This window comes from Garra rufa, chromosome 17 (genome assembly GCF_049309525.1).
Source record: "Garra rufa chromosome 17, GarRuf1.0, whole genome shotgun sequence".
Lineage (NCBI taxonomy): Eukaryota > Metazoa > Chordata > Actinopteri > Cypriniformes > Cyprinidae > Garra > Garra rufa.
Window position 1 is genome coordinate 25511029 of NC_133377.1, and position 60948 is coordinate 25571976.

The following is a 60948-nucleotide window of genomic DNA, read 5'->3' on the forward strand; positions in this document are numbered from 1 at the left end:
GTGATCTTCCAGACAATGACCCCTTAGCAAGGTTAGGCCCCATTATGAAGGTTTTTGTAGGTTGTGGGTACTTGTGTGCATTTGTTTGTATTTTAGACATCACTATGGAAACAGTGTCAGCCTGTTGGCGAGTGACTCATTGTGGGCAAGAGGGGAAGCGAAAAAAACATCAACCGAAAGGGAAAAACTCAAGTAACATGTGACTGTATCAAAGAAGGGAGTGTTTTGCTGATGAGCTTGTGAAAGCAACTCGCTGAGTTAACTATGCATGTTAGAATCAGACTTTGAGCAGGTCGTAAATTAACCAAGACATGCATTGGCTGATTCATAGCATGTGCATTATATAACATAATCACCCATATGTGCAAGAGATTCTTAAACATTCACAAACAGAAATGTTATCGGATTGTATCTATAGAGAGAGAGAGATATTTGCGTCTACTCGTGGATAGCCTTGATTATTATCGTTTTTTTAATCTAATCTGAAAGCTACGCTGTCAGCATGTTTCCGTATGAGAGTTGACACCCAGACCAGTAAATCATGTTGGAGTGGATTCAAATAAGAATACCAGACAATGCACTGCTTCACTGCTAATGTCTCTTTTTATCAAGACTGAACGTTATTTAGGCCTTTAATCTCTATTAGATTCTTCTACTACAGTGATTGACTGATAATACTAATAATTCAAGTTTATTTGTATTGGTTTCGCAACCATGGATGGCAAGATGTGAAGAAAACCCAAAAGACGTGTTATGATATTAAACCCAGAGCAGAGAAACTTCATACCTGCAGGTTTACACTACATGTGCCAATAGTTACATAAATCAGCTTTACGTTTTGAGTGTCTGCACAGACATCGCTCATGTACATACATTCTTATTTAATTGAAGGACAAGAACATAACTAAAAATTACCTAGGCAGAAAATACTTTACATTCCTGGGATAACCTTAACAATAGACAGTGAGACTGATATGTAACAGGTAGTCTGTGTTTTCAGCCAACAAAAAGAGATTATTTTAACCTTTTTTTTTTTAAACGAACCCTTGACTATTTTATGAATATTTGGCTAATTGTGACATTCTATTACATTATATGATATTCATTCTGTCTTTAATTACCCTCATGGCGTTCCAAACCCGTAAGACATTCGTTTGTCTTCGGAAAACAAATAAAGATATTTTTGATGAAATCCAAAAGCTTTCTCACCCTGCATAGGCAGCAAAGGTACGACCAATAGTCATGGCCCAGAAATGTAATAAGGACATCATTAAAATAGTCCAAGTGACATCAGGGGTTCAACCCTAAATTTATGAAACTGCGAGAATACTTTTTGTGTGCAAAGAAAACAAAAATAATGACTTTATACAATGATCTCTTCTTGGGTCAGTTTTCTGCTAACATGGAGAGTACCATGTGCTGTGCCTGTTTACGAGCAGAGGATTGTGCACACGACTCATGGTACTCTCAATAATGGTGTCTACAGTGACGCGAAGGAGAAGAATTGTTGAATAAAGTCATTCTTTTTGTTTTCTTCATGCACAAAAAGTATTAGTACCTTTCTGGGCCTTGTCCGTTGTAGTACCCTTGCTATCTATGCAGGGACAGAAAGCTCTCAGATTGAATAAAAAATATCTTAATTTGTGTTCTGAAGATAAACGAAGGTCTTACAGGTTTGAGTGACATGAGGGTCAGTAATTAATAACAGAATTTTCATTTTTGGGTGAATTATCTCTTTAAATGACTTTTTTCAGTTATTGGCCATAATATGAAAATACGTACAGGTTTATTGGTATCGGCCATAATATTGGTCTTAATTCATATCCAACACTAAGGTGACACTGCATATTCCCTTAAAGGTCCGATGTTTGTCGATCTAAAGAAGACCCCCAACATGTTTTAGATATTTGTATCTCAGGCCTACATGGAAATCAGCCTAGATTTACCTAAACTCCCATTTCTGCCACTGATCATTTACTAACAACACCCTCTTAGTAATATCTCTTAAAAAAAGAACTTCATGTTTCAACAAGTGCAAAATGTGTCTTATAACTCAGGCTCAACCTTATGTAGGAAATTATGAAATATAACAGAAACACACATGTCTGTTCATGGTGTAGTTTACCTGGGCCTCACCCACAAAAAGAATCAGTGCAAGTACATGGATTTATATGGATTCATAATTTAATATTTAGAGTTGTGCAATGTTTCAAGACATTGGTGGCACTTTAAGGAGAGAACATCCTGAACCGATCCCTAACCAAAGTCCTACTTGATAACAAAGAAACAATTCTGTGCAGCAAATACCCTGAACCATCACATTTCAAAGATCAATAGTAGACTTGTACTTATAGTGTTAGAAAGTTTATGAAAAAAACTCATCATTTTCACACAGCTGTCAAAGTTTCACCCCATCTTCATATTCATAACGACTGTTCGAACAAGTTATATAATTCTCAATTGTTATAAAGTTTACTTTAAAAGTCCTTAAACAACCTGTTATAGTATATAGAGTGTACACTATTCCGAATCTCTATCAGATAAAAGTGTAAACAACGTCTAAGAAAGAAAATAGCTTTCGCTTAACAGTTTCTACACCAAGTTTCTGCCCTGTCAACGTTCACTCTTTGTGACTCGTCTTTTTGAAAGTTGAGACTTGCGCTCGTTCTTACCTTTACGTTTGGAGTTACTTGCAGTCGCCGGTAAAGAAACTTTTTTTCCGTCCCGAAAAAGTCGGCTATTTTCACCCCCTGTTCAGCGAACGCATCCGCGGTACATTCCTTGTGTCGGTGAAACCCCACCCAGTCCTTTTCAGCTTCAAGGCGAAAACCAGCCCTGGCGAAACCTGTTCGCGTTCGGCGGAGTCCTGCCCGCCCGAACGTCTCAGCGCCGTTAAGATAACACACCACTCGGGTTCGTAATGAACGACTCAACCCTTTCAAATTTCAGTTGTGAAACTCCTCCCAACCATCGCCAGCGTCACCGCTCACCTACAGGAGACAATTACCGCAGAACTGACAACGATAAAGCCGAGTACAGTACGAATAAAGCCGAATATGGCTTTTATGGCAGTCTTTGTTGCAGTTGATGTATTTGCATAACCGACAAAACTTGTACAAATGTGCTCCGTGCAGCTCCACAAGTGCACTCCATATCCCAGCTCACCCCTCTCTTCCTCTTTCCATATCGAGTAGACAGACAGATGGTGGATTGTAACTCACAGGACAAAGGCGCACCCAGGTTATGATCACACTGAGTTTTTTGTATGCCCGGTATAGAAGATAAATTAAACTCCTTGTTTCTATTGCATAACGTGTCTCTAAAGATTACATAAAAACAAGTTGCTGTGCACATTGTTTAAACAACAACTTTCCGAGCCATCTTAAAATCATAAAAGTTAATATGTGTTTGTTTGTTTTTTTACAGGATTTTACAAACATCCAATATCCAATCATTTCCTTTTTTCTTGTTCCATAAATATTATATTATATTAAATATTAGGCCTATTTAAATATCTTCTCTATCTATACATATTTAGATTTAATAGGTGGACATTATATTTTATTTAAAATAAATTTTCCCCATGATATATACAGAATTTTTAATCTACTTAAAGAGAAGTAATGTCTGTTTTCTTTTATCATTTTCATTTATATATACTGAAGGTCTTAAATAGTCAACATTGGTTCAATGGTTTTGTATAGTAAACAACATTAAAATGATTAAACCATTGAAAATGTGTAGAAATATCTGCACCTATTCTCTTTTTAAAAAAACACATTTTTTAATATAGACCTGATTTTTTTTGAGCAGCTGTGGTTAAAATAACACTCTTGCATATTTAGTACATTATTAATGTTATTTTAAATTTAAAATATCAAAAATTAAAATTAAAAAAGCAGGATTCACATTCACTTGTATACTTCCTAATGATTTGTAGATTTTTTTTATTATATAAAGCACACATGGATCAAATGTTTCAGCACTGTGCCTTCCTCAGTGAAATAATATCAACATTTTAAAAAATTATTCAAAATAATATCAAAAAGTTAATACACTACCACTCAAATGTTTAAAAGTCGATTCTTATAGGCAAGGCAAGTTTATTTATATAGCACATTTCATACACAATGGCAATTCAAAGTGCTGTACATAAAAGGAATTAAAATCATAATAGCATTAAAAAATCATACAAATTAAAAATAATAATCACAACAATAAAAACAGAAAATTTAAGAACATTTAAGATGATTTAAGAATTGATTTAAAATTAATTAACACAGTTAAAACGATTATACATAACATAATGCAATCTGTTCGGACGTAGCACAGTGCTCATTCAATAAATGCACAACTGAACAGATGAGTTTTGAGTCTGCATTTAAATGTGGCTAATGTATTGCACATCTGATCTCTTCTGGAAGCTGATTCCAACTGTGGGCGGCATAATGGCTAAAAGCGGATTCCCCTTGTTTTGTGTGAACCCTTGATATTACTAACTGACTTGATCCTAGTGATCTGAGTTGTCTGTTAGGTTTATATTCAGTGAGCATATCTGCAATGTATGTAGGTCCTAGGCCATTGAGTGCTTTATAAACAAGTAAAAGTACTTTAAAATCTATCCTAAACATAACTGGAAGCCAGTGTAGGGACCTGAGGACTGGTGTAATATGCTCTGATTTTCTGGTTCTAGTCAGAATCCTGGCAGCAGCGTTCTGTATGAGCTGCAGCTGTCTAATGGTCTTCTTGGGAAGGCCAGTGAGGAGACCATTACAATAGTCCACCCTGCTTGTGATAAAGGCATGAACAAGTTTCTCCAAATCTTGACGGGAAACAAAACATCTAATTCTTGCAAAGTTTTTGAGATGATAGTATGCTGATTTAGTTACTGCTTTGACATGGCTACTGAAACTGAGGTCTGACTCCAGAATCACACCAAGATTCTTGACTTGATTTTTTGTTTTTTGACCCCTAGCATCAAGGTACACATTTACCTTATGAACTTCATCTTTGTTTCCAAATGCAATGACTTCTGTTTTCTCCTTGTTTAACTGAAGAAAGTTTTGGCACATCCAACTGTTAATTTCATCAATGCATTGGCAGAGAGAGTCAATGGGGCTGTAGTCATTTGGCGATAAGGCTAGGTAAATCTGGGTATCATCTGCATAGCTGTGATATGCAATTTGGTTCTTTCTCATTATTTGACTTAGTGGGTGCATATACAGGCTGAACAACAACAGCGGCGCAAGAATTGAGCCTTGTGGGACTTCGCATGTCATGGACGTCCACTTAGACTTATGCTCTCCTATACTCACATAATAGCCTCTCCCTTCTAAGTATGACCTGAACCATTTGAGAACCATCCCAGAAAGCCCGACCCAGTTTTCCAGTCTATCTAGAAGAATGTTGTGAAATGTTGTGGAAGTGGTCCAGGTATCCATTTGAGTTTATGTAGTGGTTCAGCTGATTAAAAACAACCTATTCAATAATCTTGCCTATGAAAGGAAGATTTGATATTGGTCTATAGTTGCTCAATATGGTGTTATCAAGATTTCTCTTTTTCAGAAGGGGCTTAACAACTGAAGTTTTCAGGGAGTTTGGAAAAGTCCCAGAAAGAAGTGAGGTGTTCACCACTTCTAAGAGATCTGCTTCTAAACAGTTAAGCACACTTTTGAAAAAAGATGTGGGAAGTGTGTCAAGGTAGCAGGTTGACGATTTGAGGTGCTGTACTGTTTCTTCCAAAATGTTGCTATCGATTGCTTCAAAAGCAGACATAGTGACTTCTTTTTGAAATTGCAGTCGGATCTGTCTGACCTCTGCATAACTTGAGGGTGAGCTAATTGTCTTTCTGATATTATTGATCTTCTCAGAAAAGAAGGACGCAAACTCATCGCACTTGCTGTCGGAGAGCAGTTCACTAGGGATTTGACTAGGGGGGTTTGTTAGTCTCTCAACGGTAGCAAAATGAGTGCGACTGTTGTTTAAGTTGCTGTTTATAAGGTTTGAGAAGAACATTTGTCTAGCTTTACCTAGTTCAGCATTGAAAGCATGAAGGCTGTCTTTATAGATGCTATAGTGAATTTCAAGTTTCCTTTTCCGCCACATCCGCTCAGCTTTTCTGCATTGTCTTTTCATGCTCTGTACTGCTGTTGATTTTCTCCACGGTGATTTCTGTCTGCCAAACATCTTTCTGATTTTCAAAGGTGCGGTGGCATCAATTTGAGTCAAAGGACTCCAGGAGAAGATCAACAGAGTCTGCAGAAATGCTTGGCATTGAAGATATAGACTTCATAAATAGCCAATCCAAAATATTAATTCAAATAAAAATATTTTTGCTATTTAAAGTAACTGCTTTCTATTTAAATATATATTTTAAATTGTCATTTATTACTGTGATTTCAAAGCTGAATTTTTAGCATCATTATTCCAGTCACACGATCCTTTAGGAATCATTCTAATATTCAGATTTGCTGCTTAAAAAGCATTAATAATTATTATAATGTTGAAAACAGCTAATTATAATTTTTTCAGGTTTCTTTGATAATAAAAGTTCATAAGAACAGCATTTGTCTTAAATATAAATCTTTTGTAACATTATAAATGTTGTTATCACTTTTGATTAATTTAAAGCATCCTTGCTAAATAAAAGTATTCATTTTTATAGTTTCTTTAGAGTAATGATGCTGAAAATTTAGCTTTGATCACAGGAATACATTTTTAAATAAAAGTATTCATTTTTATAGTTTCTTTAGAGTAATGATGCTGAAAATTTAGCTTTGATCACAGGAATACATTTTTAAATATATATTAAAATAAAAAAACTGTTATTTTAATATACACTTATACACTTATATATTAATATACAGTTATATACTGTTATATATATATTACAGAAATCACCATTTCAGATTGTAAAGGCCACCTATTTTAAATGACCCACAGATCAACATTTAATCACATTAGGTTTTAAGATAAATACTTCAGCTTAATATATTTTTAATATATTTTTTAAGTGAGATCAAAGTACATTTTGTCAAGCAAGCTCTGTATTATCAACACATCTGAAGAGCAATACACTACATACTTTATGAGACCGTAATGATTATTGGTTACTTTATTGCATTTTGAAAGTAAGAGCTCAATACACATGCATGTCAGTATGCATAGTGCAGGGGTGGAGTAAGTCAGAGGATTTTGCCCCACCCTAGATAGGAAAAGACATTAAACTCATCCTCATTTTGCCAGACTTTCACCTTTACCAGTGTGGAGGAATTTTCTTCGATTTCTGTGAAGATTGTTTGCTGTTTATTTGTGAGAGAACAGTTTAAAGTACCTTTCTTCAGATTTATGATTGTGAGATTGTAAAAGCTGTAAGCATGTCTGTATTTGACTGCACTTAGCAACTCGGGTAACTCAGGTAAGGGAGGGTGTGAGAAAGGGTGCGGCCCTTCGAAGAATGTGCCAGCACAACTGAGAGACTTGCACCACGCCTAGGACACACTCATTCCTCATACGCACATACACAACACCAGCATACTTACCTTTTTGTGTGTACATAACCTTCACTACATTTACTTGAGGTCACACAAATCACATTACAAAAAAACATTACTTGCACCACAAATATGGCATACGTAACTACTCAAGCTGACGGTTGAACACTCTCACACTCGTTCACACTCAACATTCAGTCACATCAAAACACTTTATTCACTTTCAGTTTTCCAGTTTCAGTTGACTGTAATAGGTGTGATGTGTTTCCAGCAGTGTAAATTTAGATCTGTAAACAATAGGGGGAAATAAAAATGTTTATTTTTATGATTTAACCCGCATGTTGTCTTCAGTCATTTTAACCCAGAGAGGATTTTCCTTTGTTCTGAAAGTGCTAGTTAATATTATCAAATTGGACTGAAACTTACGCACTTATCAATACATTATTAAAATGTTAATGCAGCCTCCTTACCATTTTTCCTTGATACATTCATAATTATTAGCTTCTGCCAGTGTGCTGTGGCAAGCTTTATGTGTGTGCTTGAACACTTATTAAGCTATATAGGCAATTAAAGGCTCATTATAATGATTTAAGTGGTTTATTAATAAATGTACGATTAGTCGACTAATGCTTGAAATGAACAACTACTAGTCGACCAGAAAAATCTTTGAGCAGCCCTACCATACTTGGTCCTTTCCTTTCCTTTCCTTTCCTTTCCTTTCCTTTCCTTTCCTTTCCTTTCCTTTCCTTTCCTTTCCTTTCCTTTCCTTTCCTTTCCTTTTCTGTTGTCAGACAAGGTGATGATGTGAAATTATGCCCCTTTTTAAAGATGTAATATAAATCTCAGGTGTCCCCAGAATATGTTTGTGAAGTTTCAGCTCAAAATACCAGACAGATTATTATATCATTTTAAAAATGCTAATTTTGAGTGGAGGCAGAAACACGCTGTTTTTGTGCATGACTCTTTAAATGCAAATGAGCTGCTGCTCCCCGTCCCCTTTACCAGAATAGACCTGCGCCATTACAGCTTGTAACTGCTAAAAAAAATTGATTTTGATTATCATGTCTATCGCGCTGAAAACATGCATTTTAAAGCTATATCAGTTTAACTTCTGATATAGGGTTTTCTGAGCGCACATCAAAGCACACGGACAGAAAACAGCTGTCATGGCATGTATTATAGGAAGCGTTTGATTGCTGTAATAGCCAATAAAGAATATTCTATTGATTATTGAGAAGGGTATGAATAATCTTGGACATGTCACTTTTTGATCAAATGTAAATAAAAGATGAGTAATAATTTTTTCCACAATGATGCCTCTTGTACATCGTCTTATCTTCTGGGCGACGTCTGTGTCATTTCTAAAAAAAAAAAAAAAAACTTGGGGTATGAATAATTTTGGGCTTGACTGTATGTATTAAGTGACGGTGTGATATATAGTACATATACTGCTGTTTGGGTCTACGCTTTTAATGTGCGGCTCACTCAGGGTGGGGACTTTGCTAATACGGCCGTGTCAGTCAACAATCGTGGGTGAGGCTGGTAAAGTGTGATGTCACACTTTACAGATTTTGTGGTCAGTAAGCTCTGAGACACGGTTTATGATTTATAGGGATTAAAAAGAGGAGCGGGTGGATATTTATCATCAAAGGATGTTGAGTACACACATTGCCAAAACATATTTATGTTAAAAAAAATGTAAAAGTGATTTTTGCATAATCTGCCCTATCTGCACAAAAATTTGGCTATATTCGCATGTAAAATTAGAGAAGCAAAAGAATATCTATTTTAACTGAAAGCGCTGCTCATCTCGGCCACTCACTGAACAAAGCAGAGAGAGAGGTGTGTGCATATGGGATTATTTTTGTGTCAATAAGACTGAACGTAACTTTATAAAACTGAACGTAACTTTCCAAGAAACGATCAGAAATATGCCACTGCAAAAGAAGAAAAACACAATGAAAATGAAAAAATGAACTCAGTCGCACGAATTTAACATGCTCTTCAAATATGCTTCATTCTTTGTTAATGATTTTCAAAGAATCGTTTTCGCGAATCATGGATTCTGAATGCATTGCCACAGCTTTCGCTTACGCTTAAACAATAATTCTCATTGTGTTTTTCTTCTTTTGCAGTGGCATATTTTTGATCGTTTCTTGGAAAGTTACGTTCAGTTTTATAAAGTTACGTTCAGTCTTACTGACACAAAAATAATCCCATATGTGCACGCTGGGGAAACAAGACTTTGCGCTCATGCGGCAGTACCGACGAATTTCAGAAACCAAATAAGGTTTGTAAAAGAAGTCGCTAGGTGTTTTTCTTTTTTTTTGGCGAAAAAATCGCTAAGGAAGTCTGAAAAGTTGTTAAATCTAAGTGGCTAAATTGGTACAAAGCCAAAAGTTGCCGATTTTAGAACTCTACAACAGGAAAATCGAACGCTCATTGGCTATCGCCTGCTTCATCACAGATTGCGACATGCCATGTTTCTGGTGAGGTGTGTTTGAATGAGAAATGCGAGCGTTCACGGAGTGAATCTGGATAATATTTAAAGTGATTAACAATTTATATTCTGCTCTGCACCTGAAAAAACTATTGTATTTCACGAAGTGGACGCAGAGCGACGCATCGTCATTTAGATTACTTTTGGTACTGATTTTGACATTTTTGCAATACATAAATTTTTGTGATTGCACAATCTGTCATGTATTTTTTAACGTTATACTGTACAGAAATAGTTATGGTTAGGTTAGAGGTAGGAGTGAGATTAGCGACTATAGAAAACATCTTTTTAATGCTGTTAGTAAAATGGTCATTTCCCTGCATATTTCTGTCAATTACGTTTTACATCTTTCTATATCCGATAAAAAATGGGTAGGTTTAGAGGTCTAAAAATGTCAAATAAATTTTTTTACTTTTTTAGATTAAAAATAAGTAGCAATTGTTGAGTTTTAAACGCTGAAATGCGTCCAAAAAGTGTGATTTCACGGCATGTCATTAATCTTGGCAGCACTGAACGTAAACAATGTCACTGAACCATATTTCGCTGATTATTGCTGCTGAAAATGATCAATTATTGTCATGTTTTGGACTGTACTAATTGGTCCAAAACTGGGGAAAACATTTGGAGTACTATAGACTGCCAAAAGTTATAACAAATCAAGGAGAAGAGTGCAAAAACTGACTTGAGGAACAAAAGGCCTTTGTGGTTGGCCAAACTGAACCAGGATTTCCAGGGCAAGAATCTTGACAAAATTGTTTGTTCTTAACATTTCGAGTCAGGTAGGTGAAATATTAGGCTAACAAATTAACACTACTTGTACTTATCTTTACCTCCCATTAACTTTAGTTTGTCAAAATATTGTGCCCTTTCCTGCTTACTAAGTCCTTCTCTATATGATTTAACAGCTTCCACATGTTTTTTTCTATGGTTTAGACAGCGTAAGTTAGCAGAACAACGTACAAACCAATTCAGTGTTTGCAAACATTGATGGCTTTTTGGAGAAAATTATGGTTTTCAAGTAGCAGTCTATGGAGCCATGGAATAAAAGAAATAAAAAAAGGTAAATTTGAGTTTATATTTTAGAATTCTGACTTGATTCTCGAAATTCTGCTAAGAAAAAAAAAACACTTGTCGTTCTCTCTTTTCCCCTCGGCTCTTTTCTCTTCTCTGCTTTTTTCCCCCTGAGAATTGACAAACTCAATACTGTTGAGTTAAATCCAATTATACAGTCCGAACTAGGAGATGTAAACTTGCATTTGCGAGAAAAAAAAAAGTCAGAATTGTGAGATATAATTGTTAAATATTATGTAAAATACTACTAATAATAATAGGTTTAAAGTCATTATGTAATGCTGTAACTGTTACTACTATTAGCATTTTACAATGCATCCCCTATGAGCAGCATTTGTGATTATTATGTAGACATATTGTTTAAATCAAATTTATGCTTTAAAAGTAGAGTAATCATAGCAGGTTTCATCCATAGTTTGTCAGTTTAAACGTCAGCATTTAACTGGCGTCTTTGACGACAGTATTCTATAAAAATTACTTGCAGTCTGATTATAATTTTTTTCTATTATTCCATAGATTTGACCTGTTTCACTCCACTTGTTGTTACCAGTGTTTTTCTGACACCACTATGCACACACAGCTGCAAGTAACATCCGAGTATCTCCAATATGGCCGTGCATCCGGGTAACTGACCAAACTGTGATGTAAGTGCAAACCCTCTATTGTACATTTCAGCATCAATAAGAATGTACAAAAATGTCTGTTTTGTGCTTGTAAATGTCACATACTAATACCTACGTATAAACAATGGGACCAGGCAGATTATACATAAATAATGCTTTGTTCACTCAAAACTGAAAGAAAATCCAAGATTTGGTGATAACATAGCATATTATCATTTTGCCATTTTTGACCAAAAAAGGATATTCAGCACAGCACAGGACTTACAAAACCTGAACACCCAAAATAAGACATTCCACGTGATTGTGGCTTAAAAGCTGAAGGGCCTTTTAATATTAGGACAAACAAAGGTCCACTTCCAAGCTAAAGGATTATATCATGAGTAACCAATCTAAAATATGTTGGAAGACTGTTTGAGAACATTTTTCTACAAACTCTATCTTGTTTTATAAACTAAACGAGTTTCAGCATGCCAGCATGATCTGCATCCATCAATCCGCTGAAGAGTGATCTTTAAAACAGCGCTCTGTTTTCGAAACAAGGTGTCCTTTTGCTGCCTGGCAGAGTCCCGCCCACAATTCCCCTCTCCTGCTGTAATATCACACCTGAGTATCATGTGACATAAGGCAGCTCTCTGTTGCACTTAAACACACACAGACGCACATAAACAAACTTTCATTATTCAAAGTAGTTATGCATATAGTCCAAACTAAAGCTTTCAGTATTTTTTTACTTACATGTGCATATGTAATCACCACCACTTTCTATTTTTTGGTACATAATTTGTCATTAGATCACATAACAGCCATTTATACACATAAATATTCCATGTGTCCATTTATGTGTCATCTGCTTATTTTGTTTGTTTTTCAAATCATTTTTTTGAGCGTGTGACACTGACACATCGATGTTACGCAGTGTTAACGAGACGATAACGAGACGATGACGAGGTAAAAATGGCTCGTTGATGACTAAAACATGACGAGACGTGTGTGAGTTTTCGTTGACGAGATGAGAATAGACGAAAATGTTAGTGGGTGGTCCGTCAGACGTTTAAAATGCATGACATTTCTGCTTATTGTGCATGCCAATTACAACCTAAAAATATCTGCCGGTATGGCAAGCCGTTGTAGCATTAAATACTCTTTGCTATACTAGTATGGCATTGGCAAGCCATTTTAGCATTCTATCCATGTTTGGTTACGCCCACCACCTGGTGTGCAGTGCACAACGTGCTCAACACGTCACATTGTTGTCACTCAGACAGACAGACGATTAACCATGATGGGTGGTCGCAAATGGTGAGAGGATATGGGTGTATTTCAAATATATGTCTTTTGTGTCTAAAACCATTCCTTCATTATTGTAATTATTGGTGAAAATAGTCGATCCGGAGGCTCACATTGTGTTGAACTATAGATCTGCTATTTTCACAACTTATAAGTGACACTACCCAACAGCAAAATACTTACTGACCTACAATAATTTGTTAAAAGACTACTTTTTCCCCTTTTTTTGACTAAAACTAGACTAAAACCTAAAATTGGACTAAAACTATCACATATAGAAGTGACTAAAATTGGACTAAAACTAATAAGCATTTTAGTCCAAAAGACTAAGACTAAGACTAAATCTAAGATGGTTGTCAAAAACAACACTGATGTTACGTTACCGATGAACTCAGGTGGTGTGTGATGTGACGTTGAAACCCGTAATGTAGCATATTTTCACATTAAATGCCAAGTCCCTGAAGCTACAGTGCCAATTACAGTTGAATGCCTCAGCTCCTCCAGTAATGATGTACACCTCGGGCTGCGTCTTGTTGAATTGAACTTTATTACCTCATCTACCAGTCCATGTCCACCACCCAACCCAAGCACAAAGACAAACAAATCAGCCAAAAAAGTCTGCTATCGTAAAACGTTGTCGGTGCGTACATTACATAAATGATTCCGAAATGGTTGGACATCAAATTTAAGAGCATTAAGGGTTATTACTGGACACTTGAAAGTTTAAGTACAGGATAATTATATGTAAGACTCATATGTGAGTTAATCAGTTATGGTGTCCCTGCTATATACATGTGATCTAATTTCATTATATCAGCCAAATACTTCAAATACCCTTAGGTTGTATAAGCAGTGAAGATATTTGAGTGACTTGTATTGGTACTAATTCATGTCAGTTTAGTTAGTAGACTGTTTTTGCAGTTTATTGCTGTCAGACTTTCAAGAAAAGCAGGTTTCAGCACACTATAAATAAAGAGTTTGTGGGATGACTCTGGATGTACCTACTAGGATTATGTTTCAGATGACTAGCAAAAGGTGGGATAAAATGTTTTGCTATCAGTCCTCCAGGATAGTTAGGACTAGCTGCAACATTAATAAATGATAATGAGTAAATCATCAAACTATGAATTGAAATAAAATGTTTTAGCCCTGATTGAGTCAGTGGAGGAGTGCAACTGAATTTGTTTGGTCTAGTTGTAAGAAAACAGAAGAATGACCCATCCACCCTCAAGCAACAGCATAAGACAAAATGTATTCTGCATAATCTACTATCATAGATCACATTAACACAGTATGTCAATTTTGACTTTTTACACTTGTGTATAATAAAATTATTTTACCAAAATAAGAGGGATCATACAAAATACATGTTATTTCTATTTAGTACTGACCTGAATAAGATATTTCACATAAAAGACATTTACATATAGTCCACAAGAGAAAATAATAGTTGAATTTATGAAAATTTTAAAAGTTTACATACATTTTTAATACTGTGTTGTTACCTGGATGATCCACAGCTGTTTTTTTTTTTTTTTGTCTGTTTTGTTTAGTGATGATAGTTATTCATGAGTCCCTTGTTTGTCCTGAATCAATAAACTGCCTGCTGTTCTTCAGAAAAATCCTTTAGGTCCCACATATTCTTTAGTTTTTCAGCATTTTTGTGTATTTGAATCCTTTCCAACAATGACTGTATGATTTTGTTCTCCAGGGGGTGAAAACTTTTTAAATGTGAAGACCAGGGTAAATTTAACTTATTTTGTCTTCTGGGAAACATGTAAGTATCTTCTGTAGTTTCCGTAGGGCAGTGCTAAATGAAAAAAAAAAAAAAGATTTGGGGGCAAAATAAGACAAATATACACACATCCGTTCTGTTCAAAAGTTTACACCCCCGGCTCTTAATGCATTGTGTTTCCTTCTAAAGCATTAGTTAGTGTTTGAACCTTCTGTAAAAGTTCCATATGAGTCTCTCAGTTGTCCTCAGTGTAAAAAGATGGGTTTCATTTTATATATGTATAAAATGCCACCTGACAGACTAGACTGAATCACACCTGTCTCAGTGACAGCCCTAGGCTCTGTAAACCAAAGAAGGTGTGTGATACCTTGAGAAAGCTATCCAATACCATTCCCATTCATCTCAGTGGCAGCCACTCTGCTGACCCAGGATGTCCTGAAAGGCATTAATTTGCAATTTGCAATTTCCTCCTCTTTGCTCAGTTCCACATACAGTTTTCTTAATATGAGGGGGAAAAAATGAGTAAACTGAATTTTCATTTTGGGGTGAACAATTATGTCACAATAATGTAATGTCATCAGGAAAAACCTGCTTTCCCAAAGTCATTGTTATAGTAAGATTCACTGCTCAAATACAATACCCGGCCCTGCCACCGGACATGCTTTTAATCTCCTGCTCTGTTCCTTTCACAGTCATATGTAAATATCCTGCCGCAACAGATGACCACCGGCATTTCACACACGAGCTGTATGGCCAGTGCATAGTATATCTACACAAGAACAAAGTGACTAAGGTCACAAGTGACAGAGGGATATTTAGGCTTCAAGTGATAAAGCAGATCAATTCGCTTGAGAAACCTGTACTGTTAAATACACAGATGGCTTAAGGGCTGTTTTGATGTTACTGATATGGAGCCTTGCTTTGACCCCTGACCTTGATGATCCTAGATCAGTTCATCAAAGTGTCCAGATACCAAAGGGTTGTAAATCCTTTGAAGCAAGCAAACAGTGACCGTCTTTTAGTTCTTGCAGACAGATTATGACATCATTGATAACCCCTACCCCCCTCCTCCTCCTCCTCCTCCCAATTCATCCGTGTCTACTGCCCCAGATATTTCCTCAGGACATGAGCATTCTGTCAGCTTCCTGTTTATACTTCCAGGATATGTCTGTTGTAGCTATAGCTTGAAAGAACTATATGCAAATACTCTGTTTGAGCACACCTACTTATTAATGTTTTATAAAAACAATGATCATTCAAACTATGAAACAGTGTGCAACATGTAAAAGAATCAAAACCATGTGGTTTTTCAAAAGCCACCCTTTGCCTAGATTACACACTTATGGCATTCTCATGAGGGCACAGCTCATGAGGGCACTGCTTTTTCTTTTCTGTCTGCTCCAGCTCATCCCTGCTGTACAAAACAGCTCATTTTGCTGCTTGATATTGCTAATTAGTGTGTTATATCATGTTATTTTAATGTATTATCCTAATTATAAACACTGGTTTATAGTGCAAACTGTTTCACCATTTACTGCACATTGTTAGTCTTCTCGTTATTTCCCGACAGTGGATAATGAAACAGAAGTCTCACCCATAGGCTTACTTGCACGTTAAAGAAAAAGTTGGATAAAAGTATATTAATAATAATTTTTTGTATTGTATTTTTGTCATACATAGATATCATTTATATATTTGTCTACAAAGCTAATTTCACACAGCTCAAATCCAAACCTTTACTCTGCTCTTTTATACATGAGCTTGCATTTTACCCTCTGGTATTTACATTAAACAGGGACAGATGGAGGAAAACAGACCACAGCCAGTGTTTCCGTGTGGTGTAGTGTTCCATGTGAGACTGTTTAAAGCTTGAACTAAAAACCCAGAAAGTAAGAAAGATAGCGCTCTCTAGTGTAGTGAAATATATTTGCAGTATGATTATATATAATAAAAAATATCTAATTTTGCCTACGGTCAGAACTAAGAGTGTTTTTCATTTATTAGTCTCCTAAAACGTAGCCACACTTATAATTAGCAGCTATGGATTCTACATGGGGGGGGGGGGGAAATAAAACATAAAAATGAATGCAGTTTTAACATGTTTTTATACAATAATAGTTTAATACATATAGTAACCCTAACTATTACATTTAAATGTTAAATCTCATTCTTACATATTAATCTGAAACTAAGAATTTTCTAAGATTTATGGATTTATACATTTTCTATATTATATAATGCTATGTTTTTGTTATGTTTCATATGTGACCCTGGACCACAAAACTAGTCTTAAGTAGCACGGGTATATTTGTAGCTATAGCCAAAAATACTTTGTGATAAATTATCAATATTTCTTTTATGCCAAAGATCATTAGGGTATTAAGTAAAGATCATGTTCCATGAATATACTTTGTAATTTTTTTATCGTAAATATATCATAACTTTATTTTTGATTAGTAATACGCATTGCTAACAACTTCATTTGGACAACTTTGAAGGAGATTTTCTCAATATTTAGTTTTTTCCACCCTCAGAAGATTTTTGAATAGTTTATATAACGACCATATATTGTACTATTCTAACAAACCATACATCAACGGAAAGCTTATTTATTCAGCTTTAATTTGATGTATACATCAAATTTTTTTAAAAGACTGGTTTTGTGGTCCAGGGTCACATATTAGGTTTTTGGCCGTAAGAAATCAAAGCCGGAAGTGACGTTTCGGCCATGTTTGTGAGTGGCATTTTTATTGATTTAAAATAAAGAACTCTGTTATAACTCTATCTCTGTTGATAACTTAATATAGTCATTATTATCATTAAAGATTCAACTCTATTTTGCAACCAAACGCTAAACTTTTAAAATGACAACTCGGTGTGCGGGGCGGAAACACGCGGGTTCGCCGCTGTGAGCGCTGGTCTGTTTCCGTGTGAAGGTGTGATTGCGAGAGATTAATGACCCAGATCGAGATGAAAACAGGTGCTGTTGCTGGACGGGTCTAATGTCATTTTGCGCTACAGAAATCTGACTGACATTGAGCAGGTGAGTGACATTATTTTACACTGTTGTCAACGTATCGATAAATACATAGTCGTGCAATGAGGTTCGCTCATTCGTGAGTTATTTCATATCCAGTGGTAACCAACACTAAACAGCTGTTAGCAACCTGTCATTGGGTTCTCCACTGGTAATCGCCAAAACGGCCTTAAACGCATGAGCTTCAAGTATTTATGCATGAACATCAGCAAAATCAACAATGTCAACGAGATGTGACATTTTGGGGGGTTACAAATGCAGAATGCAGTTGTGCGCAATGAACGTTTCGAACTTGCAGGTGAAACAACAGTAACGTTATATTTTAAATCGCATTTAGATACTGAACTGACATGCTAATTTTAATCAAAATTTAAACGGCGGTGTGATTAATGTCATCCTTTAAATAATTAACTGTTCATCGGCATTTTTAATTATTTCAGGGTTGCTTAGTTAAATGACATTGCTAACTCAGCATGCGTTTGTACGCAAAATAAACCCCCAAGGGTTTACCACTAATGAATCCGTTTACCTAGTGCATTGCACTGTATTTATGTTGGCGCAATAAAGGCCTGTGATGACAGTTTGCCTGCCCGGATCTTTACACCTGCTCGCTTCCTTGTCTTGTTCACATACCCGTTTCTGTCTTAAATGCGACGCGTCATCCTTAAATGTCTTGTCCTGACGCGTTTAAGTATTATTTGGCGGACAGACTTGTCTGTCCATCATAATATCAAAAGCAGTGTGTTCTGGTAACCCTCTTGGTATTAGGAATAAACGGCAGAGATTCATGTAGAACAATTTCTAATGTGTTAAAAGAGTAGTTTTTTTTTTTTCGTCTATGAAAACCAAAAAAGCAGCGTGACAGCTTTTTTGAAGTCACCTTTCGCTTTCATTGTATGTGAAATAATGCCATGACAATGAAAAATGACCGCTGTCATTCTGTCAGCCATCTCCTTTTGTATTTCACATGAGATTGAAAGTCATGAAGACTGTGAATAAATGACAGAATCTTCATTTTGAATCATAATCTCTTTAACTATTCATTCATTTGCATTCTGATAATACCAGCCATTGTTTGTTTGGGAATGTTATTTCTCATTCGTGTGACACTTTTTTTTTCCAAAAGTAGTCAAATGCTGATTCACTTTCTCATAAGCTGTGACATTTTCATTGTCTTACTTTAAAATATTTTCCTTGTACAGTTTGTCAAAAGTTTATATACAGCTTGCAGAACATACAAAATGCATGTTATTTTTTTTATTTTAGTACTGACCTGAGTAAGTTATTTCACAAAAAAAGGTGTTTACATATAGTCCACAAGAGAAAATAATACCTGAATGATCCGCATCTGTAAATTTTTGTTGTTGTTAGTAATAGTTGTTCACGAGTCTCTTATTTGTCCTGAACAGGTAAATTGCCTGCTGTTCATCAAAAAAATCCTTTACGTCCCACAAGTTCTTTGGTTTTTAAATATTTTTTGTTTATTTTAACTCTTTCCAACCGTGACTGTATGAGTTGTTTTGAGATCCATCTTTTCACACAACTAGAAACTTTTGAAAGATGTTTACTTATGTGTACTTACTTATTTTGCCTAAATATCTTTTTTTTTTCCGTTTGGTACTGCCCTTCAGAAGCTACAGAAGTTAAATTTACCTTGATCTTCAAATTCAAAAAGTTTCCACCCCCCAGCTCTTAATGCATCAGGTTTCTTTCTGAAGCATCAGTGAGCGTTTGAACCTTCTGTAATAGTTTCATATGAGTCCCTCAGTTGTCCTCACTGTGAAAAGATGGATCTCAAAATCATACAGTCATTGTTGGAAAGGGTTCAAATACACTGAAATGCTAAAACAAATAACAAACAACGAATTTGTGGGACCTGAATGATTTTTCTGAAGAACAGAGGACAGTTTAACTGTTCAGGACAAACAAGGGACTCATGAACAACTATCACTAAACAACAAAAACACAGCTGTGGATCATTCAGGTAACACAGTCTTAAGAACCAAGTGTATGTAAACTTTTGAACAGGGTCATGTTTATAAATTCAACTATTGTTTTCTCTTGTGGACTATATTTATTATCTTTTATGTGAAATATCTTATTCAGATCAGTACTAAATAAACAATAACATGCATTATTTTTGCACTTATTTTTGTAAAATAATGAACATTTTGCAGACTCTGGATGGCTTGTCAGTAAATCAAAATAAAAATGGTAAAGTTTGAATTACATTAGGACGTTTTGTGGGTGTTGATGTAACCGAGATAATATTTACAGACTTCAAGTTGTTTGAATTGTTTGTGATGGAAATCCCTTTATTTACACAGAGCTGTGGTGCCATGCAGCTGTGGCTTCAGGAGGTGTTTGTGTGGATGACCTTTCATCTGTCTGCTCACATCTCACATTGTTCGCCTCCCTGTGTCACTGGACTGTTTTTAAGGAAAGGTATGACACACATTCTAAGCAACTTTACAGGCAACTTTAAGTTGACTTAAAGGGATAATTCACCCAAAAATGAAAATTCTGTCATTAATTACTCGCCCTCATGTCGTTTCAAACCCGTAAGACCTTTGTTCATCTTTGGAACACAAATTAAGACATTTTTGATGAAATCCAAAAGCTTTCTGACCATGCATAGACAGCAACGCAACTGACATGTTCAAGACCCAGAAATGTAGTAAGAACATCTATAAAATAGTCCATGTGACATCAATGGTCCAACTGTAATTTTATAAAGCTATGAGAATGCTTTTGGTGTACAAAGAAAACAAAAATAATGATTTTATTCAACAATTTCTTCTGTTCTGTGTCAGTCTTTGACGCACATCCACGAGAGTAGATGTAGAACGTCCATCTCTCTTAATTCATCTGTATATTCTGGTTCAAGTAAGGTTGGGAATAAAATGTTGCATTGCTGTCTATGCAGGGTCAGAAAGCTCTCGGACTTCATCAAAAATATCTTAATTTGTGTTTTGAAGATGAACGAAGGTCTTATGGGTTTGGAAAGACACGAGGGTCAGTAATTAATGACATGGGTGTTGTAGTCAAGGTTTTTTTTTAATATAGGTCAGGTAAATTGGCTGTATGATTTTGATGTTTTTTTCTTTTTAAGGTCCTCACACTTAGTTGGAAGATGCCCAATGTGGAGCCAAGGATGCACGGTTGGAAATGGCCCGTCTGGTTTACCTCAGTGTACCTGGGCTGTCTGTGTTTTCTCTGCTCAGTCTCTGGTAAGCAGGTCCCATAGAATTTCAGTGGCAGAAAAATGGTGAAAGCAGACAAATGTGTTTGAACAGCTATAGAATGACATTAAAACAGCACAGCTAAAAAATATCAAAACTGAAAAACACTAGTCAGCATAATTAATCAACTAGTTTGATGTTGGACAAATAGTCAACTGTTGGGACCATTGTTAGCATGTATGAGTATACTTTTGTGACTTGTTGCGGTCTTGAGTGATGGCACTGATTTGGAGGGAAGCATAATGGACACTTTGTGTTTCTTTTCACAAAAGGGGGAAATCGCACAACAGGCCTATAGTCCCCCACCCCGAAGAGAATCTGCACGGGTGGGGCTGTGTCTTGCAGTTCGAGTTTCACTTCTAGCCCATAATAAGCAACTCTCTGTTGTCATGGTTACAGTCTTTACACACAAAACAGTGTCTATGAAGGGATTGGAAAAGGGGGTGGATGTCTAACTGGACTCCTGACTTCCTGAAACTTGTCAATAGTAGACAAGTGCAATGTGTTAGTGACCTGTATGATAAACAGCCTTGTCTTGCTGTGGCATTATTTCCCATAGTATCAGGGATAGATGTGGCTCTACATGCATGAATTGTCAATAGCCTATTGTTCTGAGCTTCACAGTTGAGTTTATGTGGGAAATCTGTCTACTTAATAGCCACATCCACATTAGAGCTTTTAGTAAATATCAGTCTTTTTTCCTTCTGGACTTTATAACTTGCAATTGGGAGTTTATATCTCACAATTCTTAGAAAAAAGTCAGAATTGCACGTTTTTATGTTGTAATTTTGTCTTTATTTTTCACAATTGCAAGTTTATATCCTGCAATTCTGACTTTATACCTAATATATGTAAGAAAAAAAGTAAAAATTAAGAGATAATAGGGCTTCTATAAATTGCCTTTGACATAATTTAATGCCTTAAATTTTTTAAAACAAAAAATAATTCAATGTTATTTATTTTAATTTATTATAAATTGTTATTTTAATGATTATTAATTTAGATTAATGGTTATTAATTTAGAATTAATTTAGTTTAATATTTAATTTTTTATAATGAAAATGCATTTTTTAAATATTGTACATTTATATTATACATTATAATGGTGACTAAAGTCACTTGTGACATTTAAAACCTGGGATTTATTTTATTTATTCAATGTTTATTTAGACAAAATAGTGTAGACTTCAAATATCAGACGTTTATCCACTATCAGACAATATACACTCAATACAGTGTTTTTTTTTTTTTTTTGCAAATTTTTAATATCTGTCAATATTGCATATATGTCATCTAATACTGGATATTTAATTGCTCATTTGCCCTATTTTAGAATTTAGAATATATGTACCCTCATCTAATGTACAGTTTTAATAAAACAAATATTTATTTAATGTTATGTTTAATATTTATTTCATTTTATTTTATTGAACTTAATAATATTAATAAGTATTAAAGGATTTATATCACTTTCATAACAACAATGTACAGATAATGTACTCACCCCCTTGTCATCCAAGATGTTCATGACTTTCTTTCCTCAGTTGTAAAGAAATAGTTTTTTTGAGGAAAACATTTCAGGATTTCTCTCTTTATAATGGATATGGATGGTGCCCCGAAGTTTGAACTTCCGAAATGCAGTTGAAAAGCACTATAAATGCAGCTTCAAAAGGCTCTAAACTATCCCAGTCGAGGAGGAAGGGTCTTATCTAGTGAAACGATCGGTTATTTTCTAAACAAATTGACAATTTATATACTTTTTAACCTCAAATGCTCGTCTTGTCTCGTCTCTGTGCAGTGAATGTGTAGTCAGCAGAATCCGGGTATGTCTAAAAACTCCCATCTCGTTTATGTCTTCAATGTCAAAATCGTCTTATAATGCTGTTTTTACCTTTTTTTTTTTTTTTTTTTTTGTAAAGTTTGAGTTTCTTTGTATGTTCACTTTGTAAACAGTATGTTGGTACTTTTGCAGCGATCTAAGGTGATTTTGAAGTTAGGGAAGAAAACGAGATGGGAGTTTTTACTTTTAGACATACCCTAACTGTATTTACCTGAGTCAAACAGATTTCGCATGCGCTGCGCAGAGATGAGACAAGACGAGCATTTGAGGTTAAAAAGTAGAGGTCGACCGATATTGGTTTTTACCGATACCGATAGCTAGGTTGGACCACACTGGCCGATACCGATTAATTAACCGATAGTTTTTGAAAATGGATACTGGACGGCAACTAAAATAGTGCTCTACTATTAAAAAAAAAAAATACTAAACCATACTTTGTAAATAAATAAAAATATTAATTATATATTGATCATCAAAGTTATTTCATAGTTCATTAATGTTAACAAAATAAACTTAAAAATTTTACAATTATTACAGTAAATGTTGAAATTAACAGACTCTAACAAGGAACAACACTTCTATTCTACAGCTTTCATCAATCTTAGTTGATGTTAATGGGCTCATTTTAAAGGGGTGTGAATCATTACATTTTAACAATATGTAAAATTGCAGGTTTTATGCCTTTTGTTTATATTTGGAATCTCTGTATGTCAGTAGGCCTACTGCCATCTTAAAATTAAGATTCAATTTAATTACAATTTTCAATATCAACTAAATATAACCATGCGTCACATTCTCAGTTTTCAATATTACTGCACATGGCTACATTTTCATTTACATTTTATATCTAATTGATTTTTCCATTATATAAGCAGGCTACTTTTTTAAACAGTTACTTATTTAAAATAAGTGTTCTTTTTTTCATTTGATTATTACTGATGAGATCGTAGACAGTAGCTTCTTTAACAGGCTGCATTAAAACGAATGCACAGATCTATTTCGATATATCAAATGTTTTGTCCTGCTCTAAAAACATAACTGACTGTGTGTACTGTACATCAGTTTCGTATAAAAGTATTCGAAAATGCAAGTGCATTTAATCGCAACCGCAATCTAGCTTTTTAGGACGAACAAACCCAAAGCACAAAGTGAAAGTCTGTCAGTGCGAGAGTTTTTTGCATCTAATAGTACTGCATTACAAACGGCAGAAATGAAGGCACATGTAAAGTAAAAAACTGCGGTTGAAAGTTCACAGTCAAACAATGCACATGTAGCTCACAGTGCAAATCCTGTGCAACGAAGCCCGCCGCGTCTCTAGCGCGCGCACTTGCCATATGCGGGAAAACACAAGCTCATTGAAGAGAGGATTGAGATGCATCGGAGAATCCTTTTTTTTTTTTTACCCACCCTTAATGAAACCGGACAAAAGTGCAGCGCTGCGTTAACGGATAACTTGCAGGTATCAAACACACACAGGACACGTTGTGTAGTTCAAGCAGAAATCTAAAACAGTTTATTTAATCACCAAACGGGCAAATGTTTACTTCAAGAATGATCAAAAAAGCGGCAAAGGTTAGATTAAAGAACAGATCAAATGGAAAGAGAAAGTGCGATCTATATCGTTAATTGCAGCCATTTCAGAAACAATTTCTTTTCTGTTATACATTTATGTTTAAATATTATTTGTTTTGTTTCAGTTTAATATGTTAATTACGAAAGAAGTTTGTGTAATTTGTAAATGTCATAAAGGACGTGGTATGAATTAGACGGCAATACGCCGGGAGAATTTGAGAGGGTCAGACACAATTTTTGACCACTTCGTACGTTTTTATTTGTGGAAAATCCCTTCTTAAACGAATTTCGTTTTGTATAATTTTTATCTTAATTTTTAATAGATATTTTTGTTGATCAGTTATTAAAATAAAATAAGAACAGGAAAATGGCATTGTAAAATAAAATGCGTAACTACCGCTGCCTGACGAAAAGGCTAAAACATAAATTATAGCTCTATATGAAGCATACAGACATTATTAGAGCTACAGAAATAAAAAAATATTTTGCTTAAATGCACAATACTCAATCTTCCAGCCCAGGGTCAAGTCTTTATGAACATTAACAATGATTTGGGACGGATCTGTAATCTGTAAAACTATGGTGCACTGTGACTCGGCAGGATTCTGTCAGCTGAATGAACACAGTTTGCTTTCTCAAGTCACGTCTTTAAATCTGCAACTTTGCTGGCTAAGAATATCACAAGCTGGATATAAATCAATACAAATATATGGTAACAATTCTGACATTAAACATTGGTCTGGGGCTTAACCTCTCATGTCATACTCTATGACAGCGGAGCGGAGCGTGAGCCTCTTCAGCAAAGAACGCAACCCGGAAAAACTATCTGCAAGGATTTTTGCCGATAACCGATAGGTCGGCCAATCAACTATCGGTGCCGATTAATCGGCAAAACCGATACATCGGTCGACCTCTATTAAAAAGTATATAAATTGTCAATTTGTTTAGAAAATAACCGATCGTTTCGCTAGATAAGACCCTTCCTCCTCGACTGGGATAGTTTAGAGCCTTTAGAAGCTGCATTTAAAGTGCTTTTCAACTGCATTTCGGAAGTTCAAACTTCGGGGCACCATAAAGAGAGAAATCCTAAAATGTTTTCCTCAAAAAAACATAATTTTTTTACGACTGAGGAAAGAAAGACATGAACATCTTGGATGACAAGGGGGTGAGAACATTATCTGTACACTGTTGTTATGAAAGTGAACTAATCCTTTAAGGGGTGGAGCTGAACCCGAATACGGTATTCAGAAAGGCACAAATAGCGTGTTTTTTACGAATACTTATTTCGAACAAATACTTTAAAAAATATTTGTATTCGGGAACAAGAAAAACTTTATATCAAAAAGCTGCGTTTCCTCATGAGACCGCAGTCAGTGCATGCCCGCGTGAGTGAGTGACATTCAGGAGTCGGGGGGTGGGGTTAAAAGAGGTGACTGACACAGGCTGCTACACACAGCAACAGAGAAGACTCGGCTGGGTGAAAAAAGACTTCACTGCATCACTATTTTTGTTGAATAGATTTTTGTACCTTAACTGGGTTCTGGAGGCAGTTTATAGCTTTTGGGAAGCAGAGTTTGATTGGGAGATTATTCCATTGGGGGCCGTTCACATGCGCGCTCAAGTTCGTTGTTTCACATGTAGACGCGCGGTATGCGCGCTCATAATGGAAGCGACGCGGACATGGTGCTACGCGCTCGTTTTTTTCCAGGCGCGTCCGTGCCGCATCCAGGGGCCAGTTGCATAAACTTAGTCTCTATGTTAAGACAGTGTCTTAAGAACTCGTTTGACCAGCTAGCAGATAACTAAGGGGTAATCAGTCTTATATTTTGGATCCAACTTAGACTAATCTAAGTTGTTTATGTAACCAAATTTTCAAAAATTTGACCAGTCTTAAAGAAAAAAAATGAATGACTAACTTTTAAGTCTGTCTAAACCTTTTATGCAACTGGCCCCTGATGAATACATCTCAACTTTTCAGAATGCCACAAGCGCAGCGCAGGTCATGTGACCAGAACCAACCAATCAGCTTCACCCTTTCCCTTAATAACATCGAAAAACAGCCAAGTTGGAGGAACAGCTTATCATATCTGTACAGGAATAACCATTTTAAAATAAATTTAATAGCAGAGCTACTGCAAGCGATTTTTTTGAAATGCTGGAAATCCATTTATGCTTTGCTGAAGGTTCCGAGTCTTCATTGAGATATCAGGTCATGGTTGCTTAGCAACGGCAGATGCCACGGGAAAGAAGTTCATTCAGAAGAAGAACAGTTCTTTTAAGTATTATTTGTTTTTATTCTGTCTGTTCAGCGCCCTCCAACAAGGATGGGTGGTGGTGGGGTTCATAATGTTCACAATGGTATTTTATTAGTTGTTGGTTTAACCATGGATGAGGTAATGGCTGTTATGTTATTTTCTTTTCAATGCCGTTCCTTGTTACATGTTCAAAAACATCAACCATTATTGCATATACATAATTATTATAATGGATATAATTAAAGAATACTTACACTATAACGTAAATTATAAGTGTAATGCACAAAAAAACAGGATTTTACACCTATTTTGAATTTTACTCGAATACAAATACTTTTCCCCCCTCAACAAATACAAATACAGATACAAATACCGGCTGCTTTGCACACACCCCTTATATATATATATATACACACACACACACTGTACATTATATTGCTGTGGTAACAAATCACCTGCTGTATTTAAATCAAGGGATTTATTGATTTATTCATTTATTTGGAGAAAAGAGTGTAGTATATCAGCCATTTATCAGTTATTTGCTGTAAAATAAACATAATTACTAGCTTATTGATCCCCCCTGATATCTCTGTGCATACAATCCAAAACCATGATACTTTATTGCCATAGCTTTGTCATATTTAGTAATCCTTTCTCTTTCTCAGCTTTGTTAACCTTTGTTTTTGTCTTATATGTCCCTCTCTCAGGGGTTTCTTCCAGCATATGCACAGTAACGGGTGGTGTACTGGGTATCCACTGGAGCAGCGTCATTGGTCTGGGCTGGCAGCCGCTGGCAGTGGACAGGGGAGGGCCTCGGTGCTGGGAATCCTGCTGTTTGAAGCCCTCGTGTGGTGCTGTGTGGAGTCTGGGTGGAAGATGTGTATTACTGGCCTGTGCTCGAAACGACGGCTGCTCCATTACATATCTTCCTCAGCCACATAGAAAATCTCTGGGGCTTCTGCAGCAGCTGAACAGGAGCATGCGCAGGACACCTCGAAATGCTGAGGATATCAGAGTAATCAGGGAAACGGAACATGTAAGCTGTATTATATGCTCTTAAAGGGCTACATCAGAGGGTCTCATTCAATGAAAGTGCATACAAATAATAAATGTGCTAATATTTGCCATTGTCTACTCCTTATTTAGAGTTATTTAAAAAATCATTTAATATTTTATATTTTAATTGAAAGTTTATTTATATTTATTTAATAATATTTATATAAATTCTGTAATTTATTATAATAAAAGAAACATTTAATAACAGTAGCACATTATTAATATGCATTTTTATTCTGTACATTATAAAGTTGTGATGACTTGAGACATTTAAAATAATAGTTTATTATTTTGTATAATATATTACTATATGCTCATTTCTCATATTTTTACATTTAGATTACCTATGCCATTACCTACATTTATTTGAGAAAAAAAAATTATCATTTAAGATTTTATTTTTTAATTAAATGTTTATTTATATTTATTTAATAATATAAATTCTGTAATTTATAATAATTAAAGAAACCATTTATTAGCAGTAGCACATTATTAATATGCATTTTTATTCTGTACATATTACACCACAACACTATAATACAGAATATGTATCGTGGCATTTAAAAAGGGGATTTTTAAAAACATGGGGTTTTTTTTAGATCACAAAACCAGTCAAAAGTCATAATTTTGCAGCATATCACTGCTGAGCTAACTGATATTTTCACCTTCACAGGAAATAGAACCGGTCTTGTCAGTGAAACCCACAGCACCCCTGACCACATCCAATGGTGTAGCTCCTGCACATACAGCCAGTGAGACCACCATCCAGTCCACCAGTGGCAGTGGAGAACAGATAGCTCTCTCAGCATCTGATCATAATTCAACACTAGATGCAGACACTGTGGATCATTCAGCATCAAACAACAGTAATCAGTCACCACAGTCCACGTCTGACACCCGTTCCATGACTCCAACACCAACACCAGCTGGTACAACATACTGCTCTCTATAATTGTGTTATCACACTGTACACATTTACAACCAGTCTTGTGAGTTTTGCAAAGTAAATGAAAACGAAACCAACCCAATGTCTGATGTGTGATTAGTACCTTGTGTATTGTAATTTGTTTTAAGTAACAGTGCGAGAACTAGTCGTCTCTGCTGGCAAAAATGTGGAGGTCACTTTACCGCGCAGTGAGGTGGAGCTCAATGCTTTCGTAGTGCCAGCACCCCCTTCAGGTACTGCTCTAAGTAAGCCATTGCACTCAGTTCTTCCTCTTTGGCTTTTGTATTAACTTCTCTAATAATTCCTTTAGGGGCTAACTATGTCTTCGATTGGCAATTGAGGACGCATCCAAAGGACTACAGCGGAGAAATGGAGGGTAAACACAGCAAGACACTTAAGCTTAGTAAGGTACATAAACAAATGCATCTCTTACTCTTTTATTGGCTAAAAAAGGCTTTTTATATTTTAAACTTTCCTAGTGTTTCAAACTGTTTTCCTTTAGCTGACAGTAGGCCTCTATGAGTTTGAAGTTGTGGTGGATGGTGACGGTGCTCATGGAGAGGGATACGTCAACGTTACCGTCAAACCAGGTAACTTTAGTATTGATGTACCTGCTAATTGTACTGGATTCAGTGTACTGTTTGGGCAGCCTGTATAAATGTCACATAAAATATGTATAATAAGTCTTGCGTTTCCTTCTTTTCTATAGAGCCACGAGTGAATAAGCCACCTGTTGCTGTTGTTTCTCCAAAGTACCAGGAAATCTCTTTGCCTACAAGCTCCACTGTGATTGACGGCAGTCGTGCGTATCACATTTATTAAAACAATAAAACAAAAATTTATCCTTATTATAGTGTTTTTGAAAAAGGTCTTTTATGCTGCATTTATTTGATCAAAAATGCTGTAGTCAAAACTGTAATATTATTACAATTTAAAATAACTGCTTTCTATTATAATATATTTTTAATTGTAATTTATTCATGTGACGGCAAAGCTAAATTTTCACCAGCCATCATTTTACTCTTCAGTGTCACATGATGATTTTTTTTCAGTATTTTTTTTATAAATACAACGTTCAGAAGAACAGCATTTATTGTACTGTCACTTTTGATCAATTTAATGCATCCTTGCTGAATAAAGGTATTCTTTGATTATTTAATTCAGACAAACTTTTAAATGGTAGTGTAAGTTATGCATGTTGCTGTAGAAATCATATTGACAGTTCTGAAATAGAGCTTCACCATTAATTAAAAAAAAAATATTATTAGGGATGTAACAATCAAAATCTCATGATTCGATATGTCGCTATGACGTCAACGATGCAATATTTATTCTATCTAATGCACTTTCAGAGTTCAAAATTAAGAGGTCTAATCTGTGTTCTTCACTAAGAAAACTTAAGCCAAAAAGTAAATGAATTAGAACCTGAACTTTAAAGGGGACTTAAGCCTCTCTTTATTTGTAGTATACTGTCTCAGTCTAAATTACATTCACACTGGTGTTTTAGGAAGCCAAACAAATTAGAATATAATAACAATAAAAACAATTTTATATTATTGTTATTCCTATGACAGTAATAGCCATTTATGTACAACAAGTGCACTGTAAAATAAATGAAAATGAATATTTCATAGGTATATTATTTTTCCTTTACACTACAGTAGGGAAATTACAATACTACTTTCCTTATTTCTACACTTGAAAGAGATTTTGAATTTGGACTGCGGTTATGTTGCCCATTTAATCCGCTAGCTGTCAGCAATTCTTTATATTTATTTATATATATATATATATATATATTTATAATATAAAAAAAAGGCAACATTTTCTCTGTGTTGGCAAGGTGTAACTAATGAAATATCTGTAATCATAAATGTCTTGTGTTTTTAAGAGAGCACTGATGATGATAAAGTGGTGTCATGGCATTGGGAGGAGGTGAAAGGGCCGCTCAGAGAGGAAAAGGCTTCGGGTGATACTGCTATTCTCACTCTCACTAACCTGGTTCCTGGTAACTACACCTTCAGGTATGTCTTATCTATCTTATCCATTTTGTTGAAGTCTAGACCTTAGCCAGTAATCAGAGAACTACTGTTAAACCCGGCAAACCAGTCTGTCCCTCACCAAATATTTAAAGTGCCCTTTTATACAATTTTTTGTAATGCCTTTTATTGTTTTGGGAGTCTCCTACAATAGGTTTACATGCATGCAAGGTTAAAAAATGCTTTTGTTTTCTCAAAATATGTATTCAAAGGAGAACAAAAATGTACAGATAATGTACTTACCCCCTTGTCATCCAAGATGTTCATGTCTTTCTTTTTTCATTCGTAAAGAACTTATGTTTTTTGAGGAAAACATTTCAGGACTTCTCTCCACATAGTGGACTTCTATGGTGCCCTAAGTTTGAACTTCCAAAATGTAGTTTAAATGGAGTTTCAAACGATCTCAAATGCGTCTGTAAACGATCCCAGCCAAGGAAAAAGGGTCTTATCTTAAAGGAGCACTCCACTTTTTTTGGAAATAGGCTCATTCTCCAACTCCCCCCGAGTTAATAAGTTGAGTTTTGACGTTCTCCTGTTCTGCCGATATCACTTTTAGCATAGCTTAGCATAGATCATTGAATCCTATTAGACCAGTAGCATCGTGTTCAAAAAAGACTGAGTTTCGATATTTGTCCTATTTAAAACTTGACTCTTCTGTAGTTATATCGTGTACTAATACAGGCGGAAAATGTAAAGCTGTGATTTTCTAGGCTGATAAGATTAGGAACTACACTCCCATTCCGGCGTAATAGTCAAGGAAGTTTGCTGCCGTAAAATGGATGCAGCAGGCTCAGTAATATAACTCAGTGCCTGAAATTAGTTCCCAGCTAGGTTAGCATTTGCACATGTGCTGCGTGATATTACTCCACCTGCTTCAGCCATATTACGGCAGCAATTGCATTTCCACCGGTTTTAGTACACGATATAACTACAGAAGAGTCAAGTTTTAAATGGGACAAATATCGAAACACGTTGGTCATTTTTAAACACAATGCTATTGGTTTAATAGGATTCAATGATCTATGCTAAAAGTGATATCGCCAGAACAGGAGAACGGCTGAATGGATTTCAAAATGGTAAAAATCAACTTATTAACTCGAGGGGAGTTGGTGAATGAGCCTATTTCCAAAAAAGTGGAGTGTTCCTTTAAACAATTCGTTCGAAGCAGTTCAAAAATTCAGTCTCTTTAAAACCCCCCTTTCCGTGACCCTACCCTGCTCTGATTGGTCAGATGGCCCAGTCTGTTTTGATTGGTCTAGCCTGTACAGCGCATGTCAGAAACGATATGCCTATAGCCACTTGTTTGTATTTTAAACACTCAATAGAAAATATAAACATCTATTATTTATCATACCTGCAGGTTGTGATTCAGTGGAGCCAGCCATTCAAATAAACTGTGTACTGAGCGATAATTGAACTCCCAGAGATTAGAGAAGCAGTCGTCAGTAAAATAACGTGTTTGAGGGCGGGTCAAGTAAATACAACATTGGCGCACATTATGCAAATGTGTTACCCCATGACAAGTGGGATTCGAATTACTAACAACTTGTTCAGGCTGTACAGATTTGATTATTTTGAGAGAATGATTTTTCAAAGCTTTACAACTTGGCGCATTGTTTGCATTCACATACAGCTACATTACATACTGCATGAAATGCAATATTGGAAAAGGCATTATAGGGGCACCTAAAAACACCCAAATGTAAATAACATTTGAGTGTGTTTGGAAAGGTTATTCTGCTGTTATATCTGTTTTTCCTCCAACAGTCTTACAGTGACTGACTCGGATGGAGCTAAGAATTCAACCCAAGCCATGTTGTTGGTCAACAAGGCCACGGACTACAGGCCTACAGCTAATGCTGGACCCAACCAAGTGATTACATTGCCACGCAACTATATCACACTGTATGGCAACCAAAGCACTGATGATCATGAGAACCTGTCCTACGAATGGTCACTCAGCCCTGAAAGCAAGGGCAAGGTAGTGGAGATGCAGGTACGTGAGAAACACAATGCCGAATGCCATTTATGTTTATTTTGTTTGCCAACGAGTGGATTAGTGAACACACCTTTGTTATAGGGTGTGAGGACGCCCATTCTACAGCTGTCTGCCTTGCAGGAGGGTGACTACACCTTTCAGCTAACCGTCACTGACTCTTCTGGCCAGCAGGATACGGCTCAGGTCACTGTCATTGTCCAGCCAGGTATCTTTTTAAATACAGAGCACTCTGATTCATATTAACTGTACATCTGTTTTTAAAGCTGCTATTTGTGCTTGAGCACACTATATGAAATCTTTCTAGAAAATAACAAGCCACCTGTAGCGGATGCTGGTCCAGACAAGGAGTTGACGCTGCCTGTCGAGCGTACCACGCTGGATGGCAGCAAGAGCAAGGATGACCAAAAAATTGCTACGTACCATTGGACAAAGACCAAGTTAGTTACAAATGCATGCTCACCCTACATGTACAGTTGAAGTCAAAAGTTTACACACACCTTGCAGATGCAAAATGTTAATTATTTGACCAAAATAAGTGGGTTCACACAAAATGCATGTTATTTTTTTATTTTGTACTGACCTGAATAAGATATTTCACATAAAAGACATTTACATATAGTCCACAAAAGAAAATAATAGTTGAATTTATAAAAATTACCCTGTTCAAAAGTTTACATACACTTGATTCTTAATAAAAATGATTTGGTTTTTCAGCATTTTTGTGTATTTGAACGCTTTCCTACAATGACTGTATGATTTTGAGATCCATCTTTTCACACAGAGGAGAACTGAGGGAAGGAAAAACAATACATTCGGAGCCAGGGGTGAAAACTTTTGAACAGATTGAAGATGTGTAAAAAAAAATTTATTTTGCCTAAATATCATATTTTTTTATGATATTCAGAAGCTACAGAAGATACTTGCATGTTTTCCAGATAACAAAATAAGTTTGAACCTTCTGTAATTGTTGCATAAGAGTCCCTCAGTTGTCCTCAGTGTGAAAAGATTGATCTCAAAATTATACAGTCATTGTTGGAAAGGTTTCAAATACACAAAAATGCTGAAAAACCAAATCATTTGTGGAACCTAAAGGATTTTTCTGAAGAACAGTGGCAGTTTAACTGTCTAAACAGCAACTTCTGACTTTTCAAGAATTACAATATTAATCTGCCACAATAGTGTGATGTTTTTAAATCTTTATTTGGGAGTTTTTTTAGCAAATATTATGAAAAAAAAAAAAAAAAAAAAAAAAAAAAAATATATATATATATATATATATATATATATATATATATATATATATTATTAATTAATTGTTTTATTTATTTATTTAATTGACTGCCATTTTGTAATTAATTTGTAATTAATGTAATTAATTTTAATGTAGACTCATGGTTTTGTTTTGTTTTATTGTGTCACAGGGGTCCAGAAGGGGTGAAAATTGATAATGCAGACACTGCAGTTGCCTTGGTGAGCGGTCTGCAGGAGGGCGAGTACATTTTCACATTGACAGTAACTGATGAAAGGAGCCTGGAGAATTCTGATACAGTCTCTGTCACTGTGAGAGAAGGTATGTGTCCTTAATTAAATCCAGGATCTATGTGGGTGTTAGTAGACTTTGTTAGAGGACTTGTTTGTGCAGTTTATGAGGGCAAGTCTTCCGTCAATCTGTTTTGTGGTTGTCAGTCTGTAATATTAGAAATAATTTTCCTTTTTTAAATTAGAGGACGATCAGCCACCAGTTGCCAAAGTGCTGTCCAGTTCTCCGATCACTCTTCCCAGCCGCACAGCATTTCTGGATGGTTCTCGATCATCAGATGATAAGGGTAGCATCAGCTACCTCTGGACCCGTGAAGAGAGCAGCCCGGCTGCAGGGGTCAGTACTGTTCAGTAGAGTGAAATTCATACTGGCCGTGTTTAATACATTCAAATGACATTCATGTCTCTGTTGAATATTCAAATAATCATATTGTTTGTTCACTACTGTGTGGTAGTGACAGAACAAGTGAGACCAGTTAATTTGGTGCAGGTTTTTTTTTTTTTTTTTTTGTTCCTTAAAGGTATGGTAGCTCCACCTGAATGAGGAGTCAATCATCAGGACTACAGCAATTGGAACGCTATTGAAATGTGACCTCTTTTCTTTTTTTCTTTTCCAGGATGTCCTGAATAACTCTGACCACCAGGCAGTGCTTTTTCTTAGTAATCTGGTGGAAGGGAAGTACACTTTCACCCTGACTGTAACTGACAGTAAGGGAAAGACCAGTACTGACAGAGGCACTGTAGAAGTTCGACCAGGTCAGTGTACTTGTAAAATATAATCACATAAAAATAATATTTTTATTAATGTTGCATAAAAAGGGGTCATGAACTGCCTTTTTATTATTTTGTTCTGTTCTCTGAGCGCCACTTATAATGTTATTAAAATTGACATCAAAAAACATCATCATTTAGAAGTAATAGGCTATTTTCTGTCCTGTTTTAACATCCCTCATCAGAACGCTCTGTTTGAATAGGTGTGGCAGATTGTAGACTCGGAAGTAAACGCCCACTGCTATGATTGGCTAACAGCTGTGTATGTTTAACAGCCTACATCACTAATAGATGAACGCTGCTGTGATTTAGGTTAAAAACACAGTACTCAATACTCAGTACATATCAAACAATCTGTAATAACAGACAAAGCATTAGTAACCACATAAAAGCTGTTACTCACACTTATGTGGTGCGACATTACTGGTGGATCCAATATAGCCGACACAGACTGAAAATCCTGTGTCGAATTGTGCCTTGTTTGTAAATTAAAACAAGTAAATGAAGTGAACAAAGACATGGTCTGGAACTTCATTAAAAATAAAGTTCGTCCACTCTTTCCTAACGTTGGGATCAGAAGTAAGGCAATGCAAAGATTGTGTTTTTCACAACTTGGCGCTACATGGCGTCTTGTCTTCAAGGGCATCTTTATCATTTGATTTCTGAGTAGACCTGTAGACCTTTGCCTCTCTAGTTATTTTGTTCATGAAACGGACGTAACCATTAGATATCTAAATAATTTTGATGTTAACTTAAATGTAAATATATGGGGGAAAAAAATCTTGGAAAACTTCAAGCCACCACTGTTTACTTTAATGATTTAAGGGATCGTTTACCCAAAAAAATTTTAATTCGGTCATAAATTATGAACCCTTATGTCATTCCAAACCCGCAAGACCTTCGTTCATCTTCGGAACACAAATTAAGGTATTTTTGATGAATCCTTCATAGACAGCAACACAACTGACACATTCAAGGCCTAGAAAGGTAGTAAGGACATCATTAAAATAGTCCATGTTACATCAGTGGTTCAACCTTAATTTTATGATGCTACGAGAATACTTTTTAATAATTGCGCACAAAGAAAACAACAATAACGACTTTATTCAATGATTGGAGGAGAAGAATTGTTGAACAAAGTCATTTTTTTTTTTCTTTGTGCACAAAAAGTATTCTCGTAGCTTCATAACATTACGGTTGAACCACTGATGTCACACAATGTCCTAACTATGTTTCTGGGTCTGGGAACATTTCAGTTGCGTTGCTGTCTATGCAAAGTCAGAAAGCTCTCGAATGTCATCAACAATATCTTAATCTGTGTTCCAAAGATGAACAAAGGTCTTACGGGTTTGGAACAACATGACGGTGAGCAATTAATGACAGTTTTCATTTTGGTTTTCATCAACTGTCCCTTTAATACTTGCCACTGTTTTAAAGTAATAATTATTAAACAAAAGAATATGTCCAATATTGTATCTGTTTTGACTCTGGTATGGAATTGTGGTATTTCACTAGCATTGCTATCAGCTACTGAAATTTTGGTATTGTGGCTAGCTTTTCCGAAGCTAAAAATCAATAATAAATAAAGTATATTAATTGATGCTACTCTCTTGTTGTTTCTCAGATGTTTATGAGCGAGACTTGGTGGAGCTGATCCTGGAAGTTGCTGTGGCTCAGGTGTCCCGCAGGCAAAAGGATATGCTCATCAGGCAGGTTGGCGTCCTGCTGGGTGTCCTGGACAGTGACATCACAGTGCGAGAGATTAGCGCCTTCAATGAGCACAGGTCAGTCCATCTTAACACATGGACAGTGCTAATCTTATTGCCCACCTTCATAGATCTGATTAAGTTGCTTCACAGCACTGAAAAGACTATACAGAACTTCCTGTTTTACTCATGCATAGTTTCACATAAGTGGAACATTAGTTTAAAAAAAAATAATCATGCACACTTAAATTCTCCAGTGATATCAAAAGCTGTTTTTTTTCCATATCCACCTTTTTCTTTAACGTAGAAGTAAGCCTATGGGTGAGACTTCTGGTTTATTATCCCCTATAGGGAAATAAGAAGAAGAATAACAAAGTGCAGTAAACGATAGGGTTGTGCCGATAGACGATAGTATCGTGTATCGACGATAGTCAGAGATATCGCCTGTTGCTGATGCCTTTGACGATAGTTAGACGATTATTATTATTATCCGTCAACAAAGAACTTAACTTTAGCAATGCAGCACAGAGAATCTGTTCTAGGATGCTTCAGAAACTTGCCGTGGTATAAACACAAGCATAGAGAGGCCACGTCGCCTTAACACACCGCGTGCAGTGAAAATGGGAGATTTTCCTCATACAGTACGGTGATAGATTAACTGATACTAACAGGAGTGTTATATTATATTAGCATTGCAGTCATTAGGATAACAGAGGTAGTAAAACGTGGTTCAGGCTGAATTAAGATGTATCATAATCAGTCTGTATATAGTAAACATAAACATTCATCTCAGTAACGTCTATAGGCGTTAATTAGAATTACGATGCGATCATATGGCGCTAAACATATGCACGTGAATTACGCGCGCATCACTTCTCCGCATCCAATATGAACTGAACTACAACATCACCTGACGACAACGGTCTGACATACAGCGGTAACATTATCGCAATATGACGGGTAAAGAAAGATTCATTCATTTACATTCTGGCACGCACATTTACAACTCACTCACTGACGATAGCAGAGAATGAAACCGAAAGTTACTTGAACAACTCCGGCAGAATTACAGTCAGCGCTCTGTACACGCACAACTTAATCATATGCCAATAGCAAAGTCTACCTTTACAAAACGAATAAGGAATTTAGTACATAGATAATTAATTAAATTAGCACGATAGTATCGTGTATCGGCGATCTCTCAGGCTGACGATAGGGCGATATGAAAATTGAGCATATCGCCCAACACTAGTAAACGATAAAACTGTTTGCACTACATACCAGTGTGTTCACAATTAAGATAATACATTTAAATAATATAGTAAGACACACCAATTTGCAATATCAAGCAGCCAAACCAGCTGTTTTCTAAAAATAGCTGAATGTGGATGAGACTGAAAGCCAAACCCATAAAAAATACAAATGGCCATGCACACTCTCACGGAAGAAAAAGGTGGATATGTTACATATATGATGATGTTACTTACTTTTACAGCACTCGCTTGGTGTTTCTGGTATCTGGAGGTCCTGGACGACCTCCGTTGGCTGGCCATAGTGTCGCTATGGAACTACGCAATAAATTTCGGAAGCAAAAAAATGAATTCCTTATCTTTAGGGCCCGGCGAGTGGATACAGTTAGTGAGTATTCATTTAATGCTTCATTAACTCATGTTTTTATTGAAGCGGTGCCCAGCACTGGTCTCTTATCGACTTCCTGATCTTTCCCTAGTCTGCCAGCTGAACTGCTCCAGTCACGGGGAATGCGATTCCTTCACCAGACGTTGTGTGTGCCACCCGTTTTGGATGGAGAATTTATTCAGTACTTATTTTTGGGATGCTGAGAGCAATTGTGGTGAGGATACACTAAGCATGACATTGTGGAGAAAAGCTGTTTTAATTTAGTTCATATGAGGTTTGATGGTCTGTTTGTTGTTGTTGGGGTTTTTTTCAGAATGGAGTGTATTATATGTGACGATAGCATCGTTCATGATCGTGGTTGCTGTTGCAACTGTAATATGGGGTATTGTGTGCTGTTGTCGAAGGTAAGTGTTAAATGCTAAGTTCACTTCCAGACCAGAATAAAAAATTCCTGATCATTTACTCACCCCCATTTCTTTCTTCAGTCGAAAAGTAATTCAGGTTTTTCAGGAAAACATTCCAGGATTTTTCTCCATTTAGTGGACTTGGAGCCAACAGGTTGAAGGTCCATATTGCATTTCAATGCAGCTTCAAAGGGCTCTACATGATCCCAGCTGAGAAATAAGGGTCTTATCTAGCGAAACGGTCTGTCATTTTCTGAAAGAAATATAAATTTATGTACTTTTTAACCACAAATGCTCACCTTGCACTAGCTCGACTTCATGCATAATGTAGTCACATTAGAAAGGTCATGTGTAACATAGGTGGAAGTAACAGACTCAGTGTTTACCAAGCGAACATGCAAAGAAAGTCAAACACCTTTTACCGAAAAAGGTAAAACAATGTTGGATGACTTTGAAGTTGGAGGTGAAAATGAGATGGAGTTTTTCACCCTACATTACCTTTTTAAACAAAGTACACAGACGAAGACCTAACCACGCATGACCTTTCCAATGTAATTACGTAATGCGTGAAGTTGCGGATGCGCATCGCAGAGCTAGTGCAAGACAAGCATTTGTGGTTAAAAAGTATATACATTTTTATTTTTTAGAAAATTACTGATCGGTTTACTAGATAGGACCCTTATTCCTCGGCTGGGATCATGTAGAGCCCTTTGAAGCTGCATTGAAACTGCAATTTAAACCAATTGATCCCCATTGTAGTCCACTATGTTTTTCTCGAAAACCTTAATTTCTTTTCAACTGATGAAAGAAAGACATGAACATTTTTGAATGACATGGGGGTAAATTATCAGGAAATGTTTGTTCTGGAAGTGAGCGAATCCTTTAAACTGATAACCTGTTTATTTATTAGTTTATTTTTTTATGAGTTTATTGTTCATTAAAATTGTGTGAATTGATGTCTTGAGCAGACGAAAAAGCAAAGTGAGACGAAAGAGCCGCTATAAAATGCTGGAGGGGGACGATCAAGAGAGTCTGGAATTACAGTTACCAAGACCTGGTAATAAAATTACTCAATTGAATATATCTGATCATTTTAGGAATGTCAGTTGCTGAATACTATTTGCTTTTTAATTACAAGAAATTAAATTTTTTTATGGAAATGAATAATTTTATTCTGCAGGGTTGCAATAAATTAATCAAGTGTCAGTAAAGACTTTTTGATTGTTACAAAATATTTTAATTAAAACAATTATTTTGGACTAAGAATTTACTAAAGAATCTTAAATAAAATAACATGTATCATGGTTTGCACATAACCATAATCAGCACAATGCTGCCAACATTGATAATTATAAGATATTCTACTCAAGCATTAGTATATTAAAATAATTTCTGTACGATCATGTCACCCAAGATGGCGTAATGACTGCTGACAATTTAGATTTGCCATCACAGGAATAAATTACATTTTAACATATATTGAAATATTAAATGCAATTTAAACTAACAGTTTTAATATTTCACAATATTATTGTTTTACTGGATTGTTGGATCAAATAAATGCAGCCTTGGTGAGCATAAGAGACTTCGAACAGTTGTGTACAAAAAGTGGCTTGAGAAGTCAATATATTCAGTTCATTTGGATTATTATTAATTGATATATTTTGTTAGTTAAATTTTTTATATTTACATGTATAGTTTATGTTCTATTATTAAACATTTCATATTAAATGAAATTGTTCAACTGATAGCTCTTGTTTATTTTAAAGGGATAGTTCACACAAAAATGAAAATTCTGTTGTTAATTATTCACCATGTCGTTCCAAACCCGTAAGACCTTCCATCGTCTGCGGAACACAAATTAAGATATTTTTGATGTAATCTGAGACCTTTCTGGCTCTGCATAGAGCCTTGATCATGTCAGCTGCGTTGCTGTCTTCACAGGGTCAGAAAGCTCTCGGATTTCATCAAAAATATCTTAATTTCTTATCTTAAATTCTGCACAACGAACGAAGGTCAATGAACTATCCCTTTAACTGTATGATTATTTTTCTATATATTATTTTACTATATGACACATTCTCCATCCCAAAGAATCATCGCCTTATTCCTACCTTATTCCTCCAGGTCGCTTGAAGCCAGTTCCAGCTCCCACATCTTCTGCACTCATGCACTCTGATTCTGATCTGGAAAGTGATGATGGCCAGGCAGGAATCCCCTGGTCCGATCGAGAGCGTGGAAAACTCCTTCCGCCGCAAAACGGCTCTCTGCGTAACGGCCAAGGTCCTCACAAACCTAAAAAACAAAGAGAGGAGCTGCTTTAGCATATAGACCAAACCTCTCGTATCACACCAAGGCACTGTTCACCCCTCATCCACGACACGAGTCATGACTTTAATTCAAGAGGGACTTGCAGGACAGCAGGAATGTCCTCTGCACCTGCATCCCTGGGTTGAATCGCAGCCCAGTCTGAGCCAAAATGAAAATGAATTTAAACAGGAATGGTGGAAAAAGACAGGTCAAATCTGTAGAGCCATGCACCTCAAAAGACAATGACAATGTACCTGCTTTACAGCAGAGAAAGACGAGCGAGATATGTGCCAGCGGCTACTGGAAAGGGTTGGGCATTTCAAAGAAGCTCTCTGAGAAACTTTTCCCCACCAGAATGTCACATCTCACCGCGGAAAACTGAGCCTGCCTCACTGTCCACCTTTCTACGAAGCTTCCTGATATGACAGGCAGCCTGTCACATCCAAACACTGCCTGGCATGTCTATTAATTTGTATATTTTTACTTGTGGTAACAATGCAGAGATTGAGTCCTACGGCACCCAATAATGCCATGTTGTATGACTGCATGAGAAGGCAAGATTTTGCTTCCCTCTTTAAATTTTTTTTTATGGTTTGCATGTATTAAAATCAAGATGTGCGTGTGCTACTCTGCAGTCTTGCGTGGCTGAATGTCAAAGGTGCTTTTTTGCCCCTTTGCCACTTTAAACACCAGCAAAAGTGACGTTTGCAGCATTAATAGCCATGTTTGTCAGGAGTTTAAGGAGAGATATTGTACACTGGAAATTGCATTAGATGTTGCACTGGGGCCAGTCGCTTACCCCCTCTGGTTTTGAGAATGAATATGACAGGATGGGGTCTGGCTGGCTTACTCAAACCAGAATTAGTCAAGCCAATAGTCAATGAATCATGTTTTTGTTACACTTGGTTTTCATTAGTACTGCATTTTTTTCATCACTCAGTTTTAAAGTAATTTAAGCTCAGCCATTTGAGATGAGACAGTTCATTTCCAATGTTCCCTGATGGTTTGTTATGAAAGAGCTGAATGTTATTTAGACAACGTGTGTGCGATTTTCCCCCCACATGTCTGAGTCTTGCACATTTTGAATGCATGGGGGAAAATGAAGGGATTTTTTTTTTATCCATGCTTTTTGTTGCTGTTTTTAGTGAAGAATTGCCTGTTTCATGTGACTTGTTCTAATAACTGGAGTAAATAAAAAAAGATATATTTACAGCTGTCTTTTGGTTTGTTTTACTTTGTTTCTATTCTGAATTGTAAGACTTTAACCGAAGCCTCTAGTGATTGTACACAATTTTTGTAAATCTTACCTTAAAGGGCAATGTTTTAGAAAAGCAGCAAGTTTACACCAAACCACACGTTTACAGCTTTAAATGGAGCTTGAACTCATCTGAGACTAAATTAGATTCCATCTATATTTTTATTTTTAATTATGGTGATCTCAGTGGATGAGCACATCATTTGTCATCTGCAGTATAAAAAGAAACGTGCAGTTACAGTTGAGTTCAAAAGTTTACATTCACCTTGGGGAATCTGTAAATCATTAATTATTTTGCCAAAATAAGAGGGATCATTCAAAATGCATGTTATGTTTTATTTAGTACTGACCTGAATAACGTATTTCACATGAAATACATTTACATATAGTTCACAAGAGAAAATAATAGTTGAATTTATAAAAATGACCCCATTCAAGTTTACATATGCTTCATTCTTAATACTGCGTTGTTAGCTAAATGATCCACAACTTTTTTTTCTGTTTAGTGATTATTGTTTATGAGTCCCTTGTTCATCCTGAACAGTTAAACTGCTCGCTGTTTTTCAGAAAAAAATCTTCCAGTTTCACAAATTCTTTGGTTTTTCAGCATTTTTGTGTATTTGAACCCTTTCCAACAATGACTGTATGATTATGAGATGCATCTTTTCACACTGAGGACAACGGAGGGACTCTTATGAAACTGTTACAAGGTTTAAACATTCATTGATGCTTCAGAAGAAAAACTAATGCCTTAAGAACCAGGGGTGAAAACTTTTGAACAGAATGAAGATGTGTACATTTTTTTTATTTTGCTGAAATATTAGTTTTCATTTAGTACTCCCCTTCAAAAGCTACAGAAGATACTTACATGCTTCCCAGAAGGCAAAATAAGTTAAATTTACCCTAATCTTCAAAAGTTTTCACCCTCTAGCTCTTAACACATTGTGTTTCTTTCTGGAGCATCAGTGAGCGTTTGAACCTTCTGTAATAGTTGCAAAAGAGTCCTTCAGTTGTCCTCAGTGTGAAAAGATGGATCTTAAAATCATACAGTCAGAAAGGGTTCAAATACAAAAAAAAAAGCTGAAAACCAAAGAATTTGTGGGACCTGAAGGATTTTTTTAGAAGAAAAGTATGCAGTTTAACTGTTTGGAACAAACAAGAGACTCATTAACAACTATCATTAAACAAAAACACAGGAAAATAGGTTACACTTTATATTAAGCTGTCCTTTTGTAATTTTGCATAATTGTACAACAGTAAGTAACATGGGCACTAAAAAATAAAGTGTTACTGAAAATATGTTAACATTATTAAAGTTAGTGTTGCAAATCCCCTGGTTTAAAGCACACTGATCAACTATTGAAAACTGTCCATGTATTACTAGTCAGTGAAAGCAGGCACTTGTAATTCCATGCACTGTTTGGGCAGATCAAAATTGTGGCATCCACACTTCCTGTTTGGCCAACAAGGCTCTGTACTGAAACCCAGACTTCTCTTCTCCTCCGGCTCTATTAATATTGTTGGCCAAATCTTCAAAGCTGTAAGTGAACAAGAAGTAAAACTGAGAAAATAAGCACTTTCATTATTACACAATTCGCATCTCTTACATGGTAGACTGAGGGAATTCGTTTTATGAATATTACACCAAATCACCTAGACTGGCTGACCTCATAATAACATAAACAAATACATATTCGTACTCAAGTCTAAAATTGTCTTCCTGTTCCTGCTCCTCTCTTTTTCATCACTCTATCTCACATTCGTTCTCTCTCTCCTTTGTCCTTATAAGGAAGTGGAGCAGTTGGTGGACTTTGGGCGGAAACAGCGCGCGGTGACAGCTGGGAACTTCAACACGCTCATACAGGAAGACAACGCAGACGGGAGCCCGTAACACACCCATTCAACATCAAAGACTAAAGCCAGGACCACTGTAACATTTCTCAGACGGTAACGGTAAGGAAAAAAGGCCGAATGCATTGCCTGCTTTGTTAGATATCTGTGTTAACCGACTTGCCGGCGAAATCTTTTCTAGACAGAGCGCGCCGCTGCGTCTGAGCGCAAATCATGACAACTGAAACGGGCATCGCTCAGGCATTATATTGGCAAAAGCGATAAATCCTCACAGTGGCAGTAGGCCTTATGAATAAAACGCGTTTTATCATACAACTACATGTATGCAGGTTTCATAACAGCAGTGTAATGCTTCGGGTGGAAAAGTTCCTGATCTTGCAGAGCCCAGCGCCCAGTGATGAGAAGTCTGATTCACTTTTGCGAATCGGTTCTTTCGAGCAGTTCATTTCGAAGAACCGATTCAAATTCTGTGATTCTTTTGCGTCATTACGTCAAACGCTTTTATTAAAAAGAACAGTTTCGCATGTCTTTGTGAACTCTCGTTTGACCAAATCGTAAACATATTTCCAGTTTATTTGTAGAATAATATTTAGCTAAATCAATTTAGATCCTTGGTCATCGTTTTAAAGCTCATTCATTACTCTCGGTTTTAGTTTTTGAGTTGTTTATTCAAAAAACCGAATTCAATTCAATTCATAAATTGTTAATCCCAGTCTTGTGAATCGGTTCAAGTGATCCGACTGAGAATCGCTACAGCGCAAATATAGGAAGTGGGGCGGGCGTAAAGTGCAGGAAATCTGAACGCAAGCTTATCGCGATTGCTACATTGTTTCCGTGTTCATATTATTTTCTATAAACAGTCGCTTTGTATAGTCTGACTGAATGCTCGACCGTGTTGCCCGGCTGGCCTGATTATTCAGTCAAATCAAATCACATCAAATCTCTTGGCTTGCTTCTTGCCTCTTGCCTCGTATCCTATTGCAATCCTATTAATGGCTTGATTGCTTGTCAAGAAAGACAGTTGACTATTGGTAGTGTTGTATATGTATGCATGTATGTTTTATGAATGTGGCACATCTCACCCTGCGCTATGCCGAGACTGGATCTGATGTGGCCTAGTTTTACTAGTCCTGAAGCATAAATGACCTGTTTTTATGTCCAGAAGCACAGCTTGCACCCTTACGCTTGACGTTTCAGTGTTACTTTTGAATGGACTGTAGGTTTCTTATCTTGTTTTGACATTTTTATCTTTAGGGTGTTACCTGGAGAATTTAGAGCAGGTGTAATGCAGTGTTTCTATACTGAGGCACAGAAACTATTGCCTTTAGTGTGACATAACACACTAAATGTGGGTAAAAATCAGCTGTGGTGGGTAATGCACATTAACTCAGTATTTTATTATTAATAAAGATATTATTAATAAATTAGTTCCTCAAACCAGGAGCCAACATTAGAAAAATGAAATGTTTTTATTTTGTGACCCTGGACCACAAAACCAGTCGTAAGGGTCTTTTTTTTTTTTTTTTTTTTTTAAATTGACTGAATAAAAAGCTAAATAAATAAGTGTTTTTTTTTAAATAAGCAAAGATACACCTATTTGAAAATCTGGAATCTGAGGGTGCAAAAAATCTAAATATAAGGAAATCACCTTTAAAGTTGTCCAAATTAAGTTCTTAGCAATGCATATTACTAGTCAAAAATTAAGTTTTAATATATTTACGGTAGGAAATTGACAAAATGTATTCATGGAACATGATCTAAATATCCTAATGATTTTTTAGTATAAAATAAAAATAATATTTTTGACCCTTACAATGTATTGCTGGCTATTGCTCCAAATATACCCATGCTAACTGTTTTTGTTCTCCAGGGTCACCTATTTTATTTTATTTATATACATTTTTTAATGGTATTGGCATACAGTGATTAACTCATAAAACTGAAAGCTTTCAAGTCACTGATTCAGAATCAAATTTAATAATACATTTGTGTAAATCCTAGCAGTGATTTTAATAATCTGGTTTGTTTATTTTATTATTATTTTTGGCTAGTAGAAGTTTTGATTGGCTTGGCTTTAAGTTTCCTTGTTGGCTGATGAGTGAAGAAGGTAATTTTAAACCCAAATGATTAGGCAGTTTAGATCATCTCATTGATTTTCCTACATCTGGAGGTGGCTGTTTCTTCAGTAATTCTTGTTGACTCAGTCTGGTTTTTAGGCAGAGGACACTAGAAACTGGTCTGAAATAGTTTACCTGAGGCAAGACAATTTGACTGCTCTAATTTGAATGTGAATATTTCCTTACAATGCGAAAAAGGGAGAAAAGAGAAATTTGAATCTAGTTTGACTCTAATCTGCCCGTTGAAATTGTGCATATTACCTGTTTTATTTGCTTGTGTGTTTTTGTTTCCTCAAAGGTGAATGTGCTTCTGTGATTTTATTCCTGCGTGATCAAATGTTTTGTTCATTCTAGTTGCGTGAACATTTGAAAACAACAGCCACAGCTGTTTGTGGCCACCAAGGAGTCTGTTATTATACATATAACAGTATTGTTATTAACTAGCGTTTTCTCGATACTAGTGCAATGTAATGTATCCAACATGTACTTTACTCTTAATAGTTTTCTACTGTAGTTATAATGCAGTCTTGGGAAATTTATGATTCCCGGAGGAGTTACAAATAAGTGAGATTTTTCCCTCTGGATTTCGTGCAAGCTCTCATTAAAGGCACTTGATTACGTGCTCATATGGATACCTGAACATTTCCCAGAAGAGCCATTCAGGTGAGAGGAGGAGTGAGTCAGTGAGCCAGATTCATGTATCAGGTTTCTGTTATGTAATGTTACCCGTTTGCTGTGAATGCTTGTGAAGGGGCAGTAAAAAGGGACTTGCCCTTTGAAAGTTGCCCAGAGAAGGCAAACAAGATCTGCTTCCTCCTTTTTGTATCTTTAGAGGTTTGGCATATTTTTCTTTTCTCAGGTGCAGATTTTTTTCTTCCTGTAGCATTTTTGTGGGACAGCATGTTATGGCACGTCCTACATTCTCTCCAGGCTTTTCACATTGTGCATCCATATTTTCCATCTGTTGACTTTTTATGCACATATGCACACTTCCATTGTTTCTCGTTGTTCATTTTACCATAAATATAAATGAGTGTAATAAGTCAAATTGAAAAAGGCAGAGTATATGGCCTTGAAAAATGCGATATCTCGCCCACTGATGTTCAAGTTCACCGAGATAGGCAAATGTCCTTATAGCCACTTGTGGCACTTTGGACCAAGGCCATGCATACCGAATTACATGTGGATAGGACAAATGGGTGCATAGTTATGGCCTTTTTATTTATTTATTTATTTTTTACTGTTATAGCGCCACCAAGTGGCCAAGCTCTGCAACTTTTTTCATGTGACCTCAGATTCAGCTCTTACATGAGCGTTGTGAGTTTCGCAAAGATATCTCATTCTGTTCAAAACCTATTGCTGTTTTATTCAAAGAGGCTCTGCCCCTTTCAAATGTTTTGGCGCCCCTTTGCAATGGTGAGTTAAAAGTTGCAGCTTTTTGGTTAATTCCAGAGAATCTTCCTGCACTGGTTTGGTTCCGACCAGGTGAAAACCCTAGGACTAGTTCGCAAAAGAAAGTTTAGTCTGAGGTAAGCCAAGGATTCCAACGTCATAAGACACTTGAGCCTGCGATGAACATTTTAGGAGTTAAGTGTGTTTTCATACCTTTGATCGCTGTAGTGCTCCAGTGAGGCCGACTGGGGTGAGCCTTGGTGACGTTGTAGATGGTGTGAGTACTACAATCCCTCCAAGTTTCAAGTCTCTATGACTTATGGTTTGGTCTGCCCGATCAGTTTTACGTGGAGATTGCTGATCCTTGGCCACTCTAACAATTACAATAGGGTTTCAGAGCTACGTGCTTGAATCCCTAAAGAAACTACCTTGATTTTCTGGTAAAATTACTTCTCTCTAAAGACATATGCTAGACTTTTCCAATCATTTTAAAGTTTGCTTAAACCTCTCTTACTAACAATCGCATCTGATTATGGTGATTTCTTTACAATGTCTGTTTTTGTAATCACTGAGCCGTCTCTCTCTTTTTCTCACCGATCAGGCATGGCAGAGCTGGCGGGTCTAGTGCAGCGTTTGGAGGTGGCTGTGGGCCGTCTGGAGGCCATGTCCAGTTCTGGGGGTGGAGGTGGCCCTACAGCTGCATCTGGAGGTAATAAGAAAAATGTAAACCAGATCTGTCTGACTAAAATTAGCATTGTTTACTGCTTCGGAGTTAGGAATTTGCACTTGGGAATTAAGCTTTGCTGCACAAATTATCTTCCCTCAAATCACATAGTTTGTTGAAAATCCATGTACTATTACTTTAGCAGTAGATTACTAAAAAGCCTATAGACTTGCAAGGCATTAATATCATAATTATGTGGGAGTTCTTTTGGCTTAGCCCTGTAAATGACTATTTTAGAACTGTGAGTGCATAGTGAAACTGCCATTAGGACATGTCCGCAGGAAGACTAAGTGCTTGTTGCTGGAAATGTTGTAATGTCTCTGGTCAAGACGTGGTGTCATTCTGCTCTTGTTTCTCTTCTCATCAGTGGTTTCGGTGTATGTTGAAGCCTATGATGGCTTGATCTCTGGCCCTGTGGCTCAGTATGCCGCCCTCAGTCAGAAGATAGGGGGTGACGTCCAGAAACATGTACGTAATGCAGCGCTGTCATTATAGCACCTGAATTCTGTGACACATTGATAAAGAATTCACTCAGTGTGTATTATCCTTTGTTTCGTGTCATAGGCTGAGATGATGAAGCAGGCCTTTTCCTGTCAAAGACAGCTTCTGGTCACTGCCTCCAACTCTCAGAAACCTTCTGATGTAAGTGTTCCTGCACCATATTACACTACCAGTCAAAAGTCTTTGAACAGTAAGATGTTTAATGTTGGGGGGTTTTTTTTGTTGGTTTTTTTTAAAGAATTCTCTTCTGCTCACCAAGCCTGCGTGTATTTGATCCAAAGTACAGCAAAAACATTTTTTTTTTTTTACTATTTAAAATATATATTTTTAAATTGAACATGTTTTAAATGTAATTTCCTGTGATCAAAGGTAAATTTTCAGCATCATTACTCCAGTCTTCAGTGTCATATGATCCTTTAGAAATCACTATAATATGCTGATTTGCTGTTCAAGTTTAATTATTATTTTCAATATTTAAAACAGTTGAGTACATTTTTTTTCAGGATTCATTGATAAATAGAAAGATACAAAGATCAGCATTTATCTGAAATATTTTTTTTGTAACATTATACACTATACCATTCAAAAGTTTGGAGTCAGTATAATTTTTTGGGAAAGAAATAATAGAAATTAATGCTTTGATTTAGCAAGGATTGTTTAAATTGATCAAACTTGAGGATAAAGACATTTATAATGTTACAAAATATATCTATTTCAAGTAAATGCTGTTCTTTTGAACTTTCTATTCATTGAAAAAAAAACTGTTTTCAACATCATAATACATGTTTTTGAGCAGCAAATCAGAATGTTAGAATGTTTTTTGAAGGATTATGTGACTGGAGTAATGATGCTAAAAATTCAGCTTTGAAATCACAGGAATAAATTACATTTTAAAATATATTCTACTAAGTTTTACTGTTTTTCTGTACCTTGGATCAAATAAATGCAGGCTTGGTGAGCAGAAGAGACTTCTTTAAAAAACACTGTTCAAAAACTTATGTTGAATGTTAAAATAAGACCGACTTCTGCGGTACCATTTAAATTGGTATGATTTGATTAATGTTTTTAATCATTGTTTAATTAGTGTGTTTTATGCTACTCTTAAAGCTGCATTTTGTTTATTAAAATACAATAAAAACAGTAACAGAATAAATTCAATTTAAAATATTTTGTTTATTTTAATATATTTAAAAATATATACTAAATATATAATTAAATATAATATATATATATGTGACCCTGGACCACAAAACCAGTCTTAAGTCGCTGGGGTATATTTGTAGCAATAGCCAAAAATACATTGTATGGGTCAAAATTATTGATTTTTCTTTTATGTCAAAAATCATTAGGAAATTAAGTAAAGATCATGTTCCATGAAGATTTTTTGTAAAATTCCTACTGTAAACCTATCCAAATGTAATTTTTGATTAGTAATATGCATTAAGAACTTAATTTGGACAACTTTAAAGGTGATTTTCTCAGTATTCTGATTTTTTGCACCCTTAGATTTCAGATTTTCAAATAGATGTATCTCGGCCAAATATTGTCCTATCCTAACAAACCATACATCAAAAGAAAGCTTATTTATTGAGCTTTCATTTGTTGTATACATCTCAGTTTTGTAAAATTTAACCTTATGACTGGTTTTGTGGTCCAGGGTCACATATATGTATTTATAATTTGTCCCTGTGGTTTTTAGCATTATTAATCCAGTCTTCAGTGTCACATAGTGCATCAGAAATCAATCTAATATTCTGATTTGCTGCTCAAGAAACATTTCTTCTATTATAATTTCTTATAAAACAGGTGTGCTGCTCAATATTTTAGTGGAAACTAGGATACTTTTTTACAGATTTGAATAGAATGTCATTTGTAACATCATAAATGTCTTAACTGTCACTTTTGATCAATTTAATGCTTCCTTGCTCATTAAAGATATTAGTTTTTTTTTTTTTTTACTTACTGAACCCAAAGTTTTATATAGTAGTGTAACTTTGACTCCAACGTCATTTGCTATTTTTGTAACATTTTCTCATAATCTCATTTGTCTGTTCCTCTTTTCCTCAATTTCCTCTGTTATATAGTCTGCTCTGACCTCTCTGCTGGCCCCTGTGTCTAAAGCGATCCAGGAGGTGCAGTCGTTCCGTGAGAAGAACCGCTCCTCACCTTTCTTCAACCACCTCTCTGCTGTCAGCGAGAGCGTTCCCGCCCTTGGCTGGGTTGCCATGGTAAGGTCGGAGGGTGGAGTCTAGAACTGTCAATTCAATTCATGTTTATTTGCTCAGAGCTTTTCATAATACAAATAATTGTTAAGCAGCTTTTATCAAATTAAAGCTTCTACATTACATTTAGGAGTTTAGATTTAGGATGTCCATATCTCCCTGACTACCAGCTCTTCATTTATTTTAATAAACATTATCATTTTCTTTCTAAATGTGTTAGGCACCAAAGCCAGGCCCCTATGTGAAGGAGATGCAGGACGCTGCCATGTTTTACACAAACCGTGTGCTCAAGGATTACAAGGAGAAGTATGTATCTGTCTGTGATGTGAAGCAGCTTCTCTGTATGCCAGGCAAAATGGCATATCTGTCAATTATTCTTATTCATTTTTTTTTTCTTTTTTCTTTTTTTTTTTTTTTAGAGATAAGATGCATGTGGACTGGGTCCATGCCTATGTGACCATTTGGACTGAGCTGCAGGGCTACATCAAGCAGCACCACACCACTGGACTGAGCTGGAGCAAGACTGTGAGCCACATTCTTGAGTGTTCACATCTTTGTTTCTGAAAACAAATTTCCCAAATATTTAACCATTTTGGTTTCACAGGGTCCGGTTGCTTCAGCCTCTGGAGGTGCCCCGTGTGGAGGAGCACCAGCCCCACCTCCTCCAGGTCCTCCTCCACCCCCCATGGACTTTGACAAATCGTCGGGTGGAGACTCTGGACCAGTCAATCGCAATGCTCTCTTTGCCTCCATCAACAAGGGAGCTGATATTACTAAAGGTATTAAATGGATTCCTGACTTGATATAGTACTGCAAATGGATATGATGTTGTTTGGGAAAATGGGGTCAAAATGTATCCATCATAATGCACAAAACATTTAGTTGCACTTTTATTGCTTTTTAGATGATGGAAGGTTCATTGCTAAAACATTAAGCAGTTCTTTTGACTAAATGGAAATGATGCAGATAGTTCCACTTGATGCACTGTAATGGGAGCATCAGTGTGTGTGTGTGTGTGTATTTATAAAGGTCAATGCAGCCTTCATGATTTAAAAAAAAGGGCACAGTGCCTTCACTTGTGCACCTCCATGAGGCTGTAGGGTATCTAATTTGCCATTTATTATTATTAAATAACTATTATAAAAGTGTTATTTTAGTTCCATTGCGAAACTATTAAATTTTTCATATTTTGAACCAGTTTTATTTTATTGTTTTTAGTTTTTATAAAAAAAAATTATATAGTCTATATAGTTTTTATAAATTTTTATCAGTTTTATTTATTATTACATAACTAATAATTAAATACATTTTTTTAAATTTAGTTTAGTTAACTTCAACTAAATTAACCCTGATTATAACAGCCATAATAAATTATTATTATTATTAATTAATAATAACCTTTAAAAAGTGTTATTTTAGTATCATTGTGATTACTGTTAATGTTTTTAATATTTTGAACCAGGTTTTTTAAATGTTTTCAGTTCATTTGGTCATTAGTTCATTTTATCTATAATTTTTATTTCAGCTTTATTATTTTATTACATAAAGTTAAACTAATTTAAAGTATTTTTTTTACTTCAGTTAAAGTTTGTTTTATTTCAAGTAACAGCCGTAATACATCTTTATATTTTCAGTTTAAAGGAACACTCCACTTTTTTTGGAAATGGGCTCATTCTCCAACTCCCCCCGAGTTAATAAGTTGAGTTTTACCATTTTGAAATCCATTCAGCCGTTCTCCTGTTCTGGCGATATCACTTTTAGCATAGCTTAGCATAGATCATTGAATCCTATTAGACCAATAGCATCACCTTCAAAAATGACCAACGAGTTTCGGTATTTGTCCTATTTAAAACTTGACTCTTCTGTAGACATATCGTGTACTAAGACCGGTGGAAATGCAAAGTTTCAAATTTCTAGGCTGATAAGATTAGGAACTACACTCCCATTCCGGTGTAATAGTCAAGGAAGTTTGCTGCCGTAATATGGCCGAAGCAGGAGCAGCAATACCACGCAGCACATGTGCAAATGCTAACCTAGCTGGGAACTCATTTCTGATAATACTCCGCCTGCTTCGGCCATATTACGGCAGCAAACTTCCTTGACTATTACGTCGGAATGGAAGTGTAGTTCCTAATCTTATCATTTTATAAACTCGCAGCTTTGCATTTCCACCGGTCTTAGTACACGATATAACTACAGAAGAGTCAAGTTTTAAATACAACAAATATGGAAACTCGTTGGTCATTTTTGAACGCGATGCTATTGGTCTAATAGGATTCAATGATCTATGCTAAGCTATGCTAAAAGTGATATCGCCAGAACAGGAGAACGGCTGAATGGATTTCAAAACGGTAAAAATCAACTTATTAACTCGGGGGGGAGTTGGAGAATGAGCCTATTTCCAAAAAAAGTGGAGCGTTCCTTTAATTGTTGTTCTGTTTTTTTTTTTTTTTTGTTTTTTTTTTTTTACTTCAGTTACAGTTTGTTTTATTTCAAGTAACAGCCGTAATACATTTTTATATTTTCAGTTTAATTGTTGTTTTTGTTTTTTTTGTTTGTTTGTTTACTTCAGTTAAAGTTTGTTGTGTTTCAAGTGATGACTTTTTTATGGTTTTGGTTAACTAAATTTACCCTTTTAAGCTATAATTTATTTATTTATTCTTTCATAAATAACCAAAAGTGTTATTTTAGTTTTCATTGTGATAATATTAATGTTTTTAATATTTTGAACCAGGTTTTTTTTTTATATATATAATATATATATATATATATATATATATATATATATATATATATATATATATATATATATATACACACACACACACTATATATATATGTATGTTTATTTATTTTAGTTATAGTAATTTTGTGTTTTTGTCATTGTAGTGGTTTTTTTATGTCTATATAGTTTTTATTTTGGTTTTATTTAGTTGTTTTTTTACTTCCGTTTAAGTTTGTTTTGTTTCAAGTACCAGATTTTTTTTTTTTTTATGGTTTTAGTTTGTTTTGGTTAACTAAATTAACCTTGATTGTAATAGATGTAATTTATTTATTATTTTATTTGTGAATTTGGCAAACAATTTTTATCCAAAGTAACTATTACTTAAAACTACTTTATTTGAATTTTTAAAAACTGTAATTACAATAATTATACATATATATAAAAACCTGGTTCAAAATATTAATATGTATGTATGTATGTATATATGTGTTTATATATATATATATGTATGTATGTTTATTTATTTTAGTTATAGTAATTTTGTGTTTTTGTCATTGTAGTGTTTTTTTTATGTCTATATAGTTTTTATTTTGGTTTTATTTAGTTGTTTTTTTTTTTTACTTCCATTTAAGTTTGTTTTATTTCAAGTACCAGATTTTTTTTAATGGTTTTAGTTTGTTTTGGTTAACTAAATTAACCGTGATTGTAATAGCTGTAATTTATTTATTTATTTATTATTTTGTTTGTGAATTTGGCAAACAATTTTTATCCCAAGTAACTATTACTTAAAACTACTTTATTTGAATTTTTTTAAACCGTAATTACAATAATTCTCACATTCATGTTACCATCAAGTACCTAGTATACCCAGAACTACCAACACTGTTTACTTCCCTACCCATACAATCATGGCAATAAAAAGAACTGAGTTAACACACAATCTATAAGATATTAGTAGAAACTCAGTCAAAATGTCTCTTGTTTGTCTAGCTTATCAGTTGTTCCACGCAGAAAGGCTGAACTCAGAGGGGAAAAAATCCAACAAATAAAGATAAAAAACCTATTACTTCTATTAGGCTAATAATATTAATGCAACATAAAGAGTATATGCTTTGTCAATATTTGTGTTCCCTGGAATAGGAATTTATGAAGACTTATCTTTAATATCCCTGTCCTTTTAACTCACTTTAAGGACTGAAACATGTGTCTGATGACCAGAAGACCCATAAGAATCCTGCACTCAAATCCCAAGCAGGTCCTTTGCCTTCTGGGCCCAAACCCTTCGCTGCTCGTCCCACAGCAGCAGCCAGCCCAGCCCGAACTCTGCCCCCAGTGCTGGAGCTGGACGGCAAGAAATGGAAAGTGGTGAGTGAGTCAGTATGCCGTTATAGTCTGTGTATGCAGCTAAAATTATTTTTGGAAAGACTATTTTAAAAGGTATTTTCCATCTCAATCTTGGATGCGTTTACACATGCTGATAAAAGATGTGCAGTTTTTGTATTGGACTAAACATTGACAGTAGAATTTTTGGGGAATTTTTGCGAAGACTCAACACTGTTTGGCCAGTTCATTTAACTACTTCTGCTGATTCTCTCTTGGGCTTTTTCCCCCTACAGGAAAATCATGAGGGAGCCCATGGCCTTGTGATCAGTGATACAGAACTAAAACAGGTGGTTTATGCCTTTAAGTGCAACAACAGCACTTTACAGGTGAAGGGGAAGATCAACTCCATTATTCTAGGTATGTACACACTACCTCTATTTCCTCCAGTGTTCACTTTGTTTTTATATAGGTAGAAAGTTTAGACATAAGTTTGATGTTCTGTTGTTGTCTTTATAGATAACTGTAAGAAATTGGGTCTCGTCTTTGATGATGTTGTGGGCATTATTGAGGTGATCAACTGCAAAGATGTCAAGGTCCAGGTGTGTAAACTCTTGCTTTAGTACCTGTACTTCTTGCTTTTAGTATCTCATTTATATATTCTAAAAAAGTTTTTTATTGGGATCAATGGTTCTATGAAGAATTGATGAAAAAAAAAAAAATTATAGATGAAAAAGGCTTTTTAAAATGTTCTTTTAAGAACTGTTTACTGAAAGGTTCTTTGGGGAACTAAAAATGGTTCTTCTATGGCATCACCGCAAAAACATCCTTTTGGAACCTTTATTTTTAAGAGTGTAGATGTACCTGAAGTGTCATTTAGGATGGCCACACACGATTTTCAAATCTTAAACATGTTTGATATTTACGATTTGAGTTCAGGGACACTCAGTCTCATTTAAGAGCAGTTAAATAATCGGAATGACGCCACTCAGTAGACGATTTTTTTGGACAAAAAGTTGTTTAAGACAAGCCTTGAATCAGGCCACACTCCCTAATCGTTTGGGGTGCAAATCAGGCTTAAAATCTGCCTTAATTTTTTTTTTTTTTAATGTGATTCTAAATGGAAGCGTTTCCACCACAATGAAAGCTTATGACTTTTTATTCAGATTTTTCTGAGAAAAATGGTTTATATCTTGAAATTTGGAGTTTGCATTTAAATTTTTAGACAATTTTTATTTATTTATTTTTTCTTTTAATTCCCACCACAGAATAAAAAAGAAATTGCCACCTTTACCAGAAAGTCAGAATTGTGGGATTAAAAATCAAAATTACTGTTTTTTTTTTTTTGTTGTTGTTGTTTTTATCCTGTGGCAAAAACAAGCTTCCATAGAAATGGTTGTATAAAATAAAAAAATACAATAAAATAAAATGAGGTTATTATGTAAATGCCCTTCAAACATTTTCTTTTCAACATTTTAGCATGTTGAGGTAAATACTGCTGTTAATTAAAATGTTTTAACATACTGATACATACACTGCCAGTCAAAAGTTTTTGAACAGTAAGATTTTTAATGTTTTCTTATTTGATCCAAAGTACAGCAAAAAAAAAAAATTTCTTTAAATTTTATTTTAAAAATGTATTAATTTTACTATTAAAATAACTTTTCTATTTTACTGTCACATGATCCTTCAGAAATCACTCTTAATATGCTGATGTTCTGTCTGAAACATTTTTTTATTATTATCAATATTTAAAACAGTTGAGTACTTTTTATTTTTTAATTTATTTGATCCAAAAAATAAAAGGATGCTTTTATATTTCTCAAAATTAATTAGGACATTTATAATGTACAAAGACTTCTATTTCAGATAAATGCTGTTCTTCTGAACTTACTACTCATCAAAAAAACCTAACAAAATTCTACTTGGCTGTTTTCAACATAATGTTTTTTCTGAGCAGCAAATCAGAATATTAAAATGATTTCTTTAAGAATAATGTGACTGGAGTAACGATGCTAAAACTCGGCATTGAAATCACAGAAATAAATCACATTTTGAAATTTATATTCAAATAGAAAACTTATTTTAAATGGTAAAAATTTAAATTTTACTGTTTTTGCTGTACTTCAGTTTGGATCAATAAATGCAGGCTTGGTGAGCAGAAGAGACTTCTTAAAAAAAAAAAAAAAAATCTTACTGTTTAAAAACTTTTGACTGGTGGTGTATAAATGTTATACTCTTCTGAGCTAAGTCAAAACAAATTAATATTTTATTAAGTTATTAACATCAGCCTTGTGTGATCCAATCACATTTGGTCAGACAGGACTGATCGTGATTACATATGTCCCTTAAACACTTCTGCTTCTGAATTTTAAACTCATCACAAATGCGATCAGTTTGAGCACAATGGTAGTTTTATGAAAATGTCGTCTTTCATTCAGTGGAACTGATTACATTTATATTAATTTTAATTAAAATTTAATTCTCCTAATGGTCCAGATATCTTGATATTGCCACTTTTTCTTTCTCATCACTCTTTGCGTCTGTATCTTTTTCTGAGCCATTGTTCTTCTGTTGATTTCCAGGTTATGGGTAAGGTGCCAACCATCTCCATCAACAAGACAGATGGCTGCCATGTGTACCTGAGCAAGGACTCTCTGTCATGTGAAATCATCAGCGCTAAGAGCTCAGAGATGAACGTGCTGGTGCCCAACAAAGATGGAGAATATGTAAGTGACAGAGCGAATCGTCAACAATTGGTAAGATTATTATAATAAGTGTGAGTAATACCTTTTCTATTTCTGTTTTATTCCAGACTGAGATCCCAGTCCCCGAACAATTCAAAACCGTATGGGACGGTAGCAAGCTGGTCACCACAGCGACCGAGATTGCGGGATAAAGGACCAGCCTGTGTGAGACCACCCCCATTGCAATGTCCTACCTGACTGACCAACGAGCTTATACTACAGCGTAGAATGGAATGCCAACCAGGTCCACTCTCCTATCAGCCAATCAGAGCGGCAATCATATCTTCTTCAGCTAGTGGCATGACTGCTTGCTTACCACAAGCACGTGCTCAGTCAGCGGCAGGGCTCCATTCTCTTCTATTCCATTGATTTAAAACGTTAGCACTTGAAATTGATTGCCAACAGTTGAGGTGTTTTCATGTGTTTTGTTTCGTTGTTGTCTTGCAGCCATACTAGGCAAAATAACGTGAATGGCCAACATGAGGAAGCAAGTTATTTTAATCATATTTTGTAATTTTGATGTCATTAGTTTGTTTTTCATTTGCATTTTTTTGGTCAGGAGGCAGGTGTTGGGGGAGGTCACTGCGTTTTTTGTTTTTTTTTGTTTAACATATGCAATTCAGATCTGAAGCACACAAATGTCCCTCTTCAGACCACCAACGCAGACGTTTACTGTAACTTTATTAATGTTTTGTTTCTAGGGATAATTTGAATGAAGATTTGTATCAAATTTTAGAGGACGAATTGGCGACTTGCAGGATTACAGTTATATTTCCAATCATGACACTGAAACGATGTTTAAAAACAATAGTTGCTTTAGGAACTCTCATTATTCTCTTGATTTCATATTGTATTCCAGAGCACATGCACATTCCCTGTAATATAAATAAATGAACATTCCATGGTTCATGACAGAAAGGTGTGGAAAGTGTTTTGATGTCTTCTTGAGTGTCTTTGGCACAAACTGGAGAGGAGGCAGAGAAGGGGACACAGCGTAACGTTGTGATGTTCACGGTACAGTCCATGTCTGATATAACTATCTGCTGTACAGATACTGGTTTTACATGACTTGTGTCCACCTCTTGCTCTCATCACATGCTTTAACTAGTTTAGACTTTAATTCCAACCTCTTAATCTTTACTTTCCATTCTATTGAGGCCACAAATAAGAATTTCTTTTGTATCATTTGTCTTTTTTTGTCTTTATTTGGCTGAGAATTAGTACTGGAGAACAAACATCATTAAAACTGTTGCAATAAATAACATCACTTTTTTTCTGAGTCTTTGATCTGCTTTGTTTAATATAATTGACAGACATGTTTCCAGCATCTTGCATTTAAAGGGTCATATGATGCGTTTCTTGTTTTCCTTTGTCTTTGGAGTGTAGCTGTTTGTGCATAGATAAGATCTGTAAAGTTGTAAAGCTTAAAGTCTCAAAACCAAAGAGATATTTATTATTAAATACAGATTAGCATAACACCGCCCGTGTGTATATGGAAAGAAAGGCGTAACTTTTACCGGCTGTAGTAGTGTGGCAGCCGCCATGTTGAGGAGACAGTGTTTTATTGCGAAAGCACTTTGTTTGGCCTTTCAAATGAGGACACAACTAGAAAGTGGTATTTACAACACTGTTCTGGAACAGTACAACGCAAATATCCAAGTGGGTGATGCGCATTTCAAGGAGGACTGTTTCCTGAACCTGCAAGGGGGCGGCTTACAATGCCAGCTGTACACAAACGGTTAAGGCTATAAAGTGGGGCAATTCCAATGTTGCAAGGACAGTCTGCTCTTCTGACTGACGGCCTGTAAGTACATTTTCATATTTAAAGAATTCAGTACTGACTATTCAAACGCGAGTTTTGAGTAGTGCTTGTTGTTTGTCGTTCTACAAACGCAAATGCAGACGTGGTGGTATGTTTACGGGGCGCGAAGCATTATAATCCGTAGTTATATCCCCACTGGATGCAACAAATGCTTCATTTATAATGGGTTTTATTGTTTCTGTCTTGTCACGCCGAGAAACGTGTGGTAAGGGGCGTAACATTTCCGTCACACGCTTGAGGTATTCGGCCAATCACAACGCACCGGATAGCTGGCCAATCAGAGAACACCTCGGTTTCCATCAACGATGAGTTTTGTAAAAATCGAAGCGTTTCAGAAAGGCGGGACAGAGAGGAGCAACAATAAAGTACAGTATGTGGAAAATAATGTTTTTTTGGACCTCAAACTAAACAAACACTTTGCATTACCACAAATACACAAAATAATGCTCTTTTTAGCAACATCATATGACCCCTTTAATGGTCAGTTACCTGGACGTGTGGCCATATTGGAGATAGATGTAAACAACTGCTAATTTATGCTGCCTATACCAAGGGGAAAAACATGTGGAAGCTGCTGCTAAGTTAAATCATATAGAGAAGGACTTAGTAAGCAGGAAAGGGCACAATATTTGACAAACTAAAGTTAACAGGTGGTAAAGATACATATGAGCAGTATTACTTGAGATATTAGCCTAATATTTCACCTATCTAATAACAGGCACATATGTCAAGATTCTTGCTCTGGAAATCCTGGTTCAGTTTGGCCAACCAAAACCACAAACGCCTTTTGTTCCTCAGTTTTTTGTTTTTGTTTTTTGCACTATTCTCCTTGATTTGTTTTAACTTTTGGCACTCTATAGTACTCCAAATGTTTTTTTTTCCCGGTCTGACCATCTAGTACAGCCCAAAACATGACAATACCTGATCATTTTCAGCAGCAATAATCACCAAAATATGCGAGTTTCTGTTGGTTAATGCATGTCGGTTTGGTTAGTCCATGATAAAGTTATGCTAGCCATCCTGAAGTCAGTTATAACGGTAACACTTTACAATAAGGTTCATTAATTAAACATTAATGTACTAATTAACATGAACTAACCACGAGCAATACATTTGTTACCGTATTTACTAATCTTCATTAACGGTAGTTAACGAAAATACAGTTGTTCATTGTTTGTTCATGTTAGTTCACACTGCATTAACTAATGT

At 35.6% G+C, this 60948-nt stretch overlaps 3 protein-coding genes across 3 annotated transcripts in view; 2 read left to right on the forward strand and 1 right to left on the reverse strand.

The window, feature by feature from the left end:
• Positions 1-3158, reverse strand: part of fam83hb (family with sequence similarity 83 member Hb) — a 14152-nt gene extending 10994 nt beyond the window's left edge. Inside the window, exon 1 of the mRNA XM_073822000.1 lies at positions 2673-3158. The gene's annotated coding sequence lies outside the window, so the exon portion shown is untranslated. The remainder of the gene's footprint in view (positions 1-2672) is intronic.
• A 14454-nt stretch (positions 3159-17612) lies between these two features.
• Positions 17613-42273, forward strand: kiaa0319l (KIAA0319-like ortholog). Its single transcript, XM_073822072.1, has 22 exons — positions 17613-17752; positions 20074-20191; positions 20859-20976; positions 27363-27691; positions 28385-28640; positions 28786-28890; positions 28968-29065; positions 29160-29247; positions 29367-29459; positions 30549-30681; positions 32464-32692; positions 32777-32900; positions 33000-33132; positions 34117-34265; positions 34420-34571; positions 34852-34990; positions 36630-36789; positions 38207-38349; positions 38441-38563; positions 38663-38753; positions 39722-39810; positions 40881-42273. Exons 3-22 carry the CDS (start codon positions 20880-20882, stop codon positions 41075-41077), a joined length of 2928 nt encoding a protein of 975 aa, XP_073678173.1. The 5' UTR covers positions 17613-17752; positions 20074-20191; positions 20859-20879; the 3' UTR covers positions 41078-42273.
• A 1843-nt stretch (positions 42274-44116) lies between these two features.
• On the forward strand, positions 44117-59189 carry cap1 (CAP, adenylate cyclase-associated protein 1 (yeast)). The gene is made up of 13 exons (XM_073821822.1): positions 44117-44271; positions 48280-48387; positions 48770-48870; positions 48967-49044; positions 50988-51131; positions 51346-51431; positions 51545-51650; positions 51730-51904; positions 55043-55215; positions 55467-55590; positions 55690-55772; positions 57756-57899; positions 57986-59189. The coding sequence occupies exons 2-13, from the start codon at positions 48282-48284 to the stop codon at positions 58067-58069; spliced, it is 1404 nt and encodes a 467-aa protein (XP_073677923.1). The 5' UTR covers positions 44117-44271; positions 48280-48281; the 3' UTR covers positions 58070-59189.
• The last annotated feature ends 1759 nt before the right edge of the window (positions 59190-60948 follow it).

What these genes read in the sequence shown, in the direction of transcription:
- kiaa0319l (XM_073822072.1), top strand. Translation starts at nt 20,880, where the DNA reads ATGCCCAATGTGGAGCCAAGGATGCACGGTTGGAAATGGCCCGTCTGG. An exon ending in TTTTCTCTGCTCAGTCTCTG is followed by an intron (nt 20,977 to 27,362) that starts GTAAGCAGGTCC and finishes TCCCTCTCTCAG; the next exon opens with GGGTTTCTTCCAGCATATGC. An exon ending in AGCGCCTTCAATGAGCACAG is followed by an intron (nt 36,790 to 38,206) that starts GTCAGTCCATCT and finishes TTACTTTTACAG; the next exon opens with CACTCGCTTGGTGTTTCTGG.
- cap1 (XM_073821822.1), top strand. Translation starts at nt 48,282, where the DNA reads ATGGCAGAGCTGGCGGGTCTAGTGCAGCGTTTGGAGGTGGCTGTGGGC. An exon ending in GGGGTGACGTCCAGAAACAT is followed by an intron (nt 48,871 to 48,966) that starts GTACGTAATGCA and finishes TTCGTGTCATAG; the next exon opens with GCTGAGATGATGAAGCAGGC. An exon ending in ACTCTCAGAAACCTTCTGAT is followed by an intron (nt 49,045 to 50,987) that starts GTAAGTGTTCCT and finishes TCTGTTATATAG; the next exon opens with TCTGCTCTGACCTCTCTGCT.